This window comes from Malus domestica, chromosome 10 (assembly GCF_042453785.1).
Source record: "Malus domestica chromosome 10, GDT2T_hap1".
Taxonomy (NCBI): domain Eukaryota; kingdom Viridiplantae; phylum Streptophyta; class Magnoliopsida; order Rosales; family Rosaceae; genus Malus; species Malus domestica.
In genome coordinates, this window is record NC_091670.1 from 19,312,862 (window position 1) to 19,384,950 (window position 72,089).

Consider the following 72,089-nt stretch of genomic DNA (forward strand, 5'->3'; position numbering starts at 1 on the left):
TATTTTTCGGGAATTTATATTAATTTATTTGAATTTGGGCTTTAATTAAACAAGTTATGAGGGTTGAAGTTTCAAAATTAATTATTTAAATTCGTTGACCTTTCGAGGTCACAATTAAAGTTTTTGAATAGATCTCGAGCCCACGAACGCATAGGCCAAAACTGTTTACGAGTCCGGGTTATAACGGTATAGTTACAGACGTTTGAAGTTGTGATACTATAGATTTTAGGAATTATTTAAACTCCCACTTTGTGGGAAAGAGGCCCAATCAGGTATTTGGGTTGAGGGACCAATCAGTTAGAAAAGGGAAGGGACCAATCAGTTTTAAAATAGGTTAGGTAGCAGCCAATAAAAAAAAAGGAAGGAAAAAGGGGGGAAAAAGACCCCTTTCTCATCGACCCACCCAACCAGTTTCGACCCGGTTCTAATTCCGACGATTTCCACCATTTTTTTTTTGTAGAACCACCACCAACCAACACCTACAACCTGTTCTACCATTCCCACACAAAATCATAGGAAATTTAGTTGTAGTTTGGTGAAAACCCCACCATGGGTGCCACGAAAAACCTTTCCAAAGATCAACCATTTGTGAAACGATCTCCTTCAATTATCACCACTAAAACACTTCTCTAGAGGCCAGGAACAAAGCCCAAATAGTTTTAGGGGCGATGGTGTTGCGGATTGGTTGAATTGAAGAACACCCACAATCAAGGGTTTCAACGGTTCGAGGATAATTTGAGGTGTTTTTTTGGCCGAATTGGACTTTGGCCTAAGTATGAAAGTTGTTCCTTTCATTGAACTCTACTTGCCTGTAAAATTTGATAATTTTTGGAGTTAGTTGAATTTTCCGACGACTGGGGACGAGAGGTCGCCGTGTGCGGCGGTGGACTGATGATGTCTTTCTAAGTCTAATTAGATGCCCTGATTTCATATTTGATACCTGAATAATCTGATTTGATTAATTGAACCTAGTTTCATTATGATACATCACTTGATCATTATACAAATCGATGATCCGACAGTTGGATCGTCACTAAACCCTAATGCGTTATAGAACATAATTTTTTAGGATAACTAGAACTAACGGATTGGGAGTCCGACTTACGGATCTTCCCAAATTGGATTTCTAAGTTTGTAAAATAAGTTGTTGATCGCCACCTAATTCTAGCAATTGGCAGAGATCCGAAAGTCGAATCGTGATGAGATTTTAGTGTGTTGTTCTTTGAGTATAATGTGAACCTTAGGAGGTTATAGATCTAGATTATGATGTGTGGATCTTCTGGATTAAATTGCTATGGTGTGGACCCCACCGTTGACGTTTGGTCAACAGGTCTTGAACCATTTGAATTACTAAAATTAGTATTACTAAAGACTCAGTGAAGCTTTGCGGACCTATCTAGGTGAGTGACTTTAATATATGTGATATGGTGATTACCCAATTCTTTATATTAATATGACATGGTTTATAAATGTGTTTTCTGTCAAAATGTGATTCTTTTATAATTGGCCATCGATCTATTTTTATTAAATGTGATTTGATTCATGGATTGGTAATATTTGTGAAAAAGTGATTCGAATTGCATATTGAAATGTTTTGTAAATTGAAGGCTAGTAGGGGACTATGACCCTGCTTGGTTAATCCGCGATGGGGGTCACTAGTGGTCCTGCTTGGTTAATCCGCAATGGGGGACCATATCATTTATGGATCGTGCTTGGTTAATCCGCGATGGGCGATCCTTATGGCCATGTATACGTAGGAGTGATCATGCTTGGTTAATCCGCGATGGGTGATCACTGCCTAACAGTTCTGTAGGTGTGACTCTGCTTGGTTAATCTGCGATAGGGGGGTCGCTAGTGGTCATGCTTGGTTAATCCGCGATGGGGGACCATATTATTTATGGATCGTGCTTGGTTAATCCGCGATGGGCGATCCTTATAGCCATACATACTTAGGGGTGATCATGCTTGGTTAATCCACGATGAGTGATCACTGCCTAACATATTCATGGGAGTGACTCTACTTGGTTAATCCGTGATGGGGGTGACTACCTACATGGTTACTCAAGGGTGGCTCTGCTTCGATAATCCGCTATGGGGGCCACTTCCTGTTTGGTTACATATATAGGCTTCGGCCGAACTGTGTCCCTTTAGCCCTAGTTTTTAATTTACATATGTACAATGTTTTTTAGGAATCTTGTGGTTTGTATTAGAAAAACTGTGGGATGTCTGGGTGACTCCTACGGAGTTTTCAGTGATTTTATTATGATTCCATAAAGCATGATTCTATACTTGATGCTTATAGATTGTGATTGATGGTCTGTTTTGATTGAATATCACATACTTGTATTATTGTCACTCACCCGAACTTTGCAGCTTATCTGAGTGTCCGATTTACCCAGTGTGCCATCTCCTTAATGTAGGCATGATTGTACATATAATAGGTCTAGGTAGATTACGAGAAGCAGCTTGGTATTTTAGTTTCGTTGAGTGGTCTAGAAATCGAGATTGTTGGATTCCGTTGAGTGGTGCGGAATCCTTGCTCTTGCTTATTTCCATAAGGTTACTCTAGAAGCCTAGGTTCGAGTGAATGTGAATTACCCCTAATAAATGTTGTGAATGTAAATTAGAATTACCATGTTTATTACTCATAATCCAAGTAGGGAATTATATAGAGTTCCTTAGTTAAACTCGTGAAATGAGAAGTTATTGCATTGATTGATTAACGTAAATAAATGCTAAGATCATGCATTTTGATTCATGAATTGATTAATTGATGGGGTTGCGGAATGACTTTGGATATGGATGTTATTATTATGATTATTTTAGTTGATCAATGTGGCTTGAGAAGAATATTGTGCTTCATCATTGGTTCTTTGACATATTGCATGGTATGCATGGTGATATATTGTTGAGACATAACGATTTATGTGATGGATGTTCGAGTGTAGTGAAATGATGAACTACGAATGACTTAATCCCTATTGATGCTACGTAGGTAGTCTAACGGGAGGTTAGATGCAGCCATAAAGTGTACGAAAAATTACTACGCAATTTGAGGCTTAGGATGTGCTTAGTACATATTTCAGAGGTGGGTATGTTAGATATATTGTTATTTGATGATGTCACATGTCAATCCTGAACGTATGTTGGGATCGGGGCGTGACACAACTCACCCTCGAGTTATGAAAGCCCAGATAAAACCCAAGCTCGAACCCAGGCTGAGGTTTCTTTTCCCCCTCTCTGCCACTGTTCATGATTTTTTCCCCATTTTTTTGACAATTTCTCGTCGTTTCCAATGAAGGTGAGTTTCGAAAACCACCAAAATCTCTGTGGATCGTGTTTTATTATATGTTTCTAGCGTCTCTTAAGAACTTTGGTGACGTTTGACACTGAGAATCAACTCGGGAAGTTATTTTCCAGTTTCCAACAAGGGACTCCAAATTTTGCCAGATTTCTCCAGCCAATTCGGGCCACGACAAGTGACTGCAATGGTATATTCTTGTTCCTTATGTTCTTAGCTTCATTTTGGTTTTTGAATCATTGAAAAGATTTAGTTTTGAAACCAAATCGGAGCTCGGAAGTTTTCCAGCCAAATCCCCAAATTTCGATGATTGCAGCGGAAACCGGCCTCAAACTGGTCGACTTGACCCATGAACCAAAACCCGAATTTGATCCGGATCCAGATCCAAACCCTAACCCAGATTTGACCTGTTGACTCGGTTTGAACTCAGATCCAACCCGATTCAATTTCAAAATATTGAGGGATAACTTCCAGTTAACTTTAACAAAATATTCCGTCTGAGGATAGAATATTCAGTTAAAGTTAACTGTTGACCGTTAGTTAACTTTTTCAAAATTTTCTCGGAAACTCTCCTAGGCTAATTTCGATGCCCCGAGTCCCTTTTTGGCATCCATTTAGTAAAATTTCAAATTTTTAACATAGCTGACCGCCTCGGTGGCTCGGTTGACTTTTGTCTTTTCGATGACTTTTACGGAATTTACTCGGGACCCTTCTAAGGGTATTTCGATGCCCTGATTCCAAATTTGTCCTCTGTTTTCCAAAATTTAATCATTTTTGTTGAGTTTTACTAATGGGTCCCAATATTATGCTTAGGTGCGAATACTATCGGAAACTTCGGCTTTCCTATTTTGAATGGCTGCGACCTCACAAGTAACTATGAGTGGGTCTTTTCTTTTATATATAGTGTGTGTATATATATATTATTTAGTTTCTATATATACTTAACAATGAATTTTCTACGTGATGCCATAATTAAGTTAACATTATAAGAAATGTCATATTGATGGGAATTGTGAAATAATCCTACGGGATGCACATGTATACGTACTATAATGGATTTCCTTAATTATATTTACGTCCATGAATAGTATTATGTTGACTAGAAGTATTGAATTACCGTTGCACGATCATATTTACGTTATCTACTCATCATATGCTACTCTGGTGTTAGTACTCGCCCGAGCCAGGGCCAGTCTTCACGTGTATGTTCACATCGCTCCATATGCTCACTTTGGACCCATTGTAAGTGCTAGTCTTGTCCTTGATTGCTATAGGCAATTAGGACTTGTATGTGATGCGCATAGTGCCAATCTTCATATGATTGTAATAGTAGAGAGTAAATCATTATTACACCAAGTCCAGTTTGTGACAACCCGTGCCAATCTTCATACTCGAGGGTATTGACTTTCGTTGATCAGCGTATAGTGATGTGTATGAATTAATCCTTTAGCATTTTTCTGAAGTACTCGACATTACGGACTCGTAGGCGCAAGCAGAAGAGGATTTGGGGTTACGGTTAAAGTTTTACGGAATTGTAAACTCGAGAAGTACTTTTGTTTCAGTCACTATTTATATTTTTATATATTTTAGAATGTTGATATTCTTTATCATTTAATTATTTTTCAAAGAGGAAGAGAAAGAAGATGATGTGGAACGGGAGAAGAAAGAAAGAAGGGTTACTATCCAATCAGGAAGAAGAGGAAGAGGGGGTGGACGAATGGGGAGAGGAGAGAGGAGGAGGTGACCAACCAGAGAAGGGGGAAAGGAAAGAAAGGAGAGAAGAAGAGGAGGAGGAGAACCGCCGGGTTCACCATGACCCATACCCAACCCGGCGGAAGTGCATGAAATCCGGTGCTTTTTGCGGTCAAATTCCGGCGAATTGCACCGGCCCACTACTTGGGAACTTCTCATTGATCATTCCTCTTCAATTTTTTGCACAAATTGGACAAGATTTAGCCTTGGTTTTGTGGCAAGAGCATTGGCAGCACCATGGTGTTCTTGGTGGCAATCCGCCATTTCTACACTCTCAATTGTCACAACCAATATAATTCCCTTGAGCCTAGAAACAATGCCCAATCATTGGTTGAAGCGGCAGAGTTGATTTGAGGACCAATCAAAGCACCTCAAACCTAGGGTTCCGTCGGATTTTCTTGAAATTAAGGCTTTTCCAGGCCAAATTGGCCTTGGTCATAGGTATAAAAGTTACTCTACTCATTGAGATCTTCATTCTTGTAAATTTTGGTAATTTTTGGAAATAGTTGGATTTTCCGGCGAGTCCGGGCGGCAGACCGCCACCCACGGTGGCGCTTGGCTAGGGGACTGTCGATGTTATCTTTAGGCTAAATTAGATGTCTTGAGTTCAGTTTTGATAATTGTATATCGTAGGTTGATTTTTTGGACCTAAACTCATTATGATACATTACTTGGTAAAGAAATGAATCGACGATCCGATCGTCGGATCGTCACCAAACTTTAGTATGTTATAGTACATAATATTTGAGGACCATATGAACTTATGGATCGGGAATCCAAGATATGGATCTTCCCGAATTGGATTTGTAAGTTCATAAAATAAAAGGTTAACCGCCACTTGGTTTTGACAATTGGCGGAGATCCGACCGTTGGATCGTAATGGGACTTTAGGATGTTGTTCTAGAAGTATAATGTGGATCTTTAGAAGCAACGGATTAGAAATTTGTGATGTAGATCTTTCAAATTGAATTACGTAGGGATGTGTTTTATGTATTTTATCGGTATGAACTCTGAGATGTGATTTGATAATTGGTTATATATATACGTATGCGCATATATATATATGCATATGCGCGTATATATATATATATATATGATTGATAATTCCAAAAACAGTCATAAATTGATTATTGCATATAATTATTGTTAATGCTTTGAAGTACTAATGCAAACTACGAATGGCTTGATCCCTATTTAGGGTATGTAGGCAGTCTAACGAGACGTTAGATGCAGCCATACCATAAACGAGACTAAATAATTAAGTATTAATAATTAGTTAAATTAATGTTTAGTTGAGCTTGTCACTGATAATTATTTCTGAAAATAAATAGTTCGAGAGTAGGGCGTTACAACTTATATATAATTGAAAAATGCTATAACATGGTTGAGTATCAGATTGCATCATGGTTTATCTATATGTATATTACCTGTATATAATTATTAGGAACGCTTTGAAGTGCAAAGGTGAACATAGGACACCCAGGTAAGTTCAGGTGAGTTTATGGTATTAGTTGAAATGATGGAGTTATGGTACAACTACTTATATGTTTTAGGCAACTCTGACACTGTCGTACAGGTTGCCCATGAGTCGTATATGTTACAATAGATGCAGTTAGAGCTCATAAACATGCACTCCGGTGTTAGTGCTCCCGCCCGTGGCCAGGGCACAGTCCTGTCGTACAGACCATTATAGGTGTTCCGACTTGTAGGTGACCCGCGATTATTCGCACAGTCTTCACATGATCGTAGCACTTGAGCGTATTTATTTACACCCAGTCCTGTCGTATAGACCACTTTAGGTGGTTCCGACTCGTGTGCAAGTATACTTATGAGCTAGCATATGTGATGAGATATGGATAAGTCGTATAGGTCACTATAGGTGACTCCGACTTATGAGCTAGCATATGTGACGAGATATGTGATGAGCTAGCATATGTGACGAAATATGTGATGAGATATGTGATGAGCTAGCATATGTGATGAGATATGTGATGAGCTAGCATATGTGAGGAGATATGTGATGAGCTAGCATATGTGAGGAGATATGTGATGAGCTAGCATATGTGAGGTAATATGTGATGAGCTAGCATATGTGATGAGATATGGGTAAGTCGTATAGGTCACTGTAGGTGACTCCGACTTGCGCGCTAGTATGGGCTATTAATCACATGATTATTGATATTGCTGATGCGATGCTGTGTTGTGGTATACTTATGATTTTTCTGGAAACTATACAGGTGTTGTAGCGAGGGGTTATAATGTTTTATATGGTTTCTATTAAAATTTTATTTCCAGAGCCACTCACCCTTGTTTTGTTTTCACCCTTCAGGTTTTATTAGCTGAGCTTTCTTATCGTCGAAGATTCATGGCGATTCTTAGTATTAGAGATTATTTTGAGGGTACGATTCTTAATTCACTCTACTGTACTTGCTTATGCTCTAACGTCACGTGTAAAGTTGGTTCATTCCCGCTCACCAGCGCATTCTGGTATTTAGGCATCTTAGGTTTAAATTTATTCACATTTTCCCACATCATCATACTTTATGGCTTCGTCACCCTCCAGGTGTCAGCCAACACAGCTCGATTTGGAGTCCTAGTGGACATCCCGGGTCGGGGTGTGTCCTCATGTCAGAATATCTCTGCTTGAACTCGTGTGTCAGCATATGTCGATGAGCAATCAATGTGATATGTTTGTTTATACGAGATATTATGATTATTGGATGTTATGTGTTTATTTGCGAGATATTGTGAAGTATTGCATTCTTGAGACATTACTGTTTACAGTATGTATTTTCATACCATTATGTTAGGGGTTATACCATTTTTGAAAAAGGTTTTTACAACAATTTATTTTTAGACCCATTCACCCTTGTTTTTCGCCCCTCCAAGTTTTAGTAGCAGAGTTTTTGTGTCGACGAGGATTCTTGGAAAATGTTGATATAGGAGATTACCTTCGATGGTATAATTCTTATTCTATTTTTATTGTACTTTACTTATGCTTTGACATCATGTGTGAAATGAGTTCAATCCCGCTCACATGTGCAATCTTGCATTTAGTCACTTTCAAGTTTAAATTTATTCATATTTTCCACATCACTACACTATATGGCTTTGTCACCTTCTTGGTATCGACCATCACAGCTTGATTCGAAGTCCAAGTGGACATATCGGGTCGGGGTGTGTCATAAATAATATAATTAAAAAAAATTGAAATGGTAAAATCAGATTTCTTGTTGAGATTATGAATCCCACTCCAGGGAAAGAAGGGACGTTGCATGTGCTTATAAGTAATTCTGCTAATCCCTATTTTTCAAATTGATTTTATAGTAGAACCTCAACTTCATTTCGTTAGTCACACTTCTTTCGTACCAAGTTGGATTGAAAGTTGTTCAACCAGAACAACTAGTGACCCATGTTATAAAAGTAGACACAAGGGGTTTATGTACTAGGTGAGAGTGTAATCCCGTTAAAGAAAAAGATTGTTTGGCTTTTCACATGACGATATGATATTATTTTATCGTATAAATGTCATAATTCGAACCAAACACGAAATTTTCTGCAAACGAATCAAATAAGAACATGTGTACAAAATAAAATATTTATATAAATGAGAAAATTAGGCTACAATCTCTGAGTACACGGCTTGATCCTCTAATTCAATCTCCAAAGTAGAATTTGATGAACACTTGACCTTGAATCAGGCTTGTGATTTCTTCAAGGGTCGTCGATGCTTAATCTTGAATAAAAGACAACGAGTAGTGTCACATGATAGGTGATTTTCAACTTTGATGGTGGATTAATTGGCATGTGTTTGTTGTGCCTATTGATTCTCCATGAGCTTGATGAAGAACACAAATTATAAATTTGTCCGTTTGGTGTTTGCTTTGACCAGAGAGCTTTTGGTTTTTCCAAAGGCTTGGCTTGCTTTGTTTCTTCCTCAAGTGTCTCTTTCATGAAAATGAGCCTAGTGTTTATAAGTGAGTGATTTAGTCTTAGTTTAAAATTCCCGATTTGAATCTTGTAATTTGTGGGATTGATTTTCTGATTTGATTTCATTTGAGCTAATTATTTAATTTAGCTCTTTATTAAATTAAAATCTTTAATTTAGGAAATTAAACCCTAATTGATATAATTTGATCAAGTTAGAGTTAATTTGTCTCCTTTTTGTATTGATTGATTTAATTTAGACTAACTAATTTAATTAGTCATGTACTTTCCTTTTAACTTTAGTACTAACTTGAAAATATTTTTTGCCAATAATGTGAGCCTTCATAGGTACTACCCTAAGGAGGTGTGGAAGTAGGTTAAATCTCACAATGAGCTAGTAATAATGTGGTTCAAATATGCTTTTGGCGATAATTGAACCTAAAACCTCTCAATTACGAGTGAAGAGGAATCCCATTAAACCGTAATATTAATTGTTGGTGCTCGCATTTTAATTAGGGTTAAGATCCATTTTTATTGTTTGTGCTACGGTTCAATACCCTCCGTTTTTGGGATGTTATACTTCTTTTTTGTATGGCGTTAAGTTTATGCATGAGCACTTTAATTTTTAATTCCACATTCCCAAACACCTCCCTATTCCAACGTTTAATATTGAATTCAAATCATTCAGCAAAATCTCGAAACATATCATTTGAGTTTCCAATGAAGTTACATTGCCAATTGTCCTTAACAAATTTATTGAAACTTTGGTGATGAAGCCACATAGCCTCAAACTTAAAGGAATATTTCCTCCAAGAGGTGCCATTGTTACACTGAAGGAAAATAGGACTATGGTCCGAGCTAAATATTGGCATGTTATGTAAGGTAACATTTTCATACAAATTAAACCATTCAGAATTGGGCAAGGCATGATCATGTCTTTCAAATGTTACCTTGGCCAATTCTGTGGTGTTTGAACGAACATAAAGGAATGCATTCAAGAAAAGGGAACAGCGATATGAGAACTTACAAAATGTCAAACGCGATTGGGTTACGAAAACAGAAGGCTTAACTTATGAGAGAAAGCAATGAAACACAACTTAAAATTGAAGATCCCTTAATACTGTTCAAAATCGTAGCAGCAGCTATTCATTTCCTACAGAAGGAACCATCATGGAATCAGACAAGTAAATGAGAAGTAAACTTTCAACCCTTGGCAAACACAATTGAAAAATACAGATGATATTCTTTTGATAACACGAGTAATACCTGTGACATTAGCCGATGTTTTCTCATTAGTTGTGTTCTTGCCTTGTCTAATAGTGCATTCCTCTGCACACAACGCATATACGGAAGTTAGTCTAAATGTCCTGGTTTGGTTAAGGATTACCCTACTTTAGGAAACTATATGTACATCTTAAAAAGTTTTTGCGTATTAGAGAAAACAGTCCAAATATAACAACAGAAATAAAACCATACCCAAACCCTCTCTTTCTTTCTATCTTCCTTTGTCAGTTTATCTGGATCTCTTTCTTCAGGTACAAAGAAACAGACAGTAATCTGTAAATTTAAGTCGAAATATTAGATCAATAATTCTTCAACTAACTACAAGACATTCAAAAGATGAGAATTTTTTATTTTGGGTACAGAAAAAAATGAACTAAGATAAACAGAGAGACGACCAACCTTATCAGTGGTAGATTCATACAATTCTGGGCCTAAATTTTTGTTTCTGTGTGGATTAAACTCGAACAAATTCTGTAGTTTCTCATTTTCCTGGTGCATAAACCAAATTGTTAATCCACCATAAATTAAGAACGCTGAGAAAATCAGAAAGAGGGAAAACACCAACCTTCATGTGGTTCTCAAATCCGCCAGCTAAAAAACTCTTCAAAAACTGTAACTGTTTACAAGATATTTAAAAGAAAATGACAATGATTAGAAAACACTATAAATCATAACAACAAGCCGAAAATGATTAAACAAACATTAATGAGAAATATGAAACATTCAATTACCTGAATAATTTGATACCATGATGATAACTTTAGTCCTTTTCCATTGACTGTTAGAACAAATTCTGACGGACGAGAACTCTGAAAGTATATAATTCAAATTACTACACTTTCATATCAACAAAAATACAATTTAAATGGTTCTGTCTTAATGTATTGCCAGAGAAATAAATTATAAAACTGACAGTTACCTCAAAATATTTCACAACCTCACGGACTTTGTTTGCAACATTCTCATTTCTTATGTCCGAATAAAGACAGTTTAACTTCTTTAAGACATTCTCTTTCAGTAATAGTTGCATGTGTGAATATTTTGTGAGGCTGGGATCCTTTGCTTCACTCCAGAACTTCTCCAGACTACCAGTTTCAAATATCAAAGCCAGCGCTTCACTGGCTGCTATGCGGACTAATTTATTATCGTGCTCTAATAGGTTTGAGAAGTAAGAAATGGCCCTGTATCAATTTGTACATATACGATTAGTGCTAAAACAACATAATTCACTCTATAACATGATAGAGATGGGCAACGATTGATATGTATGGCATATGGAGTAAAAAATTATGTAAAGGAAGAGAGAAAAAGAAATAGCATTTTTCATCTTTGTTATTTGTCCTCAAAACCATGTAAATAATACGAACTTAATAAATTAGAATTTGATTCACTGCTACTATTTCACAATTAGATGGTTTTTTTTTTCAGAAAATATATTTTAACTGTTAAAAGGTTACAGTTCAAGACATTTCTAAATTGAGTGAACTTCTCATTATGTTGAGTTAAAAATTTACCCATTCCAATAGTTGTGGCTGAGTCTCCATCCCTCCATACTTGTAAGAAGAAACAACCAAGCATATACTGCAGCAACTAGGATCTCTGCCGAATGGTTTTGGGTGTTGACCTAACAGATAAAACAACGACACCATTGATTATGACTAAATACTAATAAGCTACAGAAGATAATAACTATAGGGTCCGGGTAGTAGTAGTAGGCATTAGAAATACTAGAGAAAATATATGGGAACTTATAAAGTAAGTTAGAAAATTGGTAAAATAAAGATCCATAATTCTTCAATATAGGGTTTAGAAATACTAGAGAAATACTAGAGAAAATATATGGGAACTTATAAAGTAAGTTAGAAAATTGGTAAAACAAAGATCCATAATTCTTCAATATAAAAAGTTTTTTCCAAAACAAATGCAAAAGAAGAAATTAATTGGTTAAGACATAAAGGTAAGATAAGGGAATACATACATCTGAGGCAGACTCAGGATTAATGAACTTCCAAATAATTTGCATTGCACTTTCTGTCTCCTCCGAGTTAGTTGCACCAAAGAAAGCCACAATAGCCAAACAATCCAATATCTGTATCAAAACATCTCTTGGTCAACCCAACTTCTTGAGAAATCCTATAAACAAATTTAACTGATAGGTTTTATGAAGTATCATGAAAATTAAGCTACCTTTAAGGTCGTGGGTCCAGATTTCAGAACTTTGGAAAATACAGGAAGCAACTCTTTGTATATTTCGGACAACTTATCCTCGCAACAAATGACTATGGCCAGCAAGCCTGACATTATGATAAAAGGAGACCTGTTAGAGTTACAAGAGAAATGTAAAACAAAAGAAAAATAAAAATATACATGCTACTTGACAGAGCTAACAAACCAATGACATGAAGTGATAGCTGCTTCTCCCTGTTAGAACCCTTTTTTAGGCAATTCAAGCTTCTGAATAGAAAAGTAGCAAAACTGCAAGAAAACAGAAAGTAATCACAAAAGGAGCTCTCAGAAATCATTTACACAATCTAGATCTTCTACTAAACAGTGATGACTCAACATACATGATCACACAACCCACATACAAATGAAAAACCCACATGTTTACCAATTACCTATTACTTATTATCTACACATCAATCTTCTACAATGACATGATTCTTTGGGTGAAGACACAACTATTCTGATAGTACTGGAAAGCGAAGAAAACATAACGCAGTGATTTCATACTTCCTAGCAATAAAGCAAGACAATTTTTTTACATAAAAGAAAATTTAGATATGCTTACTTGTTTTCCAGAAACTCATGGTCTAGTTTACGATTTAATCCCTCAATTATTGATGCCAATGCCTCCTCTCGGTCGGATCCCCTTCATTGAAAAAAACAAAGAAAACCCATCAAAATTTGATGGCATGCAAAATCAATGGTACCCAATTTTCAGAATTACAGAAAGAAAGAAAAACAAAGTGACACAAAGGAACCTTTTCTCAAACAACCCTTCTAACAAAAAGGAAAGTGTCTTCAGTTTTGGAGGCCGAATCACCAGTTCATTGTCCGTAGACTCGTCAGCTGCAACTGCACCAGGTCTTCTACCAGTTTCTAAAACCATGAAAAATCAAGGAGTAAGAAAACACACATTGTAACTTTTCAAACTAACCAACAAAGAAAAGAATTCTCCATCTACACAAAATCTGAAGATACTAGCTGAACTGAAACGTAATTACAAAAACCAGAAAGCCAAAAGAAAATTACAAAAAAACAGAAAGCAAAAAATGAATTACTTCTTTCGCCGCCGCGCTTTCGGGCGGCTGAAGGCGGAGCAGCTCTGCCTCTTCTCATCATGTTCGAAAGCATGTGAGAACTCATCGCTCGAAGTCAATCACAGCGCAAAGTCTGGATTTATTTTTTTCCCGGAAACGGACGAATATCCCCAATTCAATTCCAATCAGGATGAACCCTAATTCCCAATTGGACCAAATCGTAACTTCTGCTAAACTCTGAATTCAGATCTCGGGCGACCCGTCCCAATCCTTTATTTCTGCGACGAACACGAAGCTCTAGTTCAAGCATTGTGGGGAGGTCTGATTGATTTATAAAAAGGTTTTCTTTCTGGTTTTGAATTCCGAATCGGAAAAGGACTTTGCTCTGTTTTTGAATTCCTAATCGGAAAGGGATTTTGCTATTTGCAAATTGGTAAGTAGACGAAATTGGAGTTGGAAAGAAAAGGAAACCTAAATTGCGCAACTGGAAAAAAACTCGCCCCCAATTTTAAAGTTTTTAGGGCGGCCTGACCTCCTCCACTACGGCGGTAAAAGCTCCACCCTGCGCGCGTAGCTTCAGTTATCTGGTATTAGGGGACCGTTAATATGGGAATAGATACCGTTAACAGGTGCAAAGTTGTTCACGAAAATTTTGAAAATAACTTTGTCCCTTTGATATTAGGTTAGTCTATTACATCATCTCCAACATTTGGGTTAAAATCTAAAATATTTAATTTAGAAAATTTAGATTTTAATTCAGAAATAATATTTCTCCTCCAATCCTTCTAGGTTAAACTTTTAGCCGGAGATTATTAAAAATTGAATTTAGAATTTTTTTTTTCTTCAAGTAACTTATAAAAGAAAATTATGTAGATTATCCTAATTTAAATTTATGAACATTTTAATATAAAAATATTTAGATTCTAATAAATATTGAAAAATTATTAAACCGACATCATGAAACTCATGAAACACTATGAAAGAATACGAAATACATAAAATAATTTTTTTTAATTACATTAGCCGTTTGATTTAATTTGGATCATTAAATCTTATTTTTTACCGTTAGATTTGATCATATTAGATCTTAACTATTGGATTCAATGAATTTATAAATATAGGACTAAAAACAAATACACATACATGGTGGGCCAATCCCCACTAACATGGGGAATCATGTGCTAAATTTGCTCTAGAAATGAGTTTTTGGTTAAAAATCATATTTGCCCCAAAGATTGGAGCAAGTTGGGGGATTAGGTCTTATGTTGTCAAATTATTATATTAAACAATGACATTATTTATCCATCTAGACATTGCTTATAATACTCACAACATTTTTAAAAATACAGTTTATCAAACGCTTAACTGTTTTATTTTGCAGCTGATTATTCTTAAAGTACAACATAAACAATTTATTAAAAAAGCACAACAATCCAAAACTTGTCCTTAGTCCAGTTTTCTTACTTTTTTTAATGTGAATAAATAATTTGGGAATTGAGAGTATGAGGTGTGAAAACAAACTCTGCTTCAATATTTGTTCATGTCTGCCATTTAAGGTCGGTGACATAATTATTAAATTTGCAGATAATATGTATATTATATATGTACGTATGTGTTTTTTAAACATACTTTTGTTTTTCATACACGTTTTAATGATTCATTATATTCCACATTTTTTTATAATTTTAAGGTATTATACAAGTAGCATCCCACATCGTCTAAGGGAGTGGATCCTGTAAGTCTTATATGTATATTCTCATCTCTCCCTAGCACGAGGCCTTTTGGGAGCTCACTGGCTTCGGGTTCCATCGGAACTCCGAAGTTAAGCAAGTTCGCGCGAGAGCAATCTCATGATGGGTGACCTACTGAGAAGTTCTCGTGTGAGTTCCTAGAAACAAAACCGTGAGGGCGTGGTCGGAGCCCAAAGCGGATAATATCATAGAAACAAAACCGTGAGGGCATGGTCGGGGCCCAAAAAGGATAATATCATGCTACGGCGGAGTCGAGCTCAGAATGTGGTGGGGACAGGGGCCAGGATGTGACAATACACGTGTTATACACGTACTTCCGTATTTATTACGTTTAACACATGTCATTTTGACACATTTTGACATATAAAATTCACATTTTCGATATTTATTTTTTTACATATTATCAAAGAAATAAAATAAATTTCTTTGACAAGTGGTGCTGGAAAGGTGTTGAGTTCTTGCATGACAACATGGGTTCAAACCACGTTGGTGGCTAATCTGACGACTAATCTAACTCTATCGTTTCACAAAAATAATAATAATAATAATAATAATAATAATAATAATAAATGGATATTTGACATGAAGTAAATATTAAAAATTTTAAAAACAAAAATCGTAGAATCTTCTCAAAATATTTTCTTAGCAAAGTTGCCGAATAATACACGAATGTATTTTTCACATACTATACTTGTTTCGTATTTTACTAACTTTGGCCGGTAACCCAACAAATGTCTATTTTTAAAAATCCTAAGTAGTTAATTAGAATGCTTTAAAAGTCTAAAGCATTTTAGATAATTAGGGTGGATCGGTTTTAGTAAAAACGGGGTTCCTTGTGGGTGCGTTTGGTACGTGGGACAGGACGGGACGGAACGGGACGAGGCGTTCCGTCCCGCGTTTGGTGCGCCAAAAATGGGTGGAACGGGCTGTTCCACGGGACAGATTTTGAGTGTTTTTGCGTCCCACCTCCCCCCCTGGAACGGGTTTGTTCCACGTTTGTGGAACGCAATGTTTTACCATTTTAAGACAAATATACCCTATGTCTTTTTAAAAAATTACACCTTCGTTCCGTCCCGTCCCGTCCCGTTCCGTTCCATCTGCGTACCAAACGCACCCAGAACCCCATTCAATCCCAAATTCCAATAACTAAATTGCCCTCACAACTTTCAATCATAGCCTTAGATTCATAACCCTAGGTGTGTATTTTAGTCAAACAAATTGTCGGCAGGCGAAAGACGTGAGAGTTGTTTCCTAGGCCCAAATGTAGCAACCCAATACGGCTATTTAGGCTCAAGCACAATCCCCACACACACAATAGCAAAAACGTAATTAATTCAAAATCGAAACCCCATTTCACAATAGACATGAATAGTGCAATTTGAACCTCTATTTTATACTATAGTAATAATTTCATAATTTTATTAGTTGCCCCTAAAATATTAATGAAACCTCTCTTTTCTTCTTAAGATTCTTAAGAGAGAGAGAAAATCAAAGCTTAGAAGTTATCCTTATGACCAAAATGTTCACTCAATTAAATGAGTTACATGACTCAATCATATGATGTGAGGGCATAGTTTTTCTTTGAATAACACAAGATCCGTTATAATTTTTTATTTGGGTGGTGCTATCTACACCCTTCTCGATTTCTTGTTGTTGGATGAATGAATGGGAGAATATCAAAAGACAATAATTAACAAATAATGTGTGGATAATACCACTTTTGATTTTTCACGAAAGTTCTATGTGAATGCAATGGTGAGTTATGGGTGTATAGGAATGACACATAAGCTGAATGAGCTATTTCCCCATCTAACTGTCAATTATGTGATGCATTGTTGAACTTTTCAACCTTTGAAATATATGTATAGTGTGTCACAATCAGTAGAGACCAAATTATTAATTGTGAATTGCAATCTTACCCAGTTGCAATCTAAATGTACATCTAAAAAGTTTATACAACGTATATAGTTCGAGAATACAATTAAATAGTAGTGTTTTGTGTTAATAATACATCAACATATATCAATATCTCAAATGGTTGAATGTTTTAGCTGGGGCTGTTGGTTATACGGCCACCGATTTAGGTTTTACTTTGACTGCGTATATTTGGTGACCAATACAACTGAGATGGTTTATATTAAGCATATAGTCACGAATCTCTGGTTGAACGCTTAGGGTTTTGTGTTGTACAACAATCATTTTGTCACTGATGATGACTCCACCGTTTTGTGTTGTACAACAATCTTCTTGTCACTGTGAATTTCTTTGTCAATTTGATAACCACTTCATTTTTAGTTTTCAATCGTTCCTAGAGATAGAGTGAAAGTATATGGAGAAGTGAGGAATGGAAAAGGATGATGCGAGGTTCATGGGAAGGATGAAAACAAAAACTTTGAAATAGAAATAGAAGAGGAGTTCGATTCTGATTACAGATCATTCTTGTGTTTACTAAGATATGAATAGTTAGTCAAAACTGTCGGGGCCACATAAAAATGGAATTCAACTCCTCCTTTTGGAGGAATTGGATTCCTTGGTGGAAGGTGGGAATTGAGTTCCAAGAGTTAAGGGCCTTAGGAAATGGCCTCTTTCAATTGTGAGGGTGAGGGGTCATTTTATAGAATAAGGGCTCCTCACTTATTACATATTTGGCCCTTCCTTTATTACATAATTACATTTAAGTCCCCTGAGTATTTGTACGAGATCTAAATACAGATGCCATAAATATGGTATAAATAGTAGTCCCCCAAGTCTTCAGTCAATAGAGTCTTTTGGCTAAAGACTTGAAATTCAGTCCATGTGTGGGTTGAAGTAATTAGATGTCATCTAGGACTGATACTCGATATAAGGCGGTGTCCAATCCGAAATGATGCTCAACTATCACATGTTACGAGGTTGCTCAGCTTGTGGCTTATGTTGTCTTGGTTGGCTCGGCTTGTGGCGTTGAAGTTGAGGGAGTCCCTTTTATAGAATAAGGGCTCGCTCTTCAATACATAAATGATGGGCTAGAGTTGATGTTCGCGGCGAGGCGGTTGCTTACTAGGCAGCGATGCTCTCTGATGATGGTGAGGGAGTCTCTTTTATAGAATAAGGGCTCGCTCCTCAATACATGAATAATGGGCTAGAGTTGATGCTGCTCTAATGATGGTGAGGGAGTCTTTTTTATAAAATAAGGGCTTGCTCCTCAATACATAAGTAATGGGCTAAAGTTGATGCTCTCTAATGATGGTGAGGGAGTCCCTTTTATAAAATAATGGCTCGCTCCTCAATACATAAATAATGGGCTAGAGTCCCCCAAGTATTTTTCATGAGGCCCAATACATGGTACATAATGTAGTCCCCCAAGTCTTCGGTTAATAGAGTCTATTGGCTGGAAACTTCAAATTGAATCCATGTATGGGCCGAAGTGGCGGTTGTTCAGAGGCGGTATTTGTATACCCTGCACTGAAGCTTTGTAGGTGAAGCTTTGCAAGTGAAGCTTTGAAGCTAGAGCTTTGTAAATGAAGCTTTCGAAGCTGGAGCTTTTGTAAATGAAGCTTTTGAAGCTAGAGCTCTGTAAATGAAGCTTTTGAAGCTGATTAACATGAGTGATGCTCATGAATGTTTATGTTGATTAACATGAGTGATGTTCATGGATGTTGTCATGAGTGATGCTCTTGAATATTAACATGAGTGATGCTTATGAATGTTGACATGAATGATGGTCATGAATGTTTATGTATGATTGTCATGAGTGATGCTCATGAATGTTTATGTATGAATGACATGAGTAATGTTCAGGTATAATTTGGAGTACTGGGCGTATTTTTGATCACTTGGTTGTTGGCATTAAGGAGAGTACAGATTGTACATTTCATCACCTGGTTGGTAGCATGAATGGCTAGTTGCCAAATGATATTAGAGTACGGGTTGTACATTTCATCACCTGGTTGGTGGTATGGATGGCTAGTTGCCAAATGATATTAGAGTATGGGTTGTACATTTCATCACCTGGTTGGTGGTAATAGCGGCAGGTTGCCGAATAATTGTGGAGTACTGGGCGTACTTTTGATCGCCTGGTTGAAGCTATTTTGGGCTTATGGGCCTTCGCCCTCTACACAACATTTCAGCCCATTTATTTTGGGCTTTGCCCTTTTTTTTATTTTTTTATTTTTTATTTTTACCCTCTGATGGGGTTTATACAAATATCTCCAAAAGATATGAAAAATAAATTACATCATTCAAAAATAAGGAAAGTAATCCACATTATTCTGGTGGGGTGTTTATTCCTTGCTTTTGTTTTTCTGCTTTTCTTTTGCTTTTCCCACTCCATTTCTTTCTCTTTTTCTCTTTTCCTTTTGCTTTCCACTGCGTCTCTGTCTCTGTCTCTTGGCGAAACTGGAGGGCTAACTCCACTTGCTTTTCTTGGACAGCCTGGTCGTGCCCATCCACTATCACCCCTCTTTTTTCTTTTTCTGTTGTTTAAACACAAGCTGGTGTACTCCAGCTGTAAAAATCCCATCAAAGTACTTTTCTTTTCTACTCTTCTGCTTTTGCTTTCGGTTCACTGCGCTTTCAGTCTTGTCAAAACCAAATCTGGCACCAAAGTTGAAAGCCACCGAAAGCAACCATGTGTTGCTGTCCACAGCTACCAGAGATAACCAGTCCCTTTCTTGCATTCCATCTCTGGCAAAGTTGAAGTCGGTGAAAACCTCCTCCACAGTGCGCAGGCTGTACGGTGCTATTCCTCCTTGCCGTCTGTCACAGCTCCTTACTGCTACTCAGCATCTGACTCCGTTTCTTCTGGTGATAAGAGCCTATCGAAACAGTGCCCAGGTATTGTGCAGATGGGAACGCGGTCGGCCTTGCGCTTTTTGGCAGAAAAGCTTTTGCCAGAGGTGGTGCATGTATCGTCGCCTGAGCTGAGGAATACCTTGTACTTCCAGTTGTTTGAACGCCGAGATGAAGCCGAGAGCGATCACCTTCTCCATTGTTACGGAGCTTTACCAGAAAATCAATGGGGAAGGAAGACTGGAAGAGCCGAGACCAGACTGGCCGAGAATCTGTCGATTGGGTTCTTGCAAAGATCTTTGAGCTATTTCTGGAGGAGAAGACTCGCTTGCGTTGCCGCCATGAATTGGCGGGAAGGATGTAGACGGAGCTGGGAAGGGAGGGACAGATCAGGTGAGAGAGAGGAGGGAAAGAATGAAGGTTTTTTTTTTTTTTATGTCTGTTTTCACGAATCCTGGAGGATTCGAATTTGACGATGGCGACGTGGCACGAAAAATTTCTGTAATTTTCTAGAAATTAAAAATTTTCTTTGGATCTCCGAATTTTGACGATGGCAACGTGAAGGGAGATGATTGTTTGGCGGACCCATCATGATGGTGATCATCTCCTTCAACACTCTTCATTGCCTGATCTTTCATGTTAGAGAAAAAGAGTTTAAGCTTAAGAAACAGTAGCAATTATAAAGATGGAGAAATCAGATCAGATATCTGGATATTGGTAATGGGAAGGAACCAAACGTGTATGCTTCTAAGTGGCTATGACTTTGGTGATGCAGTGTTGTTGGGTTTCTCCAGATTTTGCAAATTCACGGTGGAGGTATGAAAAATTAAGAGAGAACCGACATAGCTTTTCATGTCGTTTCTCATAGATGGCGCCAAATGTTGATACACAAAACTCGAGGTCTTGGAACAACGTAAATCCGACCGTGAATCTGCATGAAATGTAAATAACACAAGATGTATCGTGGTTCACCCCAAGGTTTGGGCTACATCCACACTGAATATGTATTTATCTGAGGGAGAGAGAGAAAGCTCTGAGAGTGAGAGCTTTGAAAGGGTGAGAAGCCTTAAGAAATGGCCTCTTTCAATTTGTGAGGGTGAGGGGTCATTTTATAGAATAAGGGCTCCTCACTTATTACATATTTGCCCCTTCCTTTATTACATAATTACATAATTACATTTAAGTCCCCCGAGTATTTGTATGAGATCTAAATACGGAGGCCCTAAATATGGTATAAACAGAACCCACGACATTCCGTAGAACAATGCCAATGAAACCAACACACGTTAACACAGACCAGCTGGCATCCACATTGATTTTTGTGAACTACGTAGGAGGAATGGCCCATCTGGATGCTTGAATAGCCTCCGTTTGAAAAACAGGGAGTCCTTTTAACAACATCGAAAAAAGCTCTAGTTGAGTTGGAGATAGCACATATCACTTGAGTAGGGTTGATTTGATTGTTAATGTACAAAAGATTGCACCTGGCTTTCCATATGTGCCAATACGTAAAGGTAACATACGAAAGGAATGACAACTTATCATCATCATAATCGCCATGCACATTTGAAGTAGAAAGTACCCACTCCAACCAGCTCGAAACCTTGCTCTTCACAATTCGAAGATTGAGAACACCACCAAACCAAACAGGTTCCACCCAAGGGCATAATAACAATAAGTGCTCGATCGACTCATCCTAGTTATGACAAATCGGGTAAGTCAGAGAAGGGACAGACCGCTTTTGAACAGATCATTCATCATTAGGAAAACACGATTGAGGGATTTCCACATGAAGTTTCGTATCTTTGTCGGCGCTCTAAGTTTCCAAATAAGCTTCCATAACCGAATTGGGATAGCAAGGGAAGAATAAGGATGCTGAGTCATCAGGGGGTTTTGGGCTTTCTCCTAATGGTACCCGGTCTTCACCGAATAATGCCCATTCTTGGTCATCAGCCAAATGAGCCTATCCTCATATATAGAGTCTTCAATATTTGCATCCCTAATAACATTGAGATCCTCCACCGAAAGGAAAGGTTGGAGCGAGTTGAGGTCCCATGTTCGAGATTTTGGACAAATAAAATACACCACCCGAGTATCCTTGGTGACCGACACCTCACCACTAAGAATATGATGGCCCATCGGGAGGGATGGAAGCCACATGTTAACCTAAACTCGCACCCGCTGCCCATCCATGATTTGCCAGTGAGCCCTATTCAATAATAAATCTCTTTCCACCAATAAGCTGGACCAAACCCAAAAAGCCCGGCTACCCTTATGAGCATTAATAAAGGAACAATTTGGGAAATACATGGCCTTACATGGCCTTAAGAACCTAAGCCCATAAATAATTTGGCTCTGTAATCAACCTTCAACACTGCATTGCAAGAAGAGCATCGTTAAAGGATATGAAATTTCTAAAACCCAATTCCCCTTCAGATTTTAGGAGTCCCAACACTTTTTTGGAGACCCAGTGAATTTTTTCTCTCCCCTTTTTTTTGTCCCCACCAGAACCCATATATCAAGGAGTCTAACTCATTGCAAATAAAATTCAAGAATTTAAATAAATTCATCGAGTATGCTAGAATGGCTTGGGCAACAAACTTAATCATCACCTTTTTACCAGCCTGAAAGAGAGTACAATGTTTTCACCCCTGAATTTTCCCCAACAAACAACCCTTCACATAAGCAAGTCCATAGCACTTCAAGCTGCCCCAAATGGCAGGTAGACCAAGATAGGTACCTGGATCGAACACCATCGGAATACCTAGGTCACTCCCAAGCTCCTTCATAATTGCCATAGAACTATTAGCACTGAAATACACACATGATTTATGAAGATTCATTGCCTGGCCCGAAGCCAAGCAGTAGGTTTCCAGTAATCTGCCCAAGTTGCTACAATTAGCTTTGTTAGCCTTCAAAAAGATCAAGGTGTCGTCAACAAAGAAAATATGGGAAATAGGTGGGCCATAGGCACACATCCAAACCCCCTGCAGTTGTTTAGACTTTGTGGTGGTACTTATCATATTTGACAAAACATCGCTAACCATCAGAAACAAATACGAGGAGAGTGGGTCACCTTGCCTTAAACCTCTCGAATGATCATATTTGTTACCAGGTTGCCCGTTGAGGATGACAGCAAAGTTAACTAAACACATACACCCCATGATAAGTGTCCGCCAAATGGGGTGAAACCCCATCTTTTTCATGACAGCATTCAAAAAATCCCATTCCACACGGTCGTAAGCTTTATGCATATCAAACTTGATGCCAAGTTCAAACTTGCTCTTTGTTTTCCTGAGTTTCAGGAAGTGGAATAGTTCGTGAGCAATCCCAATATTTTCCTGAATCTGCCAACCCCCAACGAACGCATTCTACATGGGAGAAATAAGGCTCGGAAGTAGAGGTTTCAGTCTATTAGTCAAAACCTTGGATAATACTTTATAGGAAAAATTACATAAATTTATAGGCCTGAAGTGAGAAACCAACTCCGGGTTTAGGACCTTAGGGATTAAAACTATGTGAGTCGCGTTGAGCTACCTAGGACAAGCTTCACCATTTGATAAGAACATGACAAGCTCATTAACTTTGTTAACGATACAGTCTTAAAATGAGTGGTAGAACACCCCTTGGAACCCATCCGCCCTCGGGGCCTTGAGACCTCCCATTTGCCTAGCAGCCATTGTAATTTCCTCCTCTGAGATAGGCATCAGTAAGGACTGGTTTATATCATCCATGACCATTAGGCAGATGCACTCCAAAACCTGTCCGCATTCTCTCGGACCTAATGAAGTAAAGAGTTTGATGAAGAAGTCATCAACCAATTGGTGCACATGGCTTGGATGCTCATCCCAAATACCGTCGTCGATCTTAATCTTCACCACTTTGTTTCTCCTCTATCTTTGCAAAGTAGATTGATGGAAAAACGAAGTGTTGGCATCACCATCTCGGAGCCATTTAGCCTTTGATCATTGTTGCCAAAAGTTTTCCTCTTGTTCCCGTAGCCTGTCAACCGCGATGGTCACTTTGAGAATTTCCTCCCTAATTGGTCCCCAGTTCATTTGGAGTTCCCCAAGTTGGTCCATCAGAACTTCGATTTCCTTAGCTCTATGGTTGAACTTTTTTTTGTTCCATGAAGTTAGTTTGGATCTACAGACATTAATCATGTTCTGCCATCTTGTAATCACGTCCCCAGAGTAATGGCGGTTCCATCAGGATTTAACAATCCTTTTGCAATCCTCCTCATTAGCCCACAAAGCTTCAAAATGAAACCGCTTTCTACCTTCTCTGGCTCGACTCACAACATATAAAGACTGGGTAATGATTTGAACCCACAACCGTATCGTGTGTAACAGAGGTATTTGGCCAAGTAGCCTGCCACAGTTGGTTACACAACCCCTGTCAGTCCGTTCCTCCACTAGCTCCCCATTTCTAGTCCCTCGCCATGTAAATGGAGACCCATTAAAGTGGAGGTCCAAAAGCTCTAATGCCTCCATGAAATTTTCCAAGTACCGGGGCCGGTTATAAAGAATCGGAGCCCCTCCAGATTTTTCGGACTCCCAAATAAATTCATTAAAGTCACCCCTACATAACCAAGGAATATCCAAAGGCTGAAAGTAGGAAGTCATTCAATTCTAAAAGACCTCATTTTCCCCACGATAAGAAGTATTATACACTCCAGTCACCCTTACCCACATATCATCTCCAACTCCCCTAACCCTAGCATCAATGATATGCTTGGAAGAGAAGATAATTTAGACCTCCAACGAATCATCCCACCAAAGGCTAAGACCACCAGCCCTGCCAATCGGCGAGACATTAAAACCATCAATGAATCCCATTCTTCTTCGCACCCCATTAACTTTATGATCCTTCATCTTAGTTTTTGAAAGAAAGATCATAGAGGGTCTATATTTTCTAATGAGCCCATGTAGAGCCCAAACTACCGTGTCCGACCCAAGAACACGATAGTTCCAAAATAAGTGTGTCATGGCAATCTTACGGCTGTATCAGGCCAATTGCCACTGCCTTGGGGAGTTTTCCTCCTTTTCCTTGCCATAAGATCAGTACGTTCAGCTTCCGAGACCTCCTCCATGTACTCCCACATCTCAAAGAATTCTTCTGGGATCTCCTCTAGCTCTTTTTCAACGAGTAGGGCGCGTTCCATCATCAAGCACCTCTCTTTAATGCTTATACTTCGCAACCTATCAGCCATTCTTTGTTTTCTTTCTACTCTACTATCGCTGTTTTTGCTTCTTTTGTGGGATGATTTGATGATATCCATGTCACTTGGCTCTGCACCTCTTTTTAGTATATTGCCATCAGTCCCTTCCTTCCCAATCTCTTCTATAACAATGGAAGACTTGCCTCCATTATGCCATTGCAGGGCTCTATCAGCTGACATTGAGAGGCCCACATTTAGACTGCCCAGGTTGGAGTGTCGAGTGAAGAGATGGTTGAGAAGGAGATTGGTTTGTGAAAGCGCAAGCTTTTTCTATTATTGGTTGTATAAAGGGTAATGTGGAGATGATTTTTTTTTTTAAAACTAAATTGGTATAAATGGTAATGCTAAGGAAATCAAACTTTGTTTGCAAATCTAGTTTAAAAATTTGGTCTCCATAGCATTACTTAAAAAACATGTGTGTAAATAATCTTCAATTTTAGTTTGGTTAAAGCGAAGAAGACTTGGTTTCCACGGCAACAACATTGACGTTGATTCCGTGAAGTGGGGGAGGGGGTCAGGATTTTAGCTTAGGAGGGGTCCAAAAGTCTCAATCTGAAATGCTCTCTTGATTTTACAAAAATTAGTATGTCATGTGGTGAGAAACTGACCACCAATGTTTGAGTCGGGTACGGTGTCATCCTCATCATCCTCTCCGTTAAACCTAACCTCAAGCCTCTCTGACTTTTTTTTTTCTCTCTCTCCACTGATCACTAGGTTAGAGTGATTCTCAAAGCTCACAAGCAGTGCATTACTTGAACTCTATAGAAGCCAACAACAACAACAACAACAAAGCCTTTTCCCACTAAGTGGGGTCGGCCTATGAATCCTAGAACGTCATTGCGCTCATTTGTGTCATGTCCTCCGTTAGATCCAAGTACTCAAGTCTTTTCTTAGGGTCTCTTCCAAAGTTTTCCTAGGTCTTCCTCTACTCCTTCGGCCCCGAACCTCTGTACCGTAGTCACATTTTCGAACCGGAGCGTCAGTAGGCCTTCTTTGCACATGTCCAAACCACCGGAACCGATTTTCTCTCATATTTCCTTCAATTTTGGCTACTCCTACTTTACCTCGGATATCCTAATTCCCAATCTTATCCTTTCTCGTGTGCCCATACATCCCACGAAGCATCCTCATCTCCGCTACACCCATTTTGTGTACGTTGATGCTTCACCGCCCAACATTCTGTGCCATACAACATCGCTGGCCTTATTGCCGTCCTATAAAATTTTCCCTTGAGCTTCAGTGGCCTACGACGGTCACACAACACGCCGGATGCACTCTTACACTTCATCCATCCAGCTTGTATTCTATGGTTGAGATCTCCATCTAATTCTCCGTTCTCTTGCAAGATAGATCCTAGGTAGCGAAAACGGTCACTTTTTGTGATCTTCGCTAGATTGCTCCGGTCATTAGTGTGGATAAGTATATAAATGGATAGAGATAGGAAAGCAAACACAAGATGTACGTGGTTCACCCAGATTGGCTACGTCCACGGAATAGAGGAGTTCTCATTAATTGTGAAGGGTTTACACAAGTACATAGGTTCAAGCTCTCCTTTAGTGAGTACAAGTGAATGATTTAGTACAAATGACATTAGGAAATATTGTGGGAGAATGATCTCGTAGCCACGAAACTTCTAAGTACCGGAGTGTGGTATCGTCTTGACTTGCCTTATCTGTCTCATAGGTAGATGTGGCATCTTCTCTGGAAGTACTCTTCCTCCATCCAGGGGTGGTATCTGTAACTGGTGGAGATGCACAAGGTAATGTATCAATTTCACTTGAAGCTTACTTGTAGTTTCATGCTTGGTCAAGCGAGATACAAACCATGTAGTAGGAGTCCCCCAAGTCGCCGAGCTGGGGGATCTGCTGAAAGATGTGACAGACAAGGTAAGCAATCATAGCTCCGACTGATTGTTCACATTCTCCCTATCTTGCAGGCAGCATGAAGGATAAAGAGAAGAAAAATGAGGAGAGATGATATGGGATACTTTTGCTTTTGAAGAAGTAACTTTCCACAGGCTTATTCTTGAACTGGGCTGGAGGGTTTTCTGGTTTCCTCCAGAGTATAAGGCCGACTGAAGAATTTGAGGGTCAAAACAAGTCCATCAAATCTAGAGTACGTTCGACCCTGCTGATATGGGATACTTTTGCTTTTGATAGAGTAGTGGATGTATCGGCACGTGTGCTGTTACGCTTGTCTCCACATGCTTCCTTGTATCCTTCTCACTTGCCCTATCTGTTCCTCAGTCAGATGCGGTATCTTCCCTGGAAGCATAAGATGTTGAAGATGAGTACTCGAGAGCAATGCCAAGTAAGTAATCAGGTAAGGGGTTCCAGGCAGTCAGTTCCTGGCTGGAAGCTTGATTCTAAGTGCTGACTGATTGCTCTCTTTCTCCTTGTCTTGCAGGTAAGAACAAGGCCAAAGGAAAAGACAGGGAAAAAGCATGATATGGGATACTCTTGCTTTTAACCCTGATGATATGAGATATTCTTGCTCTAGTATAGCTTGTTTACAGAGGTATTATCGGGGGGAAAGAAAGCTGAATATTTCGAAAGGCTTTGTTGGGAGTGCCCTCTCAGATAAGAGAAAGGGTTGAGCATTTTTGCAGGTATGCCTGTCCGTTAGGGATGGAAGTCGACATATATAGGAGTCTCCCTAACATCAAGTAATAATGCTATTCCTTTACCCTGCTTGGTTATAACACGGTAGTGGGAGCTGCCAGCTTCACATGTTTTAACTCTGTCAGAGCACTTTGAAAAAGTGGTTTGTGGTATCTGGAAAGCTGAAGTTGCGTGTGAAGATTACAGACCTGTCGGGGGTCTGGCTCTCGAGATTCGGAGAACGATGCCTCTTCGATTTTTGAGAAAGCAATCTTGCTGGGGGTCTGGCTCTCGAGATTCGGAGAGCGGTGTCTCTTCGATTTTTGAGAAAGTAATCATGTTGGGAGTCTGGCTCTCGAGATTCAGAGGGCCGTGCCTCTTCGATTTTGGAGCAAGCAATCTTGTTGGGAGTGTTTTCTCGAATGTGAGTAAAGGTTGGGCATGTTTACTAGTCTACCTTGCCACGAAGCACAGAGGTTGACACACAGGGACTTTCCAATTATCCAGCAGTGGTACTGTTCCTTTACCTTCTCTTCGATTTTGAGAAAGTAATCATGTTGGGAGTCTGGCTCTCGAGATTCGGAGGGCGGTGCCTCTTCGATTTTGGAGCAAGCAATCTTGTTGGGAGTGTTTTCTCGAATGTGAGTAAAGGTTGGGCATGTTTGCTAGTCTACCTTGCCACGAAGTACAAAGGTTGACACACAGGGACTTTCCAATTATCCAGCAGTGGTACTGTTCCTTTACCCTCTCTTCGATTTTTGAGAAAGTAATCATGTTGGGAGTCTGGCTCTCGAGATTCGGAGGGCGGTGCCTCTTCGATTTTGGAGCAAGCAATCTTGTTAGGAGTGTTTTCTCGAATGTGAGTAAAGGTTGGGCATGTTTGCTAGTCTACCTTGCCACGAAGCACAGAGGTTGACACACCGGGACTTTCCAATTATCCAGCAGTGGTACTGTTCCTTTACCCTTGTGGGTAATAATATGGTAGCTAGACCTTCAAAATTTATGTGTCTAAACTTTGTTAGTGTTGTTTCTTTGCAATTCTTTTACCCTTCTTGGTCAGAGCGATGTAGTGGGAGCTGCAAGCTTCACGTGTCTCAACTTTGTCAGAGAACTTTGGCAAAGTTATCTGTGGTACCCATGAGCTACTGTTGCGTGTGGGAAGTGGGTGATTGAACAGTACGATTCATGTGCTTTCTACTTCGCCAGAAATCTTCGACAGAATGCCCATAATTTCCGCAAAGCTGAGTGTGCGTGTGACAGGTGCTGACAAGGCTGGAAAAGTAGGTGCCTCTTCGATTTCTGAAATCGGCCCTCGTGGTCTCTGAGCAGCCCAGCTTTTGAGAAAGCAAGCCTCTTCGATTTCTGAGATCGGCCTTTGTGGTCTTTGAGCAGCCCAGCTTTTGAGAAAGCAAACACCTCTTCGATTTCTGAGATCGACCCTCGTGGTCTCTGAGCAGCCCAGCTTTTGAGAAAGCAAACGCCTCTTCGATTTCTGAGCAGGCGCCTCTTCGATTTCTGAAGCTTCGTCGAGTGCAGATTTTTATAGGGGCTGACATTAAGTTCCAAAGCACACTTGAATATCCACCAGTAGAAGCTCCATTCTTGCACTTCTAAGATCTTGTTTTGTCCGACCTCTTCTCTCTTCAACACCTTTGAAAATGTCTGGCCCCTCCGACCGTCGTTTTGACTTGAACCTTATTGAAGAGGCAGCCCCGCCTTCTCCAGATAACATATGGCGCCCATCCTTCGTCTCCCCTACTGGTCCTCTTACCGTTGGGGATTCCATGATGAAGAATGATATGACCGCTGCGGTAGTGGCCAGGAACCTTCTCACTCCCAAAGATAACAGACTACTTTCCAAACGGTCTGATGAGTTGTCTGTTAAGGATTCTCTGGCTCTCAGTGTTCAGTGTGCAGGTTCTGTGTCTAATATGGCCCAACGCCTATTTGCTCGAACCCGCCAAGTTGAATCATTGGCGGCTGAAGTGATGAGTCTCAAACAGGAGATTAGAGGGCTCAAGCATGAGAATAAACAGTTGCACCGGCTCGCACATGACTATGCTACAAACATGAAGAGGAAGCTTGACCAGATGAAGGAATCTGATGGTCAGGTTTTACTTGATCATCTGAGATTTGTGGGTTTGTTCCAAAGGCATTTATTGCCTTCGTCTTCTGGGGCTGTACCGCGTAATGAGGCTCCAAATGATCAATCTCTGATGCCTCCTCCTTCTAGGGTTTTGTCCAGTACTGAGGCTCCGAATGATCCCCCTCCGGTGCCTTCTCTTTCTGGGGCTCTACCGACTGCTGAGACTTCTCCTAAGCAACCTTTGTGAAGGCTCCCTCTTGTTTGTTTATTTTGACTCAAGTATATGTACATATTTGTAACTTATCGGGGATATCAATAAATAAGCTTTCCTTCATTTCAACGTATTGTGTTAAATACACCAAAGCCTTCTTCGCTAAGTTCTTTGAATTTTCTTTTGTTGAAGCTTGTATGTTGAAGCTTTGTGAGTGGAGCATATAGGTTGAGGTAGTGTTCCCTTAATTTCCCGAGTGAGGAAAACTTCTCGATTGGAGACTTGGAAAATCCAAGTCACTGAGTGGGATCGGCTATATGAATCTTAGAACGCCATTGTGTTCTGTCCTGTGTCATGTCCTCCGTTAGATCCAAGTACTCTAAGTCTTTTCTTAGGGTCTCTTCCAAAGTTTTCCTAGGTCTTCCTCTGCCCCTTCGGCCCTGAACCTCTGTCCCATAGTCGCATCTTCTAATCGGAGCGTCAGTAGGCCTTCTTTGCACATGTCCAAACCACCGTAACCGATTTTCTCTCATCTTTCCTTCAATTTCGGCTACTCCTACTTTACCCCGGATATCCTCATTCCTAATCTTATCCTTTCTCGGAACTCTATAGAAGCCACCAACCTTAAATCAAACCCGATGAAAGAAAATAAAGTAAAACCGTCGGACTAGGGCCTTCATCCTATGGAAAAACCTTGAAACTCATAGCATAAAACTAAACTTTTCAGTGTGAAAAAAAAATGTCAAGATTCCGTGTACTTCTTAAGGTAAAATCATATGCATTCAGTTAGGAAAACATCTTTATGTGACTCACTTTTATTTGGGTTGTGAGATCAAATCTGTTTAGTTTTTATAGAAAAGCATATTTGAGTAACTTGAGGAAAAAAGAAGTTGACTAAGTATCTTTTATTGTTGTCCTATTTCTTTAGGCTTCAATTTCCCTTTAAATAAATAAGTTTGAATTGTGGGAAATTAACTTTTGCATATTCTAAAGAATACATGCGCTACCCACAACAGCTACACCACCTGCAATTTTCTCCTTCCAACCACTACCAATCCTATGCTCTGGCAATGGTGCAATCAGCAAAGCACAACTTAGATAAGTTGCGAAACTTGTGTAAGTGATAATAATACAACATATGTGAATATCAATAACATCAAATGATTAAATGTAAAAGTAGTGTTACATGGACTTTTCTTTTGAATACTGGGTCAATCCAATCACCGTCAATATCATTCCAATATTCTCTTCGAATTGTGGCTCACCGTTCACCTTTCATCAATTCCGAGTAATCACAAAGGTCCAATTGCCACATATTTCATAATTTAACCACCATACGCCTCATTATATGTATAGGAATAGTTATATTCCACATGTTATAATACAAGTGAAGGAAATAATGTATTTTTCTGTGCCCTTTCAATTATTTTACGACATGTGAAGTGATGGCCCAAATACCGGGCACTTTGAAAAATTTCTCAGTTATTCTGAGAAAGTTTTTAAATATTATTTTCTACTATCAAAACTCTCATGTGTGTCACAAATTAACTTCTATTATACTATCACAATGTAATATAGTTCGAATCGGCTATAAAAAAAAATTAATAAGATTAAGGCCGCATCAAAATTGACAATCATAAACATATCACTTATACTTTTGATCTATACTAAAAGGTTTCTTCTTGGTTAAAGCTTCAGTAGTGAATTTGTTTTAAATGCGATTTGTTAGTCTAAATTAATGAATACCAATGTTTTGATTTCAATCTAATTTCAAAACTTATAAGATCGTTTCAGGATTAAATTCGTCAAAACTTCATTGTCAAAAAACAATTAAAACGTCATTTTGGACGACAACATCACAAACCGTTAGTTAATTGAACATTTTTGCGCCCGATAACAGGGGATAGATGAACAGTTTTGTCTAGAGTTTAATTATGTCAAGGGGAATTACTAATTATGTAAAATTGTAACTTGCATTCTAAGACCATCTCTAACCAAGTTAAAATCTAAAATTTTAACTCAAAAAATTTAGGTTTTAACCCAGTAATAATTTTTCTGCTCCAATCTTCCTAGGTTAAACTTTTAGTTATTAAAGAAGAATTTAAAATAATATTTTTTTTTAAATACGTAGACTATCATAATTTAATTTCATGAACATTTTAACTTAAAAATATTTAGATTCCGATAAATATTGAAAAATCACTAAACCGATACTATGAAACACATGAAAGATTTTTTTATAAATTATTTTAGCTATTGGATTTAAATTTAGATCGTTTGATTTTTTTTTAACTGTTGGTTTTGATCCTTTTTTTTTAATACATCAATGAATTCATAAATATAATACTAAAAAAAATACACAAATATGGTGGACGGCCGGCCCACTGATCCAAAGAGCATTCTGGCCTAAATTTGTCCCAATAATAAGTTTTGGGTTAACACTCATATTTGGTTCAGTGATTGAAACAAGTTGAGGGATAAATTTAGATTTAAAATTTGAGTTTTATTCGAAAAATTAGAATAGGTCTAAGAAAAAAATCCAACACAATAAATTACAATAAGTGTAGAGAAATAATTAAACAAACAAGGAACTCCCCAATTAAAGCAACATCAACGTGCAAATTTAATCAAAAGATCAACAGAATCATTACATCGCAATTAATCGCGGCAGCAACACACGTTTTTTCTGCGTCTTGAACGAAGTCGGTTTCACGGCATCGTGAGAATAAAACCAACGGTCACATTTTTATTAAAACCGATCCACCCTTGTTACCCACCGACAGCCCTCAACACTCTCACCGCCACAAACTCAACACTCCATTTCCCAACGGCCTCCCTCCAAATATCCCCCACCAAAATTACACTCTAATTCGTATCAACATTCAAATTCACTACATATATTTTTCCGGGCCTTTAGAAAAAACCCAATTTATATTTTCACAAATTCAAATTTTTTTTTTTTTTGGGGATTTGATGATTTTGCGAGACATGCAAGCCAAGTCGCTGCAATGGGCGGCGTCTCCTGGGCTCCGGGTCGGGCTCGAAACGCCGCCGTCGTCCTCGTCCTGGTCGCAGCTGGCGGTCGTGAACTTGCACGGTGGCGCTTCTGTAAATAGCTTGAAAGCCAGAGGTTTGTTTGTAGTAAAGGCCATGGAGGTGGAGGGTTCCAAAACGGCGAGTCTGAATGGGCACGCCGGGAGCTCAGGTACTGGGTTATTTCCTGAGTTGCGCATAAACCCATTTGCAATTTACCATGTAGATTTGAAATTTTTAAGCTTTTATTTGAATTTGTTTTTTATTTTTTGTTGAATAGATAAAAATGGGAACTTGTTGTCTTTGGTTGGAAATTCAACCAATATTAAGTGGCATGAGTGCTCGTTGAACAAAACTGACAGGCAGAAGTTGCTTAAACAAAAGGGCTGTGTCATTTGGATCACCGGTCTCAGCGGTTCAGGTTGGTATTTTCTTAATTCAAAGTTGTATATACATATATACATGCCTACATACATATAAATGTATATATAATGCGGGCGTATTCATGGCACCAATTTTTTCCACAATTTTTTAAATACGATTTTTGTGGAGTCCACTCCGTAATGTATTTTAATGATCTGAACCTTCGTTCTTTTAGAACATTATTTGTATATCATCCTTGCAAAAAATTAGACAAATCCAAAACCCTTAAGACACGCATTTGTAGTGAAGAAAATGGACGAATACGGTTTTACAAAGAGATACTAAACCCTTAATGCAATGGTCATATGATTTCAGATGTGGGTGATTTTTGGTGGATATGATCTACGAAGGATGATCTAAAAGATAGATGGATTGGTAGTCTAACAACACCTATACCCATCAGGCAATGTGGGGATAGAAAGTTGCTCATTACTTGCGTATTATTAATTTTGTTTGTCAGGGAAGAGCACGGTGGCATGTGCTTTGGGTGGGAGTTTGTACCGCAGGGGGAAGTTGTCTTACGTTCTTGATGGGGACAATGTCAGGCATGGCTTGAATCGCGACCTTAGTTTTAAAGCAGAAGATCGTGCAGAGAACATTCGGAGGATTGGTAAGTCTATGCCTCCTTTTAGCTTAACTAGGCCCTTTTTTAGATCAACTATGGCTGTCGACTTCATTATATAATCATGAAGCATTGGCTTTGGTTTTGTATTCAGGTGAGGTGGCGAAATTGTTTTCTGATGCTGGAGTTATTTGTATTGCTAGCTTGATTTCTCCTTATAGAAAGGATCGTGATGCCTGCCGTGCAATGCTACCTGCTGGAGATTTTATTGAGGTTGGTAGTTTCACTGGTTCTTAAACAGATGACTGTTTTTCACGTTTCAACTCTGAGCTTTGTGCATATGTTTGAAATAATTCTTGAAGAAGTTCTGAGTAAAGCAAACTTGTTTTGTGAAAGGTGTTCATGGATGTTCCACTCCAAGTTTGTGAAGCTAGAGACCCGAAGGGCCTATATAAGCTTGCCCGTGCAGGGAAGATCAAAGGTATAAGCAAACTACTATCTCGGATTTTGGTTACTGAATTGAGTCTTCTTTATTTTAACAGCCTGCTTAAGGTACTACTGCTACTATAATCTTTACGTTGATAATTCTTTTTCCCGTGTGATACAAGAAACATTGTGAATCTTATTATCGTTTCTGAAACTTCTGTTTAAACAATCACTTGAAAAATTCTTATCTGGGATGCAAACCTGTGAATCCGTGAATCTTCTTCCCTTGTTAATTGACATGTATACTTTTGATGTTAGTAAATTTCGACATCTCATATGTGGCCCTTTAAGTGTGACTCTATTGCTAATTAAACCCTGGACAATTTGTATGTTGAGTTTTATTTAAATGTGTAGGTATGCCAATCCCACTATCCATATTCAGAAGCACCGCATATTTTCATTTCACATTGCACAAGGATTTCTGGTTGAATGGCCATATTATCTATCACTTCGATAGTTTCCTAGTCCAAAATGCTGATCATTACTTATACTGTGTCAATCTGGCATTGCAGGTTTTACCGGGATTGATGATCCATATGAGCCACCACTAAATTGTGAGGTATGTACACTATCTAGAGAAAGGCAGAATACACCTTTGAAGTTCAAATTGAACAGGTGCGGGTACATAGACTGCACATATCATATATACATAAATGTTTCTCATGCTAAAGAGCAATACACATAACGTCATGTTAGCTGGGGAATATCAACTTAAAGATAAAAATAGTTAAACGCAATCCAGAAGTAAAGATTTTCTACATCAAGAACTTGAATTTGAGATAAATTAGTCGCTTTAAATTGCATGTGACCATTTCAATTCTTATTTTATAATTAGCCTGTAGGGATATGATGCAGACTAAAATGAATGATGATCTGGTGCAAACTTGGGGGTGACATGTATGATGTAACTACGGCTGCACATAAACTTAATTCACCTGTTGTTACGTTTTCCTTTTTGGCCTATACTGTGCTTGATGTTATTGTTTTATTCCAAATACGAAAGCAGAATTTTTCATTTGTTGTTTTTTCATCCTTTTATCTGGCTTCAGATAGTATTAACACATAAAGGAGGAGCGTGTCCTTCCCCATGTGAGATGGCTGAAGAAGTAGTTTCTTACTTGGAAGATCAGGGGTTCCTCCAAGCATAAGAAGTTGGTGGAACCTTTCCTTGAACTGTCATAACTTTGAGCTCTACTGCAAATACGGTGAAGATAGTTTCTAGCGCTCCATGTGGATGCTATGCATCTTGCATTACCAGATAAGATGCAGAAATCACCTGCTCTGATATGAAGCTGCCCTTTTGCCTCGTCTAACAGGAAAACTGATGCAATATTCCTGTAAACGCATTAGTTAATTGCTTGATTAATTTGTGCCAAATCTTTTTTATGTTTGATGTTAGTATGAATTGTGGTCTCCTCGTTGTAAATGATAGAGTGGAGAGTTTCTTGGTCATATTATGCCCCAGTTTGGGGTTGAGGTGATTTTAAAAAAAGCTCTTATGAAAAAAAGCTAGGAGTGTTTTTGGTGTTTGGTAAACTTAAAAAAAAGGGCTTATTTTGGAAGCTGCTGTGAGAATAAGCTGAAATCAAAGGAAAAAGCTGAAGCTGCAATTTGTAGCTTTGGAAAACTGGTTTTTTTTCAAAGCACATAAAACTACCGTGCTCCTTTAATGAAAAGATCCACAATCAGACTGCTTTTTTTTCCAAAAGCACTTTTACAAAAAAGTTTACCAAACACTCTGCTGATTTATTTCACAGCCGCTTATTCTCACAGCACAGCTGCTTATTCTCACAGCAGCTTTTTTTCAAAGCACAGCAATACCAAACCAGCCTATTTTGTTTCGAGTTTGATGTGTTTGTATCATCTCGTGGCGTTTTTTTGTGCATGCGTTGGAATATTATTGTAGTTACAAACTGCTGCTAAACTCTTTTGTACTAGATCTAATATGTAACCATAAGAGCAAGGTGACTTAAATCTTGGAGAGACCCTGGCGGAATCAACAGTATGGGGATCATCGTGGGTCAGTATTCTCCACGATTAAGACTTGAAAAACACGCTCTACGGCCAAGGGGCACTGTAAACGCTCTTTGTCGTCTTATACGTGGGGGAAAAGAAGGCCAGAAGAGCTCTCTATAGACAATGTAAGATGAAGAAGAATTTACTTAGAATTGGATACCTTATTGGTTTGTGTTCTTTACAAAGTATCCATGAAACTCTCTAGTTTAAAGACCGAAAAGAAAACAGCGAGAAACAAAACAGAGGTTTTTGTTACTGGCCTTTGCCTTTGGCATGCTATTATTAGTGATTTAGATAATTTAGTAAAAAGAAACAAAAGCAGAGGTATCTTAGAATACCTTCTCTTTCTTGTTTGTAACACTTCTCGTAATTTATCATCAATGCGGTGCCAATCGGATCCAAAACTAGTTGGACTTCAAATGTAACACAAAGCTAACAAGTTACTGAACGACCGCAGGTAAAGCCTCTTAAGTTATTATAATTAAGCCTTTAAATACACGATCTGGAACTTGCTCTGAATTGTGAATCCCAAAAGAGGGAAAAATACTCATAAAGAAATAGAGGAAAAATGAAAAACCCTCTAAGAACCAACCCACCTCATCACCTAACCTCCCCCAACCATAAGGCCATAGGCCACACTAAGATTAGACCTGACAATTTCTTACACGACCTGTGAATACGATACATAAATGACACGAAAATAACAAGTTTCGGGTCGACACAATAACTCATTAGGTCGTTATCGGGTCACACGATAAGAACCAGTTAATAATAGGTCCTTAATAAGTTTACACGAGAATGACACGTGGGTAATCCGTTTCAATATGTTAAGAAAAATGTTATTTTGATGATTTTAATTTTTGAAACTAACAAAAACAATTTACTATAAAATACAATAGCCATAGTGTATACGTATATATTGTATATCAAATATGTATTATGTATTATTATTCTATATAAATTTTAAAAATTTAAGTTTTATTTATTGATTGGTAAATTACCCTTTACAACCTCAGGTTTGAGGCCTATTGCAACCTCATATAACATCTTCAAAACATTTCACTTTCATACCTTAAGTACTATTTTATTTCAGTATAATACATCCGTTACATTTTCCATCCATTGATGAAAATTTTAGAGATTGGATAACCTTTGATGTGAGCCGTGACATACAACGACTTTAAATGTTGAAGATTGTCCGAGGATGAGCAGGGAAACAATATGGCTAGAGTTTCTTTAAGTGTGTCGTTGTTATTTGCTTGCCCATTGTCGTTGGTGGTGACGAAATTGACTTGTGTTGCTTCCTCGGTGACCACATCACCATCTAAGAAATTTGGTTGGTGTGCAGTTGGCTGGAATTCAGCAGGTAGAATATGAACCATGCTGATTTCCATGTTCTCGATAACTGAAGGGCTCATCGGATCTTGGTCGTCGTCTTCCGGGTTATCAAGAATTGCAACATCGTGCGTTAAAGCATCCTCGGCCTGATCATCGTGTGCCTCGATGGGTACTTGCTTTTGTGACATGTAACCCGACCTTGCTTTCTTCTGACTGTCATCTTTGAGCCCGTTCGGTTCTGTCGTCTGACTTTGCCCCTGCAATGCTTTACGGGCTTGTTCTTCATAAGCGATTCAAGCGTCCCTTGTGTCTAGGTAGCCGTCCAGACGTGTCACCCGATCTTTTTCATCGGCCGTAAGACCGAAGAGAGATATGGTCGAGAAGACTTCGAAGTGGTGTCGTAAGTACAATGTCTGTGTATGGATCAACCTTGAAGCCAAGGACCCTAGCTTCTCTTATGTGCCAGAACTTGGTGTTCATTACTGGATCGGTGGTTTTTTGGATAATCTGTTCAACCTCAGGACAAGTTAGTGCCAAGTTGAGAGCTTCTTGACACGCCTTAGGTAGGCCGTACAAATCGTTGGCAGAATATTTCTTATGAAACTCTCTCATGTACTCCAAAGATTCGCCGAGGAATGGAGGGTGTAGATTTCATCGAACTCTTATTAACGGTTCTTGCGGAGGTAACGGCATAAGTTTTCTTTCAATGTCTTTTCTAAACTGCTTGAAATAAACTTTCATCTCCCCAGGCCAAATAAGGAGTTTGATGCGCTTCTTGGACTCCTCAATGGTGGTTTCGAAGTCACGATCGATTCCCTTTCGCCTTTGTACTTCAACCATGATTGTTGGTGTTTGTTGGTTATCTACGCTTCTAATCGCTTCTTTTGGCTGCCATTTAGCGACCGAAATGGTCTGGGCTGCCTGTCGTCGAGCCATGCAATCTATTTGCTGGCGTCGATATTTTTGAGATTTGGATAGTTCAGTATACATGCTAGTGGGAGAGTAGGCGGCTTGAAGGTTTTTTTATTCGCCGATAAACTTGAACTGTTGGAATTATGAGAGTAATAATCCTTATTATAAAACGGTGCGTCGAAATCAAGATGCCATCTGGCCGAGGTAAGGGTGTTTGTCCTTTCTTGAGGGCTGAGCCTATCGAACACTTTCTGGTGCTGGCCTCCGCCAAGTTCCTTTAGAGGTGTGGCCGCATCCTTGGATGCTTGTCGTGGTGTTGGAGTTGGAGGCGGTCGCTCTTTCGGTTCGGTTAATATGACGTGTGCCTTACAATTGCTACACAAAACCATTGGCCTATCAGTTTCTTCTGCACTAGAGTCTGACATAGATTCGACTGGGGCCGGTCCTTAAAACTTGGTGGGTAGTTCGTTGGAAAATAGATCAATTTTGAGTCGTGGCCTAGAGTTTTGCTTTGGGACGTGTTGTATTGGGACAAATTCGACCTTCCCTTACCCTTTGCTTTTGGGCAAATGGGCGTTTACCATGCCAACTGTTGCCGAAGGGAATGGATCAACGTCGACCGCCATTTGTTTTTCATGAAACTTTAGCTTGCCTTTATCAATCCAGCTTTAAATGTCATCACGGAACACAACGCAGTTGTTTGTGGTATGCTTAGTCGAGTTATGGTACTTGCAATATGTCTTTCCTTTAAGCTCTTCGGCCTTGGGAATGTTATGTCTTGGCCGAAGTTTGATAATCTTTGCTAACAACAATTGGTTGAAAATTGCATCGGCCTTGGTGATATCAAAAGTGTAAACTTTTGATGTTTTCATCATTTCTTCAATGGCCGAGCAGGTTTTGGCATCTTTGGAATTAATTTGAGTCAATGCCTTGCAGACATATGGTTTATCTATTACTATCTCAGCCACGTCCACACTGACGTATAGGGAATCCTCGCCTTCGGCCGATGCGTAGCTAATCATGGGATTTTTGTAAATCGTTCCTCGGGATGGGGACTTCGAGATTTTTTCCTCTCAGAGCAAATGATCATATTGCTCGACATGTTAGCCTAATTCGTACATATCTTGGAAGTTTGCCCCCATGAATTTCTTTTTGTACTCCACGTCTAGCCCATTGAGAGCAAGCCTAATGAATTTGATTTCGGGTAGAGGTACTCGGCACCAATTCCTGGCTGATTTAAACCTTGTGAGATAGTCCATTGGTGACTCATCAGATGCTTAAGTCATCCTGGCTAATGAAGAAACTGACATTTCCATCCCCGGCCGATAGAATTGCTCGTGAAATTTCTCGACCAGCTCATCCCAACTTTGGATGGAATTAGGTGGGAGGTTGATATACCATGCGAATGATGAGCCTATCAACGAGAAGTTGAACAATCACATATTATAGAAATCATTATTGACGTCTCCGCATTGCGCAGTGAACCTGGCCACATGTTCTAACGAGGACAAAAACGATTCTCCAGCAAAAAGGCTGAAATCTAGGATCTTGAAGCCTTTAGGATATTTGAATTTTTCCACATAAGCTGGATATGGATGAATGAATTTCAGGAACTTAGGCCCCTTTTCCATGGCCGAATCAATCATCCTTTGGACCTAGATCATATTGACGGATTCTACTTCCATTCTCTGGTTGGATCCATTTGACCTACTACTTGATCCTTCCTTTTTTTTCCAAGTCAATTGTTTTGAGCCGAGTAGATCCTACTTTGGCCTGTAGTTGATTACCTTTAAGCGAAAATTGTCTGGATTGATCAGTAGGTCCCCTGGCGAAGACTTTGCTAACTAATAATTCGAGCAATTGGGTGTGTGTCTCACCATTACTTCGAGCAAACTATTCATTTTTTGGATAACTGTCTGTTCAACCTGCCGAAATTGCTCGTCAAGTCGTCTTTGAATAAACAACCTAGTTGGAGGGTTAGAGCCTTCACCACCATCTTCGTCGCAATTCTCCACTATTCTTTCAATGAAAACACCTGTGGTTCGGTTGGGTACTTCTATGTTTCGGGGCTAGGTACCGAGATAAACTTCTTTTTCTTGGTGTGTCACACTTGCAGCCTCAGGGGTCACAGTAACGAGGGGATTTCGTGCATGTGACACTTCTTGTCCAGGACTCTGAACTGGCAGATTGGTCGTTGACTTTCCCATGATTGTTTTCTTTTTAACCAATCGTGTCTCGATGGTCATGAACTTCGTAGTTTTAGCACTTGTCCCACTGGATGTGTTAAAATGTTGACCCTAAAAACTACCAAGCCTACGTGGCGCGCAAGTTGAGTAACTAGAGAGCTAACTACGTCATTCGGTTTATGCGGGGCGTGCCAACTCGTCAGCCGAGCTCGGCCGAGGAGTAATATATATTGATGTTGCTTTGGGTGCACTGCTGACTTCTCGATCTTGAGATTGCGGCTGAGGAAGGAACACTATCGGCCTTCGGGTTCTAGAGCCTGAAGATAAGGTTGTTAGTTCTACGAAGTTCACAAATCATTGGTGCCGGATTCGGTCATAGTGATTATATTTGTAAGGGTATAAGCACGCCGAATCGACACCAGAGTATAGGGGCACAGATGCTCAAAAAATATATATGTCTTGATGGTAAATGTGGTTCGACCGTCAAAATGCCGAACTCTAAAGCTTACTTGTGAGTATCTAATCATAAAACAACTCGGCGTTCAATGTGCGGATCCCTAGTAAACTGTAACACCTTACCTTGTCGAAAAGGCTAATGAGATGACCTCTGACAACAAAGACCCAAAAGTCTTTCTCGACTGAGACTTGGATAGATAACCAGTCGGCCTTGACGCAGTGCTGTTTATCCAAACTGAAAATGTTCCGCGGTCGATTGGTTCTACGACAATAGTGTTGTTTATCCAAACTGAAGGTATCGCCGATTGCCTTCACAGTGTTGTTTATCCAAACTGAAGGTGTGTCAGTGAAAAAGAAAATAAAAATCTCAAAGTTGTTGAGAGGTTTCGTATAGAGTGAGAGTTTGCGCAGGGCAGTTTGTGTGTTGAATTGGAGGGGGCTTGAATGATGCAACCCTCCCACTATTTATAGTAGTAAACCTACTTCTGATCGAATCAAACCTATACTCAGTTTAGGACTCCTTACCCCGATCCAATCTTATCTCGGTCAATCCTACTCCTATTAGGACTTTGAACTTAACCCCTTATCAGGCCGTATTCATTCCCAAATTTCAGTATCCTCATCCTGCCGAGACTTCTTATTGTATCAGGATTCAACTACCCCATCCTGATAGGACATGGCCAGCCCCCTGAGCAATGCTTCCTGGCCGAGAACCATTCTAAACTCGGCCCAAACCAGTATTTTGGGCCCAAACAGTTACAAAAATGAATTTAAACTATAGGAAGGGAGATTTGAACTTTGGGTGTGGAAGGAAGAATACATTGTTCTAACCATTAGCTTAGGTCTACAAGGCTATAAGGTACTTTCGACTACCTCATTTAAATTTAAACTATTTCCTTATGTTAGAAGAAATTTTACCCAAGATCACTATCTTTCGATCCAAAACAGATATTATACTATTTGTGTTACAGTAAGATAATATGATATTATACTGTTTGAGTTGATGGTAAACATGTGTTGAACTGTTGATTAGTTAAGGAAAGCTATAAACACTGTATAATTAACAAAATCACCTTAAATTTTTGGTATACTTTTGAGGAGATTCCTGCACTCCCCTTCTCACGTTCTTCATTTCTCCCCTTAAATTATGTCTCCTAATTCATCTTTATTTTTTTTAATTTAATGAAAAAGGAGAGTGCACAAGGTGGAAACAGGAGTACGTAGATAAAACCAAAAAAAGATGACAATGAAAAGGTATAGCCTTTTTGTATCTTTCACAAGAAAAGAAAATACGATTAAATTGTGTAATCACGGTTACAACTAGTGCCAATACAATCAAATAAGAGGGCGTTCCTTGCCACATTGGCAAGGTTTTATGCAGTGGCGGAGCCAGAATTCTGAATGAGGAGGGGCATTTCACAAATATGTATATATATATATGAGTGTGTGTAAAAAGTTGAATTCATAACATGTTGACATATGCAATTTGTGTAATCCTCACAAAATTGAAAAAAATTCTCTTAAATTCAATACTAAGAAGAAAAAAATGTAAAAACCCAGACAACCAAGTAAGAGGTAGGTTGTGGAAGGCTAAAGAAAATACAAAGAAGTAGAAAAAGAAGGAAAAGGGGGAGAGGTCTGCAAATAAAGAAGGTGGGTTGCTTTAGAAAATTACAAGGTGTATATTACTATTAGGTGAGAGAATCGAACTAGAAGTTGAGTTGCTTTTTTCATTTAAAATTGCACATCTCTTTTAAAACTCCCCTGCCAAATTTATCGTTTCATTAGACAGCCGAAAAGATTTAAAATCAAAACAGCTTAACGACGTCGTTTGCTTCATCTTCTTTCATGGGGTTCACACCTCAAATGAAGTCAGGATGGGTCGGGGACTACCCTAGTCCCTTGGTGGCTCCGCCCCTGGTTTTATTCCAAAAATAAAAATTATCAACCTTAATGTCCTTTCTAACCATTGCATATGCCACAAAATTAGCCTCTCCAAATGCATGCTTCCATGCGATTGAATCAAAGGAAGTCGTCAAACATTTAATATCTTCAATAATGTTCTTCAGCCTCCAAGTATTGAGCAACAACCAGCAACCACGTCAATTACTAGCTTTGAGTCCCCTTCTGCACTCACATTTTTGTAACCCCTCTTGTTTTTTTACTAGGTATTGTATAGTAGATAGAAGGATATTAATAATTTTGCAAAAAAGAGAGAAAAATACTCTTGAGAGAAAAGGAAGTCCTGCTGCAATTTAAAGACGGAAAAACACAAGACAAAAACAGAGGTATTTTGGAATACCTCATTTGATTTTTAGTAACCTCTCTTTTTCTTCTCTCTCTTCCTGCCAGTCTCGAACCTAGGACCAGCTCGATTGTGAGTGTAGCACAAAGTCAAGCTAATACGTGTGAGACAGGCATTGGATTTCCGCAAGTAATTAAATTTATAAGAGAGTGAGGCCTCGTTTGGCAGCTCGGACTGTACTGACTATTTCTGTCGGATATGATAAATAGCCACCGGATAGTACTGACTAAATTAGTCGGGCGTTTGGTGCAGTATCGGACTAATGACTGTATTATTTATACTGTGTTTGGTTTGGTACTCTATTGGATAAGAAACACAAAAATATTATTATAGCATATCCAGATCTTGAATACAACCTGCAACCATAGATGTCCATGAGACAGTATCCAACCTAGGAGTGCAGCATCTCAAGCCATAATCGGATAAACGCAAAGAAGAGTGGACAGTATTCAACGCCTTCCAAACTTGAGCGTGAACTTGTTTCCTGTACTCATACTCAAAAGATTCAACCGAGATAATAACCCAATTCACCAAAATGCTCGAGGATAAAAAAAAACAGGAGAGAAATTCATGAGGTAATAATCTACGCCAACCAAAAAGTAAACCAATTTAGCAAATTAACAGAGATAATAACCCAATTCACCAAAAAGTTCAAAAAGTTCAAGAAGTTGGGAAAAATCGCCCAACTAATTTGTTCAACTGGGTTCAAATTTTCAACATACCAAACTCAAGATCTTTGCAATTCTTGCAAAAACCCAACCAAATTGATTTATTTTCAAATGATTCGACCCATACCAGGCAAACAAGCAAAAAAAATATATATATACAGATCAATTTTTTTTTTTGAGATTTGAAAATTGCACAAAAATAGGAGGAGGGCAGAACGGAGAGAGAAGAAGAAGAAAAATAGAAGGAAGAGGGCGGAACAGAAGGGAGGATGAGAACCTGGGTTCAGATGAGAGAGCAAGCAACGCAAGAGAGGCGGAGAGAGCGAGAGAGGCTGAGTCTTCTAACCGACTAAATAATACCGTCCTTTTGGAAAGTATAACTAAGCAGGTATCAGCAGTACTAATTAGGTTGGGCCGGATTATATAATCCGGTGCCTATTTAATCCAAACGGGCACCAAACACCGTACTCCGTATTATTAGTACTATCCGGTACCTTATACGGTGTGCCAAACAGGGCCTGAAAGTTCAAACATATCATATAGGTCCCATAACTTATTTTACAGAAAAAGTAATTCAGAAATCTAATTTTCACTGAGGTGATAGTTCAGGGACTAAAACAGCACTTCATCCTATCATATATGAAGATACTCTGGCAATATATAAAATGTTGCCTTTGGATCTTGAAAATTAAATGTTATCACTCATCAATAAATTATCTTGTTTTCTTTTTACAATATGATATTCTAATCATTCTAACTTATATAAAAAAAAAAAGATTCAAACTTAGATGCAAGGGGCATACTGTAATACCCTGAAAATTTAAAACATATGATTATGTGGAAATTTTTTTATTGGGAAGTAAAATGACAAAAATGTTCCTTGTTGACGAAACGTAAGTTTATGAGGACGTATTCTATCCTCATATGTCTTATCGTATTTCTTGGCATATTTGGATAGAGCTCAACCCTACGAAGCTCATAGGTGAAAATTGTTTGCGAGTCCGGATTATAACTGTCTAGTTACAGATATTTGAATTTGTGTTACAAAACTAAAGTTATTAAATAAATTAAACTCCCACTAGGTGGGAAGGAGAATGAAGGAAGGGCTTGGGTTTTCGCCCAATCAGTTAATGGGAAAGGAAATAAAATGAGAAATAAAAGGGGAGGAGGGAAGAAACCCCCATCCCATCGACCCGTGCACCCACGACAACCCAGTTTTGAACTGGTGAAATTCTGGGGGATTCTCAACCATTTTTCAGACGATTTTCACCCCACCTTCACCTGCAATCTCTTCCATAACCTCTCCTCTATCATTTTAGCCCTAGATTGAGGGGTTTAGGGCCCAAATTCGTGAAGGAAGATGCACGGCATTATGGGGGTTCAATGGTGATTCCTCCGATCCGGCAGTTTCACGACCCTTAATCAACTCCCCTTGGATCCAGGAACAAGACCCGACTGGTTGTTGGGGTGTTGGAACATCGAGGAGGTTGAATCGAACAACACCCACCTTAGGGTTTCTGCGGGTTCGAGTCAATTTGGAGCTTTTCCAGGTCAAATTGGACTTAGCCACATACATAAAGTTTGTTCTACTCTTTGAGATCTTTATTTTTGTAATTTTTGAGAATTTTTAAGAATAGTTGAAATTTTCCTGCAAGTCAGGGTGATCGACCGCCACCCATGGCGACGCGTGCGGCGATGCGTGGCTAGAGGGCCGTCATTGCTTTTTTAGGCTAAATTAGATGTTCTGAATTCAGTTTTGATATTCGTATGACGTAGGTTGATCGTTTGAACCTAAATTCACTACGATACGTTACTTGGTCAATATAGGAATCGATGATTCGATTGTTGGATCATCACCAAACTTTGAGACATTATAATGCATAATATTTGAGGACCTTGGGAACCTATGGATCGGGAATCTGACGTACGGATCTTTCCACCTTAGATTTCTAAGTTTGTAAAATAAAACGTCGACCGCCACTTGAATTGTGATTGGTGGAGATCCGACTGTTGGATCGTAATGAAATTTTAGTATGTTGTTCTAGAAGCGTAATGTGAACTACAAATGGCTTGATCCCTTCGTAAGGTACGTAGGCAGTCTAACGAGGATGTTAGATGCAGCCATAAAATAATCCAAATTTATTATTGTGCTATATTTCTTCTAGGAAAGAAATTATTATGGTTAATAGCGTGGAAATTGGTCATGAATTTATTTTGGCCTATCATCGGATTTTAGCTTCCGAATTAGAAATTTTTTGGTCGTTACACTTACACTAATATGGCCAACATTGTGGTGTAAAGGGAAAATAATGAATTCTTTTGATTGGGCACAAATTATCTCCTAGATGTGAGTTTTGGCTATATATTTTGAGACGTAAAAACAGGAATGATAAATCTATTAAAAATAAAATTCTTGTTAGAAAAGAAACTCTTACTGAAAAAGCTCATAAGTCTGAAGACCCTCTCAACGTGGGACTTTTCATGGACATTCTGTCACCTCACAGTTTAACTTTAATTTTCGTGCTAACATTATAAAACATTATGCAAAAAAATGAGATGGCAAGACGTCCATAGAGAGTCTTACTTTTAAGTCTCCTTAATATGCTTAAGCATTATAAAACATTTCTCTTATTGTATTTATGTTTAAGCATTCCTAGGCATTTAGAATCCAACTCATTGAGGTATAATTTTAATATGCTTACCCATTCAGGTGCGAAGCCTACTAATCTTTGAGATCGTCGTGAAACCTTCTTAAGATATTGTACTTATTAGTTTTGTACATGATTTAGCCCATGCACAATCCCTCTCTAGCTCTACTCATATTGGTTGCCAACTAATCTCACTGTTAAATTTCAAACTCCATCTCGCATGCCTAGCTTCTCCAGGCACTTGCTTTTGGCATGTTCTTATTACTGATCTAATAATATTATTAATACAGAAATACAAAGCCAACAAGTTACTAGATGGTCGGATGGTAGTATATCAATCATCAACTCGATGTCAGACTGTTTGTCAAATTCAAGACGTGCTGGACTTTGGGTGTAACACAAGTTAAAAAGTTACTAGATGACCGAATCCTAGTATATCAATGATTCAAAAGAATTTAACGAGCATAAATGTTGCGTTAAACATTGTTTCAGAAACGAAGGTTGGCTAAAAATATTGACAAAAGTTTGTCGACTATATTGGAGATGCTGACTGAAGTTGCGCTGGCAATCTCGAACGCAGGCCACCGGACTGAAAGTAGCACAAAAACAACATGATACGAGACTGGTTTAAGAAGGGCGCAAGTAATTGATATATATCGAGCTGGAAGGGCTCCCTTAGGTTTGGTCTCTTGATTGGGTGTTAACTATTGAAATTTTGAAACCCTATTTTCTTTTGCTAGTTAAAAACATATTAAAGAGAGCAAGGGGGGAAATGAACGACTCCATGGCTCGTAAGACTTATTTTGAAAACATAAGAACAACAAGACATTAGGATTTCGAATACGATAACCAAAATTGACTGAAAAGAAATTAAATTATCTAGGATTACAAAGGAGTCTTCAACTTTCAACAAACAGAAGTGTTCCAGCAATGATTTGCTGAAGATGAAACCTGTATATTGTGAAAGCACAGACTGCCTATATAGTGTGAAAAGACTTCCACTAATCTGTTCTATTATTGATTAGTGGGGATTTGCCAAATCATAGGATAACATAAGAGTCCTAATTGATATTGATTTCTTGTCTAATCAAATAAGGCATCTTGATTAGTTGCACGGAATAAGGACTCCAAATCTTAATTAAACGAGATTCCATAATTTTCTCAACACCAATTAACTTGTTGACCAAGTTAACTGATTGCCAAGAAATTAGTAAATCATATTCATTGATACTCACAATCTTACATGGTTACCATCTTAAGCTGAAGGCTGTATTTATATGGTGATTAGGGGATGAAAAATTATGATTTTGACAAAAAGAGACTAACTTGCTTTAGGAACAAACGTTGGCTCAACAAATGGTGTTTCAAAACTTGAATGTTGTTTTGATCTCTTAAAAACTGTCTTTCGTCGGGTGATTACCAAACATCAATGTATGAAAACTAATGAATATTTCCACAAAAAAGGAGTAATTGCAAAAGTAGTAGTAAAAAACAGAGGTATTTTGGGACACCTCATTTAGCTTTGAATTAAGGTCTCTATATATAGTCAATTGAGGTGTCAACTGTCAAGGATTGGATGGAATTGGATTGGATTGCTGCCAGTCTCGAACCTAGAACGACCTGGATTGTCAATGTAGCACAAAACCGACATGACACAAGAGACCGGCTTTAAGCTGGCTCAAGTAATTAATATTAATATAATATGCAAGGCGAAAGGACTCTGTGGTTCTGGTACAATGAACCAAATCACCTAGATCGGCTTTAAGATGTGTGTTCTAGGGTGATTCGGTTCATTGTACAAGTTAGAGTGGTTCGGTTGATCATACAAGTTAAGAGCTTACATGTCAAGATCACATCAATAACGTTTAAGATCTCTCTCACACACGCACAAATAATTGTACATTTACGGGCATTGAATTCATGGATCCATCTTAACACTAAATTATCGCTTTTCCTTCTCCACTTGGGCTAATTCCAAGAGTTTGGAGCGCACATATATTGATTTTACCAAGTTGTAGAGAAAAATAATTATCATTCATCTATGCTAGAAAATGAAATGTTCTATCACCTTTTCCACATATTTTGATATTACTAAGAATAGTTTTATTTGTCATTTAAATAATGTTAGTAAAACGGTAACAAAATAGAGGTATATTAGAATACCTCAGTTTTTGTAACATTTTTGGACTTAATCATCATCAGTTGAACTCTAAGACTTGCTACACTTTCGATGTAGCACAAAGCCAACAAGTTAGTAAACCATCGGACGGTACTATCCATGTGTTAATGCTCAAACCTGTAACGTTAGCAAACTTAAATAAATGATTTTAGGTGGGCTAATTAAATGGACTCAAAGATGTAAGTGGGTCAACCCTCAAAACTGACTATTTCCATTGTGTTGTTCTCAATATATTGATTTCAAAACTATATAGTGCTCAGCTAATATATTTACTCTATTTTCTCTTATTCATCCAACCCCATAATAGAGGTTTCTACCCCTTTATATGGGTCTCACCCCCTTGGGGCCTCTCAAACCAACATTTAATGTGCCAACTACTTGTACTAGACTACTCACAACTTTTCAACTACTTGGCTTGGGCTTTGTGAACGAAGTGACGTTCTTGCAGTCGGCTGACACCGTCTTTTAAGGGCCAAGTTGCCCGAGCATCTTGCTCGGACCTCGATTACTTTGCCTTACCTTGCCGAGCACTGCCTCGACTACCTTTATTTCTAATTCTAGGCCTCTGTTATTGCTTGCATGTTGTTGAGTAGTCCAAGTAGCATTTGAGCACTTTTGTTCTCAGTGACTTATGCCATAATATTTCCAACACACCCACGTTCTCTTCTTGGTCAATTGGTTTGTCATGTGTCTCAGTAGACTTGAGCAAACAAGTTGGCCTGCTCTAAACCCCTTGGGCATTGGGCATTGGGCTTCTTGGCTTTTCTTTGGGCTTATGTCCTTGAATGAGTCTAAATGGGCCCAACATTAGCAAGTTCCCCAATTCTTTGGTCAAGGGCCTTATCTTGATCATGGTGTTGCAGTGGTCGATCAGTGCTTCAGGTTGCACTCAACCATCCATTTCTTGTTTCTTTGTGATGTTTTTGAATTATTACCCTATTTTATGTTAATGTGCAACTAATTGTATTTAAAATCCATTTAAGGGAAAAATGGCAAATTGGTGCTTGCAGTGAAGAATTAAAGATTGATGGTGATAGTGGAGAATTGAAGATTAATGTTGATTTAAAGGTCCAAATGGTGTTTAGAATTAATTCAAGATGAATATGGACCTTTAGAAGACCAATAGTTGAATGTTAAAGAGTAATTGGGATATCTAGCCTGATTTGGAGGTGCAAGTCAAGGAAAAAAAATGTTCAAAAACTTGGCTTAATGGTTGGGATCACCTTGCAATCTGATGCAGCTTCTTTTGCATATAAATACTAGGGTTTCACATCATTTTGATACAAGCCCCCTCTTGAGCACGAACACAATTCTCCATCTCATCTCTCTGCCACCAACGAAACCACGCAGCCGCGTTGTGCTCGAAGGAATTCCACATCAGAATTGCTTCAAGGGGTTTCTTCTATTAATTTCACTCTTGATGTTCTTCATATTAAGTTTAACATATATTGCGATTATGTTGTGTAATTAGGTTTGTTTGTACCATACTTGACCAATCCCGAAACTATTGAGCACCGGTCAACGTTATACCGTCAAGGACCCAGAAGAGCTTCCCTTCAACCAGGAGGCCAATCACAATGCGACACGTGTCAACATCAGAAGCCAATCACAGCTCGACACGTGTCAACATCAGAAGCCAATCACAACACGACACGTGTCAATGTTAGAACAAAACTAGAAACTCTCTTCTATAAATAGGGATCATTCTCCCACAATAATCTTTAATGTCATTTTGTACTAAACTATTCACTAGAACTCACAAAATGAGAGCTTGAACCTATGTATTTGTGTAAACCCTTCACAATTAATGAGAACTCCTCTACTCCGTGGACGTAGCCGATCTGGGTGAACCACGTACATCTTGTGCTTGCTTCCCTGTCCCTATTCATTTACGTACTTATCTTCACTAGTGATCGAAGCAACCAAGCGAATGTCACAAACCTGACACTTTCTGTTGTACCAAAGTCCTCGTTGATTTTGTGCATCAACCTTTGGCGCTGTCTGTGGGAAAGACACTTACTCCCACTCTCTTCAGCTTTGTTAAGCTGGTTTCCACCACTCGTACACTTTCTTATGGCCAAACATCTCTCTCCAACATGGGGAGCGAAAGAAGCCATAGCACACAGAATGACACCCCCATTGGACCTAGTATGAAGCAACGAAAGCAGGAAGGAAATAGAGTTACTCTTCAAGCTAAAGTCGATGAGTTAGAAGCTCAGAACAACAAGATAGTGATGAGGAACGAGGTCCTCCAGGAGCAGTATGAAAAACTTTTTGAGATGCTTCACGAGGCTAGGCATGCTTAAGCACACAAGCTCGTCGCCCCTGCTGAGGTCAACAATCATCTGAATGCCCCCCAACACGAAGGGTCACCGATATCCAACACGGACATCCCTGATAGGGATCGAGCTACACATCAATGTGATAATCAACATGAGACTTCTCTCAACCCAGCTGCTTTAACCCGAAGCAGAAGGAGTAGAGGAAAGCACCTCCTCACAGAAGGAGTGGAAGGATCAAAAGCCGTCTATCGCGATTGTCGAGACTTCCTAAAGCAACGTCGAGAGAATCCCATCCACATAAGCTCGAAGATCAATGACCCAAGAGTTTCTGAAAGACTATGTCCTCTCCCACGACCCAGGCCAGCAGTTAATCTAGGGAATGGGCAATAAGTCCCAGAAGAACATGAAGGTACAGGGGACTCGGAAATGTTCCGACATACTCACTCTAGGAGTCAGTGTGACGAGTCCAAGGAAAAATCATGCTATCTTGATCAAACTTTCCTACTTCCAAGAGGCGATGGGGACTTACGGAAGAAAACTTCAGTGATGCACAACTCCACTCAGGACCCCCTTGTCCTACAGCTTCTGGAAGAAGTAAACAAGTTGAAGGCTGAACGTCAAGTCGAGATACCTGACTGGAACCAACCCAGGCCTGGCCCCCTCACAAGAAGGATCCTCAACACCCCTCTCCAAGCGAAGACAAAGTAGAAGCTTGACTTACAACTCTATACTGGAAGGGAAGACCCGATTGAACACCTTAACCTCTTTGAGTCCACCATGGTATACCGGAGACACACCGATGAAGAACGGTGCCTTCTTTTCCCCTCCACCCTCTCTGGCGGAGCTTTAAACTGGTATTGCCGTCTTCCACCCAAGATGGTAGACTCATTTGAAGAGTTGAGGAAGTTGTTTGTCTCTCAACACATCTTCCAGACCGATCGCTTGCATTCCGTAGATGACTTGTACACTATTCGCCAGAAGCCGGACGAGTCATTACGAAAGTATGCTGGCCGCTTCAGCCATAAGTATTTCGGCTGCGCTGAGGCAGATGACAAGACCGCCCTCAAGGCCTTCACGGCAGGCTTACGTGACTGTTTCTTCAAGTACATGATCAATGCCAACACTTGGAAGACTTACTCTGAGGTGATGGCACAAGCTTACAACCATGCCTCTGCCGAGGCAAGGACATATCAAGGGAAACCCCTTACAGTCACCCCTTATCAGCAAGTAGGGAGTGGAGGCCAGATCCAACCGAATGAAAAGACCTCAACCTTCCAAACGGTAGCAGCACACCCCCCGGCCTCATTTAATGCTTCGCCAAGTCAGCAGACATATCAATCCAAGGGCAAAAGGAAAGATTTCCATCCTCACCAATCTCATTTTAATAAAAAGAATAAGGGGCACTATCGGGATAACTCAGGATATCGTCACAATAACGCCCGTCCCTAGGCAGTCAATGCAGTGGGCCAATCACATGTCAAGACAGGCCCTACCCCGAGGTATGAGACATACACACCTTTGAACGCTACATGCGCGGCCATCTACCCCAGTATAGCTCATCTGATACCAAAGCCAAAGCCAAGACAGCCAGATTACAAGTCCACCAAAAACACGGGCATGTTTTGCTGCTATCACGAGTATAATGGCCATGATGGCGAGAAGTGCGTCATCCTCCGTGATCATATTGAAGCTTTGGCACGTGAAGGAAAAATCGATCAGTTCCTCCTTCACCCTCCAAGGGATAACCGTAACCAACGCCAGGTGAATGTGATATATTCTATAAGCGGCGGCACACCTATGTCTGAATCTTCCAATAGGGCCATGAAAAACAGTGAACGAACTTTGAGACCTGGCCATCAAGTGTTTCACGTGGAAGACATCAGGGGAGGCAAGTATCAAAAGCCTAACTGGGATCCAATATGTTTCTACCCTGAGGAAGAAAGAGGTATCATCTACCCTCACAACGACCCACTGATCGTGGAGGCTCACATAGCAAATTTTGATGTGAAACGAATCCTGATAGACACAGGTGCTTCAGTCAATATCATGTTTGCTGAAGCTTTCAAGGCATTTAATGTAGCTGAACACTTGCTCGATCGCTCGATTTCTCCTCTGATAAGCTTCTCTGGCGATATCGTGCAACCTTTAGGGAGTATACATTTACCCCTCACCATTGGTACAGGCCCCTACACAGCTACTATTACCACTAACTTCCTAGTGGTCAATTGCCCGACGGCATACAATGTCATCTTTGGGCGCACAGGCATCAATGATCTCAAGGCCATGGTATCCACACATATGTTGTTGATGAAGTTTCCAACCCCTTTCGGCAATGGATACATCAGGGGAGATCAACTTAGTGCTCGATCATGTTACAACACTTCAGTTAAGCAACAACACCTGCCTGTCCCCAAGGAGACCCTCTCTATACATAACCAAGTAGTAAAGACCAGTCCAGATGAAGCCAACTCAGATCTTCATAATGGCAACAGTCAACCCGATGACCCTCGAGATGACTCATTCACCCAGCAAGCACAACTCGCTGAAGAGTTAGAGAATGTCTCTATCTCCAAAGACCATCCAGATCGCATGGTGAAGATTGGCACCACTTTGTCACCACCCATTCGGTTGTCGTTGATCTCATTTTTGCAAGAGAACGCCGAGGTCTTCGCTTGGTTATATAAAGATATGCCGGGCATCTCTCCCGATATTATCTGTCACCACTTGAGTATTGATCCCAAGACCAAACCAGTAAAATAGAAGCGAAGATCTTATGATGTTGAACGATACGAGGCGATGAAAGCAGAAGTTGAAAAACTCAAGGACATAGGCTTCGTTCGTGAAGTCAATTACCTAACATGGGTAGCAAATGTTGTCCTTGTTAAGAAAAATCCGACCAAGGAAAGTCTCCTGCTTCAAAAGGTCTTGTGGAGAATGTGTGTCGACTACACCGACCTAAACAAAGGATGCCCAAAGGATAGTTTCCCCCTTCCTCTCATTGATAGACTTATAGACTCTACGGCAGGGTGTGAGCTCTTGAGCTTCATGGACGCTTATTTAGGATACAACCAAATCCTCATGAACCCCTCAGACCAAGAACACACAGCCTTCACTACTGACAGGGGACTATATTGCTACAAAGTCATGCCATTCGGTCTAAAGAATGCAGGAGCAACTTATCAGAGACTGGTCAATTTAATGTTCGCCGAACAGATTGGGAAGAGCATGGAAGTTTACGTTGATGATATGTTAGTCAAGAGCAAACATGCTGACCAACACATCACCAACCTATCTGAAACTTTCACCATTCTAAAGAGGTATCGAATGAGGTTGAACCCCAACAAATGTGCCTTCGGCGTGGGCTCTGGCAAATTCTTAGGCTTCATGATTAGCCAACGAGGCATTGAAGCTAACCCCGAAAAGATCAAAGCAATCCTCGACATGAAAGAGCCAGTAACTTCAAAAGACATCCAAAACCTTACTGGCAAGGTGGCAGCCTTAACCAGATTCATCTCTAAGGCCACAGACAGATGTGCTTCTTTCTTCAAAGCACTCAAGGGAAATAAGAAGTACATTACATGGACGGAGGAATGTGCCAAGGCATTCAGGAACCTCAAAGAATACATGAGTAAAGCCCCTCTGCTCTCCAAACCAGAAGTTGGTGACACTCTCATTATTTATCTATCGGTCTCGGCTTCAGCAGTCAGTTCTGTTCTTATCCGAAATGACAGTGGTGTCGAACGGCCCGTCTACTATGCTAGCAAGGCCCTACAAGATGCGGAGACACGATACTCCAACATTGAGAAATTAGCTCTAGCATTGGTCATGTCTGCTCGAAAACTTCGCCCTTATTTCCAAGCACACGCCATCATCGTGCTTACCAATCACCCTCTTCAACAGATACTCCAGAGTCCTGACACGTCTAGGCGAATGATCAAATGGGCGATAGCATTGGGTGAGTTTGACATCTCCTACCAACCAAAACCAGCCGAAAAGGGTCAAGCAGTAGCAGATTTCATCGCCGACTTCACATATCCTGTTGACATTGCTTCTACACCTGAAGCAATAGCTTCATTACCATCGGAAGCTCAGAAGATAGGATCAACAACCCCAGCATGGAGTCTGTATGTTGATGGTTCATCCAACCAATAGGGCTGCGGAGCAGGATTAGTCCTCACTACCCCTGACAAAGTGGCGATAGAATACGCTCTTCGTTTCAAATTCAAGGCATCGAACAACGAGGCCGAATACGAAGCCCTTCTAGCAGGCTTACGTTTGGCCAAGCATCTTGGAGTTAAACAAATTGATATCTTCAGTGACTCCCAATTAGTGGTCAACCAAGTCACGAACAACTTTGATGCTAAGGATAGCTCCATGGCAGCATATCTTGCGCAAACACGACTTTTGCTCAAGCACTTCCACTACCAGATCACCCAAGTTCCTCGAGCGGCAAACAGTCATGCAGACGCTTTGGCCCGCCTCGCCTCGGCAGTGGAAGACAAGATTGGGAGAAAAATTCATGTCGAATTGTTGGCAGCACCAAGCACCATGGTCGCGGAAGTGTGCAATTTACAACAAGGAAATAGTTGGATCACCCCAATTTATAAATTCCTTGCCCATGGCACCCTCCCAAATGACAAGTCCAAGCTAAGAAGATTCGATACAAGTCTGCTCGCTACCTGATCATTAATGACCAACTCTACAAGCGCGGTTTTACCCTGCCCTACCTAAGATGCCTTACACCTGCAGAGGCGGAAATTGTCCTTCAGGAAATACATGAAGGAGTCTGCGGAGATCATGCTGGGTCTCGATCCCTAGCACACAAGACTTTTCGCCAAGGATACTATTGGCCAACACTCCACCAAGATGCCATCAGAATATCTCGCTCATGTGATAAGTGTCAACGCTACGCAACTATCCCTCACTCCCCTCCCGAGCCGCTCACTCCTATGATCAGCCCTTGGCCCTTCGCCCAATAGGGACTTGATTTAATCGGCCCAATGCCTGCAGGGAAGGGCAAGGTCCGCTATGCAATCGTTGCAGTTGACTATTTCACAAAGTGGGCTGAAGTAGAACCCTTGGCAACCATTACTGAGGGAAAAATAGAAGACTTCGTATGGAAGAACATCCTCTGTAGATTCGGCATTCCCAATGCGATAGTCACGGACAATGGGCGGCAGTTCGATAACAAGAAGTTCAAGATGTTCTGCTCTAAGTTCAACATCAACTTATGTTTTGCCTCTCCAGCCCATCCCCAATCTAATGGACAAGTCGAGGCCGTTAACAAAATAATCAAGCGCACTCTGAAAACTAGCTTGGACAAAGCTAAAGGTTGTTGGCCATAATTCGTACCCCAAGTTCTTTGGTCATACCGCACTTCATATCGGACTTCCACAGGAGAAACTTCATTCTCACTTACTTTTGGTACAGAAGCAGTTGTCCCGGTTGAGCTTGAGCAAGCAACATACCGAATCCAGAATTACATGCAGAGTGAGAACGACAAACAACTCACCCTCAACCTGGATCTAGTCGAGGAACACAGAAATCAGGCTCACCTGAGGAATGTCGCCTACAAGCAGCGCATTTCCAACTACTACGACTCAAGGGTCAAACCTCGCTCTTTCAAAGTGGGAGACTGGGTACTGAAGAAAAGATTACTCTGTGATAGGGTCCCGAGTGAAGGAACACTCAGTCCTAACTGGGACGAACCGTTCAAGGTCATCGGCATCAGCCGCCCTGGCTCCTACAAGCTCAGAAACTCCGACGGCAAGACCCTTGGCCATCCATGGAATGCTGACCACTTGAAGTACTATTACAAATAGACTCACATTGTACAAGTGTTAAGCTACAGCCGTTCGGCATCCTATGTAACAAAGACCATTTGGTATGAATTCAATAAAGAGGTGATTTAGCCAACTCGGCCCTAAACTCTTTTACATTCTGAGCAATGAAACACTCAAATGTTGAAGCTTCAACGCAAATGTTTCCAATACAAAACAAAATCTAAGTATGTGTCAACAAGACTATACAAAGGATCTACATCATACATTCCAACACATTCATACATAAACATCATACATTCCAACACATTCATACATAAACATCATACATTCCAATACATTCATACATAAACATCATACATTCCAACACATTCATGCATAAACATCATACATTCCAACACATCCATACATAAGCCAACTGTGCTTCGAAAGGGTTCAACACACTTTGTGTCATTCGACATTTGCCACAATGTGCCTCGACACCTTGCCCTTATTCTCACCAACTAGGTGATGAAGGAACTCACCTTCGTACCACTAACTAGGTGATGAAATGTATAACCCGTACTCTAATATTATTTGGAAACTTGCCACCCTTATCACCAATCAGGTGAAGAAGGAACTCATCTTCATGCCACCAACCAGGTGATGAAATGTACAACGCGTACTTTCCTTCATGCCACCAACCAGGTGATGAAATGTACAACGCGGACTCTCCTTCATGTCACCAACCAGGTGATGAAATGTGATGAAAGGTGATTAAGGAATTCACATTCGTACCACCAACCAAGTGATGAAAGCAACCCACCATTCATTCCACTAACCAGAAGACGAGTGGTACAACTTGTACATGTGAACTCCTAGCATTCACAAATAATTAAAAACCATCAAGCTTTACAACTCAACTAGGGGAGCACTTATGCCTAACAAGAGCTATAGTCACCAACAAAGTCTTATTGCAAGCCAACAATGGCTTCAGTGCATGGTATACGAAGATCAAGCTCTTCAGCCCTCTTGCATCTGCTTCAGACATTTCTCCTCTGTAACAATGCAAACACTACAACTCATAGAAAGCTTCACACGCTCTTGATCAAGACTGTTCGAAGCAAATTCAATTTATATGGTTCATCCAAACCTTCGACTACTACAAGATGTGGCTTGCATCACAATCTCTCGCTTAACAGTATGGAAGCAAAATTTGTATACGTTGTCTCTCCCACATTTTCAAATTTCTAGTTTTCCCAAAAAAAAAAAAAAAAAAAAAAAAAAAAAAATGGAAATTGGAAATTGGGAAATTCAACAAAGCTTCATCAATGGAACACAACTACAATCCTCAAAAGCTTCGCATTATCTTCATCAAGATAGTGTGAAGCAAAATCAATTTATGGTGCCAACAAAAGCTTCATCAATGGAGGACAAATATCAATCTCAAAAGCTTTGCACTATCTTCATCAAGATAGTGTGAAGTATGGTGCCAACAAAAGCTTCATCAATGGAGGACAAATATCAATCTCAAAAGCTTTGCACTAACTTCATCAAGATAGTGTGAAGCAAAATCAATTTATGGTGCCAACAAAAGCTTCATCAATGGAGGACAAATATCAATCTCAAAAGCTTTGCACTATCTTCATCAAGATAGTGTGAAGCAAAATTAATTTATGGTGTCAACAAAAGCTTCACCTATAAAGCTTCAACCCCAAAGCTTCACCTATAAAGCTTTAACACCAAAAGCTTCACCTATAAAGCTTCAACCCTTCAACACCAAAGCTTCACCTATAAAGCTTCAACACCAAAGCTTCACCTATCAAGCTTCAACCCCAAAGCTTCACCTACAATACAAAATTTCACCACCAAAACATATAAAAGCTTCACACACTCTTCATCAAGATAGTGTGAAGCAAAACCAATTCATGATGCCCAACAAAGCTTCAACCTCAAAGCTTCACCTACAAAGCTTCAACACCAAAGCTTTTAAATATATATATATTATTTTTAATTTTTATTTTTTCGGAAATTCGAAAATTCAAAAATCCGGAAATTTGAAAATTCAAAAAAAATAAAAAAAAATAAAAAAAATAAAAAAAATTGCCTAGGCCTCATCTTCTTTGGGCCTAACAACTTTCATAACAAATATATATGAAGAAGGAGTTTTGGGCTACCACTTAGAAAGGAAATGCCTCATTCGTCAACTCCCTCGACCAGAGACTTGGGGGACTCCTACCATATGCTACTGCACCTTGATACTCGGAAGTCTCACGACCACTTAGTGACTTGGATTTTTCAAGTCTCCAAACGAGAAGTTTTCCTCACTCGGGAAATTAAGGGAGCACTACCTCAACCTACATGCTTCACTCACAAAGTTTCAACATACAAGCTTCAACAAAAGAAAAAATTCAAAGAACTTAATGAAGAAGGCCTTGGTGTATTTAACACAATACGTTGAAATGAAGCAAATCTTGTTTATTGATATTTCTGATAAGTTACAAATATGTACATATACATGAATCAAAATAAACAAACAAGAGGGAGCTTTCACAAAGGTTGCTCAGGGGAAGTCTCAGCAGTCGGTAGAGCCCCAGAAAGAGAAAGCACCGGAGGTTGGTTATCCGGAGCCTCAGTACTGGATAGAACCCCAGAAGGATGAGGCATTTGAGGTTGATCATTTGGAGCTTCATTACGCGGTACAGCCCCAGAAGACGACGGCAATAAATGCCTTTGGAACAAACCCACAAACCGCTGATGATCAAGTAAAACCTGACCATCAGATTCCTTCATTTGGTCAAGCTTTCTCTTCATGTTTGTAACATAGTCATGTGCGAGCCGGTGCAACTGTTTATTCTCATTCTTGAGCCCTCTAATCTCCTGTTTGAGACTCATCACTTCAGCAGCCAATGATTCAACTTGGCGGGTTCTAGCAAATAGGCGTTGGGCCATATTAGACACAGAAGCTGCACACTGAACACTAAAAGCCAGAGAATCCTTAACAGCCAACTCATCAGACCGTTTGGAAAGTAGTCTGTTATCTTTGGGAGTAAGAAGGTTCCTGGCCACCACCGTAGCGATCATATCATTTTTCATCACAGAATCCCCAACGGTAAGAGGACCAGTAGGAGATATGAAGGATGGCTGCCATATGTTGTCTGGAGAAGGCGTGGTTGTCTCTTCTCCAAGGTTCAAGTCAAAACGACGGTCGGAGGGGCCAGACATTTTCAAAGGTATTGAAGAGAGAAAAGGTCGGACAAATCAAGATCTTAGAAGTGCAAGAATGGAGCTTCTACTGGTGGAGATTCAAGTATGCTTTGGAACTTAATGCCAGCCCCTATAAAAATCTGCACTCGACGAAGCTTCAAAAATCGAAGAGGCGTTTGCTTTCTCAAAAGCTGGCCTGCTCAGAAACCACGAGGGCCAATCTCAAAAATCAAAGAGGCGCTTCCTTTCTTAAAAGCTGGGCTACTCAGAGACCACGAGGGCCGATCTCAGAAATCGAAGAAGCACCTGTTTTTTCAGCCTCGTCAGCACCTGTCACATGCACACTCAGCTTTGCGGAAATTACGGGCAATTTGTCGAAGATTTCTGGTGAAGTAGAAAGCACGCGAATCTTGTTGTTCAATCACCACTCTCCACACGCACCATCAACTCCTCGGGTACCACATATAACTTTGCCAAAGATCTCTGACAAAGTTTAGGCGCGAGAATTTCGAAGTTCCAGCTACCCTACTATTACCCACAAGGGTAAAGGAACATCACCACTGCTTGACAACTGGAAAGTCCCTATGTGTGTCGACCTCCGTGTTCTGTGGCAAGACAGGCTGGCAAGAACGTCCAATCTTTACTCACATTCGAGAAAAGACTCCCAACATAATTACTTTCTCAAAAACCGAAGCGGCACCGCTTTCCGAATCTCGAGAGCCAGATCCCCGACGGGATTGCTTGTTAGAAAACCGAAGAGGCACAGCTCTTAGAACTTCGAGAGCCAGATTTCCTTAGATAAAGCTTGTCTGTAATCTTCACACGCAACATTAGCTTTCCAGATACCACATACCACTTTTTCAAAGTGCTCTGACAAAGTTAAAACACGTGAAGCTGGCAGCTCCCACTACATTGCTGTGACCAAGAAGGGTAAAGGAATAGCATTACTACTTGTTATTGGGAAATCCCTATATACATCGACCTCCCTCCTCAACGGATAGGCAAACCTGCAAAAATGCTCAACCCTTTCTCGCATTCGAGAATGCACCCTCAACATAACCTCTCGAAATACTCAGCTTTATTTCGCCCCGATAATACCTCAGCAAATAAGCCACACCAAGAACAAGAGTATCTCATATCATCAGGGTCGAAAGCAAGAGTATCCCATATCATGCTTTCTCCCTGTCCTTGTCTTCGTCCTTGTCCACACCTGCAGGACAAAGAGAAAGAGAGCAGTCAGTCGGAACCTGAAATCAAACCTCCAATCTGGAACTGATTGCCTGAGACCTTTCCCTGGTTGCTTACTTAGCATTGCTCTCGAGAACTCATCCTCAACTGCTGTCAAGGTCATGAATTCCACCGGCACATACCTCATGACAGTTGATCAGATATTGGCTCTTTACACTGAAGCTGCCAAGCGTGGATGGGTCACTATGAAGGAATGTTCTGAAGGACCATTTAAATGCAAAGGTTGCACACCACTTCTGCCATGCAAAAGATTAAAGCAGAAGGTTCAACGGTGAGCTGAAACAGATCACTACAGCACGACACCTTTCCATACCACATTCATTATTCCGTCAACAGCAAAAGTATCCCATATCATCAAGGTCGAACGTACTTTAGATTTAATGGACTTATTTTGACCCTCAAATTCTTGAGTCGGCCTTATACTCTGAAGGGAACCAGAAAACCCTCCAGCACAGTTCAAGAATAAGCCTGTGGAAAGTTACTTCTTCAAAAGCAAAAGTATCTCATATCATCTCTTCTCCATTTGCTTCTCCTTATCCTGGCAGCTGAATGAGAGACAAGGAGAAGGAGAACAATCAACCGGAAGCCGAAGTCGAACCTCCGATCCTGGGTTGCTTGCTTGGAAGTTTGACTGCTTACCTTGTCTGTCACCTCTTTCGGCAGATCTCCTAGCTCGGCGACTTGGGGGACTCCTACTATAGGGTTTGTATCGCACTTGACCAAGCCCGAAACTACAAGTAAGCTTCAAGTGAAATTGATACATTACCTTGTGCATCTTCATCGGTTAAAGATACCACCCATGGATGGAGGAAAAGTTTTCCAGAGAAGATGCCACATCTACATATGAGACAGATAAGGCACGTGAAAATGATACCACACTTCAGTACTTAGAAGTTTCGTGATTACTCAATGGCTTGGATCTTGCAAGTCCCCAACCGAGGAGTTTCCCTCACTCGGGAACTTAGGGGAGCACTGTTTGTACCATACTTGACCAATCCCGAAACTACTGAGCACCGGTCAACGTTATACCGTCAAGGACCCAGAAGAGCTTCCCTTCAACCAGGAGGCCAATCACAATGCGACACGTGTCGACATCAGAAGCCAATCACAGCTCGACACGTGTCAACATTAGAAGCTAATCACAACACGACATGTGTCAATGTTAGAACAAAACTAGAAACTATCTTCTATAAATAGGGATCATTCTCCCACAATAATCTTTAATGTCATTTTGTACTAAACTATTCACTAGAACTCACAAAATAAGAGCTTGAACCTATGTATTTGTGTAAACCATTCACAATTAATGAGAACTCCTCTACTCCGTGGACGTAGCCGATCTAGGTGAACCATGTACATCTTGTGCTTGCTTCCCTGTCCCTATTCATTTACGTACTTATCTTCACTAGTGATCGAAGCAACCAAGCGAAGGTCACAAACCTGACACTTTCTGTTGTACCAAAGTCCTCGCTGATTTTGTGCATCAACAAGGTTCATAGCTAAGGTTTTGGATGTAACCTTGCAAAAGTATTCTTTGTCATATTAAGTTTAAGTGTTCAAGTTTCCAATCTGTTTTCTTGTTTCATTCACTGTTGTGGGACCATGATTTTTCAGGGCTAGAGTAAGGTTGATCCGAATACTACTACCTCAGAAGTTTGGTCATGGGTTCACTAGCTCCGGGCAGAGCTGTATCAGACGAAGCAAGATGCCACCATCATTCTGCTTCAGGGCGCTAGGCAGAGCCCAAGCGACTCCATCGAATGACCATGCTTGTTTCACAAGATATGGGATTTGATATGAATATGGACTCAATCAAATCCTATAAGTCTTGGAGTCCCTACAATCTAGGAATAGGCGTGCACCACAAGTAACCATACTCCTAAGAGGATGCAATATCTACTTACTAGATATCCTCTTGAATTCTCCTAGTTTAAAACAAGGATTCTATCCTAAAAAGGTCTCTCTCCCACGGTAACACCCATCTAGGGTTCATCTATGGTAATGCAATCTATACATTTGAATTCTCGTACCCACTGCTTGAGTCTCAAATCATTCACTAATTTGATTGTCGGAGAGCCTTTGGCCGGTACACACACCCCCTGGGCTAAGGGTTTGCTTACGTAAATTTCATGTTTTGCAGGTTGTTCTAGCCTACACGGATTTATGGTCAACCACTGGTTTCAGAGGTATGCATATTTAGTTCCAATGACTGTGCTTAATTGATATGTTTTTTTTTTATGTTTGATCACTATTAAGATTATTTATTTGTTATTTAATCACTGTCATAGTACACATAATGCCAGACATGTGAATGAAGAAGAAACTGCTATGTAAACATCCCGTCATGTGATTTCTTTGCTTCTTTGAAGTTTTCTTATTCTTCATGGATTCTTAATTGGTAATCTAAGTTGAACATCACAACTAGGTTGCAGATTAAGACTACTTGATCACAACCACACATCAAATGGATGATCATAAATAAGTAAAATGGACCTTAGTTGCAGATTGAAGAGTTGAATACGTTTTGACTTAATATACATGGATATGACTTGTAAGGGTGAAATTGAGATCCTTAGTCTCATTCTCATAGTTTTTTAATCAATCTATCTTTCATATTTACATGTTCCTGCATTTTAAATTACTTTATTTTTCAAATAAAATACCAAATTCAAAATTTTAATTCCATTGTTTAGTTAGGGTTCACATAAAGCCAGTAATCTGTAGAGGTCTAATTAGTCCATATGGTTCAACACCCTTATGGTTCAACACCCTTACTTGTGTCATTATACCATCCTTATTTTGGCACTTGAAAGGAATACAATATGGCACATAAATGGTTTCTAAAATTGACCCACACCATCAAGATGGTGCCTAAAATTGAAAATTGATTAATGTGGTCCTAGAAATAAGTGCATCAAACCAATGTGGTCCTTCCATCACAATTCTGTCGAAAATTTTGCTATGGGTTAATGTGACCCTCTTATTCTCATCCCCTTCCCTCCCCTTCTATCGCACACTCATTTTTGTCTTATTTTCTCTATATAAAAATCAGTATAAGATGTTGACGTGATTTAATCGTAACCGTTCAAGTAGGAGACGAGGTAAAGGGAGAGAGATTAGGAGGGGACAGAATCCTCCTCCTTGATGTGATACATAAATGGGTCTCACAAGTCTAATTAAATAAAAAATAAATTAGAAATAGTTTAATAATTAATTAAAATTTTTTGTCAACCCAGAAACCTAGTCTGGGAATCACCTCTGATCCCAATCCACACTCCTCTACCTTCATCTATAGTAGCCATTGCCATCTCTTCTTTGAAATATATATATTCTCAAGAAACCTATCTCTACACCCTTCACAAAATTGGATCAAGATCGAGACCACTTTTAGTGACGCCTTGGATTGGCGAGGACTTATGTGACATCACCGTTAACATATGAGTGATCGACACCCTCACAACCTTAATGTGGGAAAGCTTGGGCACTCCCCTGATGATCTTGGTTATGCGGGGAACGACGAGCTATGTTTTGAGATTTTCACTACGCAAAAAGGTATTTTGACAACTCTTTTAATTAATTGTTAAATTATTAAACCCATATCAACACAAAACCATTATCTTTTTGTGATACCTATTTTCAAGAACTACGTTGGTTGATTTATAATTTCAGAGATCATTTTAATGGTGTGGGTCAATTTCAAAAACCATTTGTGATAAAAACCTTAAAATGTTGTGAGATCCATTTATGTCTACACAGGGTTTGTGTGTGCACCACAAAACCAACATTCTTCACGCGACCGGCGTTAGATGATCACTTGGCTCTGGTAAATTCATTGAGCGTTGAACTATTCAAACCCTATTTGAGAAGAAATGAGGGCAGCCACGACCAGGGCCAGTGGTCTACCATCCATGTTCAATAAGGTACCGTTTGGTACGCAGACGGGACGGGACGGAACGGAACAGATGTTCTGTGTTATGTTTGGTAAGCATAGGACGAAACATGACTTTTATACCGTTCTACGTTTGGTATCGTATGGACGGAACGGAACCAAAAGATTAAAATGACTAAAATACCCATGTTCTGTCTATTGTTTGATAGTACATGTGTGTGATATGTCTTAAACCATGGACTGATTTGTTGCAATTCTACTACTACTTTCTGCTTTATTAATGGAGTTCGCTGCCCAGTCATCAAAAGGATAACCCTGGATTTATCTCATTTCCTTGAGGAATTATCTCCCATTAGGTTAATTATATTATCAATTTCATTTGGCACTGGATTCTGCGATATTGTTGCATGAAAAAACTAAACATTTTATAAAGCACAGACTAGAGTCAAGACACTGAACTCTCTGCTACAATTTGTAATAATATCTGTTGTTTCTCTATATTAAGTAAATTGTGAGCTATTAGAATGCTAACAAATCTGATAATTAACAAAACCCAGTAATTAACACAACCCAAATCAGCAACAAAAGATAAAAAAGCAAATCCGAAACCCAGAAAATTTTCAAACCAAACGCAAAAGAATGAAACAAAACGACCACACAAAAAAATTGAATCAGAAAAGATTCATCAATTAAAGTAAAAAAATGAGATTCAACAAGCTATCAATCGCAACCTGGGTCGATCTGCAGTGCGACAGTAGCTGATGCGTGCTGGCTGGGTGCAGTCGACGACTACGGGAGAAGATGAGGCAGTCGATGGCTACGGGAGAAGATGAGGCAGTCGATGGCTACGGGAGAAGATCTGCAGAGCGACAGTAGCTGCTGCGTGCTGGCTGGGTGCAGTCGACGGCTACGGAAGAAGATGAGGAGGAAGAGAGAGCAGCGGCAGAGAATGGAGGTCTTACGGGAAGAGAGAGCAGTGGCTGAGAAAGGTAGGGTTTGTTTTTAGGATATAGATGGTGTAAATATTGAAAATGACAGGGGGTAATTTTGTCTTAAAATGTTAAAAATTTCTCTTCCACATCCGTGGAACAACTTGTTCCAGGGGGTGGAGGTGGAACAAAAAATGACCCAAAATTTGTCCCGTAGAACAGCTTGTTCCACCCATTTTAGACGTGCTAAACGTGGGACGGAACGCCTCGTCCTGTTCTTCCCGTCCCGTCCCACGTATCAAACGGACCCTAAATGCTGTATTTCTACGGAGGTCTTGAAAATAGCTTGTACTCATGTATTGATATTCCTAAATTCAAAAACTTCAAGATGATCCTCACACACAAGTATATCACGTCTTAATGCTAATTTATTATCAATTTATAACTCTCTTTCCCGCTAAACCTAATCTATTTTTACCGTGAAAAAAATCTCAGCTGATTGTAAATTCAGTCAATCTTTTTCTGTTGTTGGAGTAAATTCAGTCAGTTAAAAAATACAAATAAAGTTGCCGCCGAAAACTTAAAAAATAAAATAAAAACAGAGGTATTTTAGAATACCTCATTTTTGTTTATGAGCTCTCAATCTCTCTTCTACTCTGTCTCTCTCTGCCAGTCTCGAACCCAGGACCAGCTGGGTTGTTGTGGAGGTCTCACAATTCCAATCCAATCCAATCCAACGGGCTACCAGAGACTGGCATTGTTGTCTCCGTCATTAATTTTATTTGTAATCTCCTTATTTATTAATCTGTTTGTTTAGATTTTTGCTGGTTAAAAACGCATTAATAAGTGATTGTTCATAAAATCTTTGCACTTGCTATTTTTTTTCTACCAATACATGTTCGCTTTTATGAGCAGCTTGGATCGTAGGAGACCAAGTTCGAGTTTACTAATCTGTCAATTGTTTCAAACGTTCTTTATTGCGAGAGGTGATGAATTCTATGATAATGCGACTTCAATTCGTGATGGCAGTCAAAGTTTAGAATTACGAGTTATTCTAATGTTCTATCTTTGGCGGATGCCCATGGAAATGTTGAAGTACATAGACAAAGAAGTTGTAACACTTGGAGCGTTATTCCTTAGGAACAGAACGTTGTACACTCCTACTTTTAAGGTTAGAGTTTCCTTTCACGGTAATTAAACCAATTTCATCAAAAAATCAGGGATTGGCTCCTCTGTTGATATTTTTCTCATATCAATCTAAAATTCAAAAGAGAGATCGTTGTTATTTACACTCACAGAAAGTCATTATGCATTTTTTCATATAAAAAAGGAAAAGTTTTTAAAATGTCATATGAACTTAAACACATTTTTTTTATTTGTCATATGAACTAAAACCTTAAATGATATGTCACGGCAACTTTTCCGAAATTAATAATTTTAAATGACAAATTAATGATTTTAAAAGTTGGTATGACAAATCGTTTAAAATTTTAGTTTATACGATAAATTGAAAAAAGTGTACAAGTTCATATGACATTTCAAAAAATTTCCAATAACGCTTTAATTATTTAAATTAAAAAAACGTAAACCTAAGAAATAATAAAAATAAAATAGAAAAACAAATATTTAAATAAAAGAAATCAAAATAATGACACAAATAAATCTCTATGTGAAAATATTTTGCTTCGATTCTCTGATCTCTTGAAAATCAAACTCCAGTTGTTACGCTCCGATCTCTGGATACCTCCTCCAAGACGGACACGTGACATCAGAAAGTATCTATCTAATTGTCATGCCTCGTTTTTGAGACATGTCTAAAAACAGACTAACTGTCCAATAGCGTAGCAACTCCACTTTTATCACATGATTGCATCTAACCTTTGTGTTAGATTGCCTACTTACCCAAGGACAGGATCAAGCCATTTGTAATTCACCTTTCTGTTAAGCTCTGAAATTTCTCAATGCATACACTGGCAAGAACATAGAGAATTAGTATCACTCAATGGACCTTAACGAGCATGGCTCACTAGATTCCATATTACGTAAGGCAACCATTTAAAAACCATGATTGTCATTCATCTTTCACGTACATCGCACTGTTTTCCAACAACAATTCCACAATCACAACAATAATTGAATCAATGAATCAAAGATGCACAATATTAACATTTAACTAAGTTAATCAACAATTAAGATCATATATCACTTCACTAAGTTTAGTAAAGCTAAACTCTGTAAGGTTTGGGTTGTTCTGAGGATCCAGTGTGAGTACTTTTGGAACTACGAAAGGACGTTAACGGTGCAAAAAAATAATAAAATATTGAATCACAATTTATAAAAAGAGGATTGTAGGCCATTTTCGAATTTCTGGACCGCAGGTCACTAAATTTATTCAACACTGGGCTAGTACCAAGAAAATATAGTGGTTCGAGCCCATATTTGGGTTGGATGGTTGCGGGCCAAGCATATGAAAAGCCCAGATTCTGGGTGTTGGCTCAACAGCCCCAACGAATTTGGTCACAGGAGTAGGACGGCAAACGTCGTCGTTAAGGGACAGCTGAAAGACGCGACTTGGCGCTAGATTAGGGTTTTTTTAAGGGAGTTTTAACGAAAAACACATGATACTGTTCATTTTAACGAAAAATCATATTTTTACACTAAAAAATCAAACATGGTACTATTCACTTTACCATTTATTTTATCTTTATCATTAAAACTCAAATTTTTTTAAGCCATTTTCATTAGTTTTTTTTTTTTTTTCACCCAAAAAAATCGAATTTTGCTTAATATATGGAACATAGCAAATATATGAAGTAAAAATAAATTCGTGGTTCATGCATGGTGATACTTTAATTCAAAGAGAATAAATGAATAAAATTCTAAAGGGACATGATTTGAGACATTAAGATCAATAGTAAACATCATGATCCTTTCCCAAATTAAGACAGCGTAGAAGAGGAAAGAAAACTTAATACTTACCAAAACGATATGGAACAATTATTTTGTTATTTTTTATGGTAATAATTATTTTTGTTATTATTATACAAAATACGATAAGTAATATAAGATGTGGCCATGTCCCTAGCAGCATTCATCCTCTCTATAAATACAATCACAACGCATGGTTTGCTTCAACTCAGGCCACTGCTTCTCACTCTATAACGTTCTCTCTCTCTCTCTCTCTCTCTCTCTCTCTCTCTCTCTCTCTCTCTCTCGATCTTTCTTGATCTCTCTCCCGGCCTTTCTGATCTGCTCGTCAGTTTTTGAACTAGCAATCGACCTACAATGAACATTCGGGGCAACAACATTCTGCTTGTGCTGTTATACGCTTTTGCTTTTGCAGGTTTGCTTTGTATTTCTATCATAGTTTTATGAAAAATAATGAGTTTGAATCATTATAAAGCTTCGGAATGAAGATTAAACACTTACTGGCCCGGTCTCTCATTAGGGTTCTTAGTTTTGGTGTTAATGTTGAATTTGTTTGGTGGGGCTCATGGACTGAGCCTCAGGGAGAATAGCTTCACTATCACCAATTTTATACAATCGGTTACACCTAAGAGACAGTCGAGGCCAAGACAATTATAAGTCACCCTAAGCAAGGGAACAATACTGCCATTGATACTGTTGAGCCGTAACTTGTGCCTGAAGGCAAAACAGAGCGACCAAAACAGTACTGCTATTGTTTGTGTTTAAACAATATCCAAATTACCTAGCTATGTAGTTAAACAGTATCAAATTTATTTATTGACAATATTACCTATGTATTTTACTTTTAATTCATCGCAACATAATACGATTAACAATTAAACAATTGCTTTGTGCTTTACAGGGTTTGACGTAAATGGCTTATCCTATGATTACACGGCCAGTATTGAGGCAAGTTTCCCAACAACTGTTTTGTTAGGTTTACGTAGATTAATTAAATGTAACAAATTTGTTCCTCTTGTTTACAGTGTTTGGTAAAGCCTCACAAACCACAATATCGCGGAGGAATCATTGCAAACCCTGAACTAAATCTTGGCGTGAAAGGATGGTCTACTTTTGGCAATGCAAAAATACAACACCGAGAATAAGAAGGCAACAAATTCATTGTGGCTCATAGTAGAAACCAGCCACATGACAGTATTTCGCAGAAGACGTACTTGCAAAGAAGCAAGCTCTACACATTCTCTGGTACTTAACCAACAACAACAACAACAACAAAGCCTTTTCCCACTAAGTGGGGTCGGCTATATGAATCCTAGAACGCCATTGCGCTCGGTTTTGTGTCATGTCCTCCGTTAGATCCAAGTACTCTAAGTCTTTTCTTAGAGTCTCTTCCAAAGTTGTCCTAGGTCTTCCTCTACCCCTTCGGCCCTGAACCTTTGTCCCGTAGTCACATCTTCGAACCGGAGCGTCAGTCGGCCTTCTTTGCACATGTTCAAAATCACCGGAGCCGATTTTCTCTCATATTTCCTACAATTTCGGCTACTCCTACTTTACCTCGGATATCCTCATTCCCAATCTTATCCTTTCTCGTGTGCCCACACATCCCACGAAGCATCCTCATCTCCGCTACACCCATTTTGTGTACGTGTTGATGCTTCACCACCCAACATTCTGTGCCATACAACATCGCTAGCCTTATTGCCGTCCTATAAAATTTTCCCTTGAGCTTCAGTGGCCTACGACGGTCACACAACACGCCGGATGCACTCTTTCCATCCAGCTCGTATTCTATGGTTGAGATCTCCATCTAATTCTCCGTTCTCTTGCAAGATAGATCCTAGGTAGCGAAAACGATCGCTTTTTGTGATCTTCGCTAGATTGCTCCGGTCATTAGTGTGGATAAGTATATAAATGGATAGAGATAGGAAAGCAAACACAAGATGTACGTGGTTCACCCAGATTGGCTACGTCCACGGAATAGAAGAGTTCTCATTAATTGTGAAGGGTTTACACAAGTACATAGGTTCAAGCTCTCATTTAGTGAGTACAAGTGAATGATTTAGTACAAATGACATTAGGAAATATTGTGGGAGAATGATCTCGTAATCACGAAACTTCTAAGTATCGGAGTGTGGTGTCGTCTTGACTTGCCTTATCTGTCTCATAGGTAGATGTGGCATCTTCTCTGGAAGTACTCTTCCTCCATCCAGGGGTGGTATCTTTAACTGGTGGAGATGCACAAGGTAATGTATCAATTTCACTTGAAGCTTACTTGTAGTTTCAGGCTTGGTCAAGCGCGATACAAACCATGTAGTAGGAGTCCCCCAAGTCGCCGAGCTAGGGGGTCTGCTGAAAGAGGTGACAGACAAGGTAAGCAATCAGAGCTCCGACTGATTGTTCACCTTCTCCCCATCTTGCAGCAGCATGAAGGATAAAGAGAAGAAAAATGAGAAGAGATGATATGAGATACTT

The 72,089-nt window shown here is 39.5% G+C and overlaps 3 protein-coding genes across 3 annotated transcripts in view; 2 read left to right on the forward strand and 1 right to left on the reverse strand.

The window, feature by feature from the left end:
- Positions 1 to 9,663: 9,663 nt before the first annotated feature.
- LOC103430019 (uncharacterized) lies at positions 9,664 to 14,187 on the reverse strand. Its single transcript, XM_008368156.4, has 14 exons — positions 13,549 to 14,187; positions 13,249 to 13,366; positions 13,056 to 13,136; positions 12,657 to 12,739; positions 12,452 to 12,558; positions 12,243 to 12,353; positions 11,779 to 11,888; positions 11,184 to 11,445; positions 10,996 to 11,073; positions 10,830 to 10,880; positions 10,664 to 10,753; positions 10,457 to 10,537; positions 10,247 to 10,309; positions 9,664 to 10,133 (listed from the first exon to the last, which is right to left on the reverse strand). Exons 1-14 carry the CDS (start codon positions 13,631 to 13,633, stop codon positions 10,095 to 10,097), a joined length of 1,359 nt encoding a protein of 452 aa, XP_008366378.1. The 5' UTR covers positions 13,634 to 14,187; the 3' UTR covers positions 9,664 to 10,094.
- An 18,627-nt stretch (positions 14,188 to 32,814) lies between these two features.
- Positions 32,815 to 36,119, forward strand: LOC103419026 (adenylyl-sulfate kinase 3-like). Its single transcript, XM_008357149.4, has 7 exons — positions 32,815 to 33,368; positions 33,477 to 33,617; positions 34,080 to 34,229; positions 34,336 to 34,454; positions 34,578 to 34,662; positions 35,180 to 35,226; positions 35,717 to 36,119. Exons 1-7 carry the CDS (start codon positions 33,137 to 33,139, stop codon positions 35,813 to 35,815), a joined length of 873 nt encoding a protein of 290 aa, XP_008355371.1. The 5' UTR covers positions 32,815 to 33,136; the 3' UTR covers positions 35,816 to 36,119.
- Positions 36,120 to 70,761: 34,642 nt separating this feature from the next.
- The window catches only part of LOC103432393 (endo-1,4-beta-xylanase 5-like), a 10,501-nt gene continuing 9,173 nt past the window's right edge, over positions 70,762 to 72,089 (forward strand). Inside the window, exon 1 of the mRNA XM_070806714.1 lies at positions 70,762 to 70,862. The gene's annotated coding sequence lies outside the window, so the exon portion shown is untranslated. The remainder of the gene's footprint in view (positions 70,863 to 72,089) is intronic.

Excerpts from the sequence above, each read along its gene's own strand:
- LOC103419026 (XM_008357149.4), top strand. The coding sequence starts at position 33,137 with ATGATTTTGCGAGACATGCAAGCCAAGTCGCTGCAATGGGCGGCGTCT. Across the intron at positions 33,369-33,476 it reads TGGGCACGCCGGGAGCTCAG|ATAAAAATGGGAACTTGTTG; the intron begins GTACTGGGTTAT and ends TTTGTTGAATAG. Across the intron at positions 34,455-34,577 it reads CTGCTGGAGATTTTATTGAG|GTGTTCATGGATGTTCCACT; the intron begins GTTGGTAGTTTC and ends GTTTTGTGAAAG.
- LOC103430019 (XM_008368156.4), bottom strand. The coding sequence starts at position 13,633 with ATGAGTTCTCACATGCTTTCGAACATGATGAGAAGAGGCAGAGCTGCT. Across the intron at positions 12,559-12,656 it reads GCTATCACTTCATGTCATTG|GCTTGCTGGCCATAGTCATT; the intron begins GTTTGTTAGCTC and ends TCATAATGTCAG. Across the intron at positions 11,889-12,242 it reads ATCCTGAGTCTGCCTCAGAT|GTCAACACCCAAAACCATTC; the intron begins GTATGTATTCCC and ends TTTATCTGTTAG.